Below are 68,203 nucleotides of genomic sequence, written 5' to 3'. Positions count from 1 at the left end.
CTCTCACACCTCCACCTCTGCGTCTCGTACTGCATCTAGCTCGTCGTCTGCGTCCGCTACCTCAACAAACACGAGTGCTGCAGCGCGGCTGGGACTGGGAGCAGATGGCAGGATCATCATTGCCTTGGCCGTTGGGCTGGGATTGGCAGCGCTGGGCGTGCTTAGCGGACTGTGATATATCGAGCTACTGCCAGACGGATTTGGAGCACTGGACTGAAATAGGACCACTGGTATGTCAGTGTACTGTAGTTCTGATTGTCGCTCAGCTTTCACGGTGCAGAACTCTCTTCTTGTGACACCGTCGCTGGATCTGTGCTTAACGCGTAGTACATATATGTTTATTTAATGGATCATGGAACATTCCTTCTCTGGCTACGCCGTCGCAGAAGTGCAACATACCCTTGTAGTACTATACCTGTCGATCGGGACAGTAGGCAACTCAGATCACAGTGACATTCGGTCCAACCCTGGGTCTGACGACGCGCTAGCATAAGCGTATGATAACGTTCCAAGACTATGGAGTCGTACCGTACAGCGTCTCAGTCCATGCCGCCGGCAGAAAAGGAGTGTCGAAGGAACGATACTACAGAAATCGAGCACACGGCAGATGCACTAAAAGGAAGAAAAGATAGCAGCACAAACCATCGAAGCCCTCTCACCTGGGGAGAGAAAACATCTAATACTCAACCGCGTCGTCCTCGTCCACCGGGGGCGCTGCCACCACCGGTCTCTCCTTCTGCTCGCTCTTCTTCGCGGCCTCGTCGTCCACCTCCATCTTCGCGTCGTCCGCGGCCTCCTTCGGAGGATTTGCGCCGTTCTGCGCAGGGGCAGCTGTGCCCCCGCTGACGCGCTCTTTGACTCAGACTGTGACTCCTCCGACTGCTTTTTTAGGCTGGCAGGGGCAGCTGGTGCGTCAGGCAGTTCCACGTCTTCCTGCGTCGTCTTGGGGCCCTTCGTCCGTGTGTCTTCCTCCCCGACGCGTTCTCGGAGGCGTGTGATCTCTGCAACGCCCGCCGTGCGCTCATCGACGAAGGCGGTCCATTCTACGTCAGCCGCTGCTGCCACCTACGCCACTGTCAGTTCTGGGCCATAAGACGGAACATCCATTACACGCACCTCCTCCTTTCTCCTCTTGAGGAATGCCTCTTGTGCGGGCGTGAGGATGGCGGGGAGGTAGTACAATGGTGGAGGGTGCGAGCGGAGCGGGGCCGCCAGTGCGGGCGCCTTGGAAGCCCGGGCGGTGGCGGCTGCTGGGTCCGCATCTTGTGGGGCTTCGCTGGGGGCTGGGGGAGGTGAGGAGCGGTCGGTGGGCGGGATGTTAGGGATCGTGTCAGAGGTGAGCAAGAAATTGGCGAGGAGAGGGAGACGTGTTCGGCGCAGTTTGTACTGGTGGAGGGGTCAGCATGCGTGAACGGCCTCAGGCGGCCACTGCGAACGCAACACGGCGTGTGGCAGGGGGAGAGGACATACGATAGAGTCCTTGAGTTGCAGCTCCTCTTCCTTGCGGTTCGCGGCAGTCTTGTCCTTCTTCGCCTCCTCGGCACGCCGTACACTGTCCGTCTCTTTGCGCAGCTTGTCTTGCAGCCGCTGCTCGATCTCTTGCCGCTTTTTTACCTGGCCACAACACGCGTATCAGCCTACGTCCCGAAAGACAACCACTAGACGGATGGATGGGCGCACCGCATCGCTTTGGTTCCTCTGTCGGTCCTCGTTCTTCGCCTTCGTAAGCGTACCTAGAGCGAGCGCGAACATCGACTTGCCGCGTTTGCGCTGACCTGCATCTGGTGCCATGTCAATACGTGGCCGCTTCCGCCCCGCCCTTGTGGCCTCCTCCGCGGACGCGTCTTGGAGTTGGGTGGGATCGACCATCTGCGTGTCCGCGTCCGGCGCTGGGGGTGGTGAGCTGAGATACGGGTGTCAGTCTTCGCAGGGAGGGATTGACGGTGTGGGATGCATACGTTTCCGTCGCCATTATGACTTTGTGGTAGCGAGTCGAAAACACCGAGTGAGCAGAGGTCGCACCGTTGACCAACCGTGATGGAAAGACGCAAGATAGTAGCGTCCCGCGCGTCTGTTAGGCACGTACTAATGTAGTGTTACGAAAGTTATTGATTCGGTCAGTAAACTTCAGTAACGCTATAGTGGCACCCCTTCAATGGGTTTGTTACCGACACTATCCACGACCGTACAAACGCGTGGTCGCCCGCCACACGTTTGTCTAACCACCACCGCGATATTCGACACCAGACAATCTGACTCAACATGGCCACGAAGCCATCTAGCCGTCAGAAAGCGACCAAGACGTCCTCTGGACCATCGCGCAAGCAGCAGAGGCCCGCGCCGGTCAAGAAACAGCCCTTCTCGAATGCGGATCGCTTGAAACGACTGTTCACGTCTCTCTGCGCGCAGATAGACGGCGGGTACTTTGTGAACGCAATCAAGACCTGCGACAAGAGTCAGTACGAGTGTCGGACATATCATGTCTCCTTGGATTGCTGATATTGGGCGTAGTACTGCGAGTCGACCCGCGAGACCAGGACGCGCTGCAGACGAAGCTCTTCCTGCTCTTACAGACGGAGCAGTATGCCACGGCGCTGGCTTTGATCAGTGTTGTGAATACACAGAGTGGCCAGGGCAAGGACGACGCGTTCTCGTTTGAGAAGGCCTACACGCTTCACCGTTTGCATCGAGAGGACGAGGCGACGGACGTACTGAAATCACTCAAGGACGGAGGCGACGTGGAGGACAACAGAGGAGTTGCCCACTTAGAGGCCCAGCTAGTATGCATATTTACTTTTTGCATGCATTCACTCCTGACACGCAATCTCTCCAGGCTTATCGTGAAGGCGAGTACCAAACAGCCTACGATCTATACAACACACTCCTCGACACGGCCGAACCCGTAAGTAACCCGTGTCAAATCCTGCAAATGAGAGTCTAACGCGCATGGCGCAACCCCAGCACTCGGACGAGCAAGCCGACATCTTGACCAACCTCTCCGCCGCACAGGCACATCTCGACTTCCTCACGTCCGGCTACCTCACGTCCCTCTCCGCACTCCCCCAGTCTCTCACAGACTCCCTTGAGTCCGCTCCTCCGCCCGTGGCTGTCGCGCCCTCGATCCCGACTGCGGCGGCTCAAGGTAGGGACGCCCCGCAGCCTGAAGCCCCGCAGAAGAAGCCGCGGGCACGCAGGATACCGAAGGGTGTCGTCCCTGGGGTTACACCACCGCCCGACCCAGAGAGGTGGCTCAAGAAGAGCGAGCGCTCGAGCTTCCTGCAAGCGCATGCCAGGCGGAGAGGAAGGGGCGGAGGAGGAGCGACGCAAGGAGTAGTGGAGACACCTGGTGCAGTAGCCGCCGGCGGAGGTGGTGGTGGAAGCTCAGGCAAAGGAAAGAAGAAGGGAAAGAAGTAGAGTTGAGGCACGTATACAACGCATGCTCTGTCACTGTTCAACTTACTGATGTACAATGTGCCACGACAGGCGCACATAACGGTGAATGCAATACATTACTTGGCAGGCAATTTTCCCTGCAGGACAGCGCTCCATCGAAAGTCTCGTCAAAGCAAGGCGCTTTCCCGAGCGTGTCAACGCGTCTTTTGGTTGAGTAGAATTGGCCCAATCTTTGCCAATCTTGCGCATCGGCGATCACACCACATGTGCAATGACCATTTGCTAGCACGCAGAACCACAACAGCAGACTTACGGACGGCGATGAGTATCGATCCGTCTTGCTCTCGATTCTTAATTCGCGGGAGTCGGAAACGTGCGAGGTTCATACCGCCTCTTGAAGATCATTGGGCGGATCAACCAGCTGGGTGCTCTGGTCGTCTTCCCAGGTCATTTCCGTAATTCCCTGCAAGCTGAGTTTACCTCTCGAATCTTACGTAGGAGCAGCTGTATTTGACTGGTAAGTACCAGCTTCATTGTGCAGGTGCGGCGACCAGGTGGAGTGTACAGTTATGGTCGAACGCCCGCGTCGATCGAAGCCTCGTACTGTGCACGCCGAGTGAGGATTGAAGGTGAGCACGAGGGCTAGGTACATTATGTTCGGACTTGTCATTTGACACGCCTCGCGACTTCCACCTGCAGGCATGGCACCAGTATGTACCTTACACTGGAAGTTCTTTTCATACGTTCGGAAGCCGCGAAGGTAGGCAGGGAAATACGTGCTGTATGCAATGCACACACCCAGCACGTGCGTTCTCTTGCCTGCGCATTGTTCAAAACTATTGTTGGGCCTTTAAGCATCCACTTGAGGATGCATCCTAAGTGTGTACTATACTTGACGTGCGTCGTCAGACTGCTAACGCATAGTTCAGCCAACGCTGGCCACAACGTTGGTGGTTGTGGGCATAAAGCCGTTTACTGAGGTGGCATTACTCCTCATGTTGGCCGCGCGACAAGCGTCGGGGATCAGAGAAGTGCATTATGCCGCGACAAATGCCCCGATCAGGTCAGAGAGAAGCAGTTCGTCACGGCCTGTGATCACCATCCTGCGATTGTCTAGACCGTCGTCACAACCTTTTGGCTACAGGGTCGAGAAACGGGCGCTCCCGGTGCGGCAAGCCACCGCTTCGCCAACGGTGCAAGGTACCCACCCGGCCCCATCTACTTAGCGGTCGGCGCCGCGGTCCCCAGTCTCGTGGCGATCCAATGGATTCATTCCACGGCTCACTTCAAGGCAGAAACTTCGATCGCATATTTCTCCACTGTGCCATGTCGTGGTGGCGACCTTGCGGGCACCGCCTGGAACGTGTCTGCCTGCTGCGGCGGGGCCCATTCACGGCGTGGACAAAGCACTTCCGGTATGATTGCATCGCGTTTCATCGAACTCAGCGCCGACGCGTAACACGCCGGCTTCTGCATTGTGTCTCGCCACTCTCGGATACGTATAAGAGCTTGGCTGCACCGACGAACGAGCCCCAGCACTCCCAGTGTCCTCAACTTGGTTCCGTACTCAACGCAGCACTAAGTGACCAGTCTCCGCGATGTCTCACCCCGAAGTCCTTGGTGTCGTTGTCCTCGCCCGCAACGGCGACCGTACGGAGGCGTACCAGCACCCCATCACTTACCAGCCGGGTCCGACGTTGAGCACGCCGCTTGGCGAGGTATGTTGTCTAGTTTGTCCTTGCGGTACATGCTTACACTTGTTTTACATAGGTTCAATCGCATCAGTTGGGCGTGACCCTGCGTAACACTTACCTCAGCGCGGAGAACCCTTCGCACATCCGGGGTATCAGGACCGACCTCATTGACCTCGCTCAGGTACATGTCCGCGTCAAGGTGGGCGCAGAGGGACCCGCGGTCTTCGACTCCGCGACGGCGCTTCTTCAAGGTTTGTTCCCGCCTAACCCTGCGAACCGGGAGCTGCTCGCGAATGAGACGGAGGTGATCGCTCCTCTCGGCGGCTACCAATACGTTCCAGGTCGGTAGCTTTGTGACGTCTTATTGCTTGTCCTCGTCCTCGACTCACTAGGTGGATAGTTGAGACCGTGGAGCCTAGCAACGATCGCTCTCTGGAAAGCTGGACTGACTGCCCGGTACGCTGTTTCGCGCCATTCACTGTATACTCCTGTTGATGCTGATTTTCAACGCAGGCTTTCGAGGAGCATGTCAAGAACGTGCAGGCCTCCTCTGAGTTCAAGGAAGTTGGCAAGAGCGCGTCTCGGTTCTTCAGCGACATCCGTGATTTCATCTTCGGCAGGCCGGCCAGTATGGAAAATGCGGTACGTACATTGCATCGTATCGCGAGCGTTGCATACTGATTCTTCGTCGCCATACTCGACAGTACAACGTGGGTTTTTGGACTTGGTATGATCTATCTGGCGTTGACTATGGTGATCACTAGATGTGGGACTACGTCTCCACCGAGCTTGTCCACAACCGGACGTACGCGCACCGGCTGCCTCCTACCTACGTTGAGCAAGCCCGTGCCTTGGCCGACTACCGCGAGAACCTGGTCTTCTCCGACCCCGACATGGCTGGCATTGGAAACAGTCAGTGTTCGTATCGTTGAATGAATGTCGAGCCTCTAACACTAGCTTACAGTTGCTGGTCGTACTGCCATGAGCAGCATGGTTGATGCTCTTCAGCGGATCGCATTCAACGGAGATCCGCTGCAGTTCATGCTCATCGCGACTACTTACCAGCCGTTCATTTCGATCTTCCACATGACAGACGTCGTGCAGTCTCACCCTGAGTTGGCCGCTATCCGTGAGTGTTTGAGTTCGTCCTACGCATTCGCTGCTGTTGAACATGTCGCCATTCACAGCGGACTTTGCGTCTGCTATGGCGATTGAGCTGCGCCGTGCCCGTGCGCCGGATGTACGCGACTTCCTCCGCTTCAAGTTCAAGAACGGCACCTCCGAGAACTTCGAGACCATCCATGTCTTTGGTCACCAGGAGGACATTCCTCTTACTGAGTTCATCTACCGCCTCGAGGTGTGTACGTCCGCATTTGCAGTGTAGCCAGTAGATCTCACACTACTTCAGAACTCGTTGGTCAGCAGCAACCGCGAGTGGGCCAGGGCATGCAGCACTGGTTCGACGTGGGCTACTCTGCCTGGTGTTGATGCCCAGAGCAACCCTGTCTACAGTGCGTGCTGGGGGATCATCATGGCGTTCATCATGATGCTGGGCTTCTGGTTGGTATCCAAGGGCGTCAGGAACATGAGGCGTCGCGAGTATGTCCGCCTGCAGGGCGAGGAGGTGAGCCCCGCATTGTGCTCGTATACAACACGTGTAGCTGAAGCCCCGTGATCAGGAACTTCACGGTGTGCAAGTGAACGAGAAGAGCCAGATGATGCACAGGGCTTGAACAGCGTTCGGATGATCTCTTCCTGCAACGTCAAGGACTCGGAAGGACGGTTCGCTTACTGTTACTGAACATCGGCTCTATGTATGAGGCACTACACATGGTCCTACGGCTCATCATGATCGACTCGACACTTTTCTCATCATCTATACACGTCCGCACAGTGATTTTGTCTAATGCATCTCGTTATCTCTATGCCAATGCATACGTTCTCGATGATCACTGGTCAGCTACAGTGTGATTATTTATGTTCCAGTCCTGCGACTTCAATTGTGGTGCGAATGTTCCTTGCACGAAGTCGAACCCTCGTCATTTCAGTATCGACGCAGTTGTACATTCATTGAAGAGATTCCAGTTACAATTCGCATGCCAATAGCATTGCTTCCAAAACTTGACGTAGTTTCAGTGATGGATGGAGGACGAAAGCGGCAGCTCCAAACTTTCAATTTCAAGCTTCAAGGAGTACTCCAAAACACAAGATATGATGAAACTCCTGTTGGAATAGCTGGTACATCTACAAATTCGATGGAATCGTGTCAATCTGTACAGCTGTCGTCTGTTATTCGGTGAAGGTCAATACCATGTGTCACACAGCAGTACCTAACCGTTCGAACGGAACACAGAGCGCCCATCCTCATCCGACTCCAGTGTTTCTGCAGGTCACCCGATTTACGACAGGTCGGGAGTGGTCCAGTTGATCCAGTAGCTCGGGTCGAATACCGTACCATTGAAGGCGTAGTTCGTGGAGAAGTAGCCAGTGTTAGTGTCCGGTTCATCGAGCAAGAACTTGTCGAAGAAAGCGTAAAGCGAGTCCTCGAGCGACGTCGGGAAGTAGCAGTGGCTATGGTTGCCGACCTGGACGAAGCCGTGGTAGTCCGGAATGCCAAGGGCCTCATACACGGTGTGGGCAGCGGACATACATCCCCATGCGCTCAGCGGGCTAAGCCACTCGATCTCCGTGTTCTCATACGAGAGGAGACCGCGCGGCGCGACCATCGCAGCGAGTTCGTGGTGGTCGTACGGCAGCTCGCTGATGTTATAGACGTAGTTGTTGAAGTTGGCTGAGAACCAAGGGTCCTCGGTCACGATCTCCGTCGCCTGCTGCACGACGTCGCCGCTGTCCTGCTCGTACCTGGACAAACGCCAGCATGTATCTCCACCGGAGCCCGACTCTTGCGGGATCGTGAGCGCGACACGCGTCTCGTATGCTCCCGCCATGAGTGCGCCCTTCCCATCTCGAGAGCAACCCGTGACGGCGATCGTCGCCGTGTTGATGTTGGCTGCCGGGGTTTGTTCAAGGGCGTCAATAATGCGGCTGACGCCCCAGACCCAGGCAGTCATAGCGGACGCGGTCGCGTTGGAGCCGTAGAGATCGTAGAACAGGCCAACCCCGCGGCTAGCAATGGAGTTCTCCTGCGCGATGTCGTCATTGTTGTACACCAGTGTAGCAATCTGTGACACACTTTCTCAATCACTGGAGAACGCTTGTCCAGGAATTGTCACTCACACCGTCGGGAACAGGGATGCTCAGAGCATCGTACGCAATGACCAAGGGCCACCCAGATGCGGGCGCCGTACCCGATGGGTATGTGATGTTGTTCGAGAACTGTATGGTCTGCGAGGCACTGAGCCCGGCGGCAACCGTCAGGGTACCTGTGCTCCCGGACTCGGAAAAAGTAGCAGTGACTACTGGAGGGGCGGGTGGCAGATACCCTGCCTCATAACCTTGTACCAAGGCAGCGATCTGACTGCGGCGGCATGCCCAGTCATCAGCAGTCGTCACAGGCGTACCATCATCGAACTGAAACGGGTTCGGCAGGATGGTATTGTTGTACCCAGGGAGTGTCGACGATGTCGCGCATGCTGTGCAGAAGAGACATCAGCGATCAGCAGAACAACTGTGGTGATGAAAACTACGAACCGGCCTGCCGCGGTGCCAGCTGTGGGGATGGCAACGCAAGTGCGGAGAGCACAAAGAGGGAGAGTGCGATGAATCGAGAAGCCATGTTGTGGAGTCGACTGTCTTGCCTCTTACCCTCGCTGACTTTTCCTGCTGCGATCTTCTCTTATATGCTCGCGGTGCCGCCGGTGCCGTCCAAGGACGAGTCCGAAGAAGGTTCTGAAGAACCCGAACACGATGATTCAATGTTTTTCTGACGCCGAAGAAAGTACAGGTTATACAAACCTCACGGGAAGGGTCACAAGCTTGAACAGTGATGCCCGCGGTTCTGCCGTTAGATCGTCCAGTCCAGGATCAGTCGAGCAGCTACTCCGGGCCTTCTGAAGGGTAATGACGTCGGCCTTGATACTCTGGCGTCCAGAAGAAGTACTGTCGGCTGGACTCTTCCAATACTTCAATCGCTGTTTGTTTGGGAAGCATGTGTCAGCGTTACAAGTGTCAAGTGTGCATGCAAGTTAAGAGGTGGGTAATGTCGCGCAGTCATGTAGATGACAATGCCGTAGCATCGAGATTGCTATTTTTCACCTCATGCTAAGCCCATGCTGTCAACCTCAAACATAGCGAGGTTGACCTGCTGATGCAAACTTCCAAGTAGAGACCAGACGCCATCGGCCTCATGTGGATCAAGACTTTGAACGAGTCACCACCACAACCTAAGTTATACGATGTGTATCAGTGTCGGACGTATGCGCGTCGAAAGCTCGGACCAACCTCGGACTCGCAACAAGTTGTCCTGCAGGCCAACTGTAGGCACTGTTGCGCGTGCAACTCATGAAGTTCTACGGGGGCTACAAAAGGTCTGGTGACAACTATCATGCGAAATAGGCATATTCAGTTCGATGCACAATACATCCGGCAATGTCCTTCAAGCTTGGAGCTTGAGATCTTGGGAGACCAAGCGTCCGCGTTGGTCCAGAGCCGCCTATTATCGTGAGAGGACCACACCATATCCATTGAATCTGACTGCAGCCTCACCAGCGGGAGGTAGGAAATGCAATAGATAATATGAGTGTAGAATGCGCGCTCATCCGCAGTATATAACGATTTACCATGGATGAGAAGTCAAGACGTCGACATACTCAGTCCGTTCGCATACCATTGAACCGAGCCAGATAGGAGAAAGTCGTCATAGCGCTGCCGCTGCCCGACAAGTGATGACAGAGTATACGTTCTGAGCCAGGTGAAGCTTGACTAGCTAGTACTGTGACTCTACAACTCTCTCGGAATGAGTGAATCATGCACGCCGACCTTCCACAGGTACAGACCGCAATAACCCCAGCTGTCTGCGATCAATTCTGATTGCAGGCTACGACATACCAGCATTGGCCACGATGTTACTGGGTACTATCGGGGCCGCTCTGCCAGCAGGAGAAGTGCATGGACAAGTGCGACATGACCATGCGTTGAGGGCTTCGCCTTTGGAGATCCGGAATCCTATGGCCTAACGGCGACACCTTGCTACAGAGTCTGAGCCAGAGCTGGTGAACGAAGGTTCGGGATCGCGCTCTCGGAGCAAGTTCAGAGAACTAATTCAGTGAAAGTTGAGTACGTTCAACAAACGGTAAGTACCGGTCAAGTTGATTTGGACACATCACTGATTACGTAAGTGTCATCTACTTGTAAACAACTTATCGCCAGTTGTCCCTTGAATGATCGTTCAAACGTTCAAGCTCAAGGTCGCAAAGCACAAGCTTAGGTATTCAATCGTACACGATGGCGTCCATTTCATATACAAAGCTGATACAGTACATATCTATCGCGGCACAGATCTAGGAGGAACTTCGAAAGGCCATATAGTACGATTCAACGGCAAGAAAATGTACAGCATCGCCACGCCACGTCCGTTCAGGCTTCTACAACCAGATGTCCATGAGCTCTTTCTTCGCCGTATCCAAGCGCTCCCATCTCTTCTGCAGCTCCTGACGACGAGTGACGACGTTCGGAGGCTCCTGCAAGAACTCTTTGCAGCGCCGCGGACCATCCGGCCCAGTGATGCCCAGGCCCTTGAGCAGGACACTTTCCAGTGCACCGTCCATGTCAAGTCCAAGGATGAGCTCGCGATCGACAGCCATAGGGACGTAGTCCACGTATCGCTTGTAAGCCACTGTAGTGCACTGTTAGTCAGCAACGAGAGTGGGCATTTGCGATCAACGCACCTTGGAAGTACGCTCGGACGCACGCCATGATGTTCAACGCGGGCTCGTATGGGTCTGAGGGAAGCAGCTTGGGAAGATCCGTCGCTTTCACCCCAGAGATCCCGATCGCGCTCAGGCCGGACAGCACTTGCGCTGTATTCTTCTGGAATTCCGTTTGACGATTTGCAGAGTTGGTGCCAGGATACTCCCCTAGCTTCGTCAGTAGGCTTCCAGAGCCGCTACTGGATCGGTGTGCGCGATAGTGCGACACAAACTTGTCTCTGTAGTCAGAATAGTAGTGACCATTAAGCGTGCATGGCTGCTGCTCCAACTCAAGCAGCCAAAGGACTTTCTTGATCGTCTCTGCGCAGCGTTCCTTGATATGTTCGTTGACGACGGCTCTGGAAGATCCATGCTTTCAGCATTTGGCAGCAAAGAAAGAATGCTCGTCATACATGACATGCTGGTGTAGCCCACCCTGCGTGAACTTCGAGAAGTGCTGACTGATGATTTGCTTGACGTAGGTCGTCAAGATAATCTGCACTGAGTCGAATAGGTTCTTCGTCGGGATGTCCCACTTCAACGTAACTGCGTTGATATATTGCTGTATAACGACGAATGGATAGTAGTCGGGCAACTCGCGCGTCGTAGCCCTGCAGCTAATTTAGCATTCAATCATAACACGCAGCTGGACAACATACTCTCGCGCTCGGGCCATCACCTCATCCACATACACGGCACGGTCGTCGTTCTCCACTTTCCATGCGTCGGGTTCCTCAGCACGCAAGAATTCGGGTTGTTGAAACCGAGCTTCAGACGATTCTTCGTCAGCATTATCGTAGTCCGTCGGGGCAGCTGACGCTCTCGTAGGGCGCGGGGAAGGTCGGAAATCGGGAGCTGTTTCTCTGATCGCCTTCTTGAACCGTTCCTGTACGGGCCTTAAGGTCTGCAGTAAGCCATGCCCTTCGGGTGTTCCCTCCAAATGCTTGGACATATCTCGAGCAAAGTCCGAAAGGATATGGAGAATTTCGGCGAAGGCATCGTTCGACGGCGGCTTCGGAAGCTGGCGCAGGGCTTCCTCGGTCTTGTGGAGGAGACTCTGCAGCTCATCTTGCAGCTCTGGCAGCCTTCAAGCGGGTACGCAGCAGTGAGCATACTGCTTTGTGCCTAGGTAGAAGCAGGGGGTACATACCGTTTGGCGATCAGCTCAGACAGGATCTGGCTGAGTCGTTCCGTGAGGTTGGTCGTGCCGAGGTAGCGCTGGAATTCGGGCTCGACCTCGGACCAGACGGATGCGGACGCGAAGTACTCGCGCTCCATCTGGCGTGCGTCTTCCCAGGTGATGCCCGAGGCGAGAGCCTTCGAGTCAGGCTGCTTCACGCTGAACCAGCCGTTCTCGAGCGGCTCGCACTCATTCTTGATGAAGCGAGTCCAGCGGGCTTCCTCACCCGGGGGATACGGTCTGGCTTGGTCAACACACCTAGGACGCATATTCAAACTCTCATACGACGTCATGAAAGGAAAGCTACACACCTATCGTACGCTTTCCTTCGGGGTCGTGCTGCTTAGCAATGTGGTGGGCGCCTTGGTTCTCGAAGTCGGCTGGCAGATGTTCGGTACACCCATCAATAACAGTTGCTGCACGAGAGATGCAGGGCATGACGTACTTTCGCAAGCTACCGTGAGGAGGATGATACAACTGGGCTTCGAGATATAGGATGTTACAAGGCTAGTGATGAGCCCGATGTCCGACTCCTTCCCGCCCTTGCCCACGCTACTGATGAGACCTGTCCCATGTCTTCAGTAAACTGCGCTCCTATACAGCATCGCGGCAAACATACCGGGAAGATCGCAGAAGGACAGATCGGCAATATCGCTACCACGGATCTGCAGGCAGACACAATTGGTCGTGAAGGACAGCTCAGGGTGTGCTGGGTCCGCGTCAGCTCCCTGCAGAAACTCAACGGGCCTGGTGCTTGGGTTCAAGGCGGCACGCTGCGCCCGCCTGATTCTCTCTTCGACTTTGGCCTTCTCGAAGATTACTTCGCCGAAAGGCTCGTTACGAGCGTGGCCGAGTGCCTGGCCGCGTTCGTCAGTGATGAATCTAAGGGAGACTATACACTGCCACGGCTGTGTCGACCACGTCAATCGACACTCCGTTGGGCACCTAGAGCACTGTTCTCAGCGGAGGAGACAACACCAGAGACTGAGCTTACCTTGTGCAAGTGCCACTGGCTCTTGGCAGTGTGATGCCGGAAATGGATTCTATGAGGGAAGACTTTCCGGCGCTCTGGTTACCGATGACAGCGATGACCGGTAAGTCTACGTCTCGCTGGACCCTGTCATCGATGCATCGTGAGAGTTATCCGAGAAATACACAATGAGTGCATACCCCGTGTTATGCAGTCTGTTAATCAGATCGAGCAGCTTGCGTCGCGCTGTCGAGAATCGCGGGTCTGACAGGCCGATTGCGCCAGCTATGGACTTGAGCCCAGAGCTGTCGATGGTCTCGTCAGACCCGGTCGAGGGCGACGTGGCTGTGGTTGGAGATGTGGGGAGCATTGTGAGTTGCTGTCTGGGACTACGATAGGGAAAAGTGTGGGCGATGAGCAGGGATTATAAGGACAAGAGTCGCTTGTTGTTCTCCTGTGCAACGAGGCAACCTTGTTTTCTGAGCGCGCATGCAGCATGTACATCGCGCGGCGAAGATTCTCAAATCAGTCGTCACTTAGAAGTGACCCACAAGAACAAAAATATAAAGCTGAGCGTCGAGGAATTTTGCAGCCCATCTTGCGCTCTTCGCCTTGACTGGAAAACATATCTCCTTCACTATATCAGCGTTGAAATGGAACGACCATATCGTACGCAGTTTGTGACAAGCATGACGCTGTTGTTTCCACCGTAGGCTAGTCATCGGCCTGTGTGAGAGAAAATGAGGTAAACAGAGCTTGATATCTTGGAGTAAGTACGCACGCACCGCAGGCGGCGACATGATGGAAGCTTCAGAAGCCGCACAACGCGCCGAAAGATGGCTGGGATCCGCGACAGAACGGAGGAGGCACCAGTCCTCGTGTTGCGTAGTTCGTTCCCTTCGGGGTCTCTCTAGGTATGGCTCCAACAGACCGGCATATCGAGTAGCAGACTAAGCAGAGAATGGCATCCTTGTCACGAGGTACTAGTAGCCTCGATGCGGTTACCTATCGCCAGTGTTATAAGTACTGATGCGTAGCACGCATACGTGAGCTTGGGTAAGTGATCCAACGTGCATCAAAATGTTTAAATCGTAGTACATACGCGGTACTTAGGAGGAAAGAAAAGAGGTGTTCGTGGACGAGAACGCTGAGGCTGTGAATTCGACAGACGCTTCGGCGTTCGTGGCCACGTGATCGTGCGCCGAACAAGGTTCAATCGGCCGCGGCGCGTCGAGGGCTGTCACTGCCTGTGGTGCCTTTCCTCTGCTTGTAGCAACGCGACCGGCATCCCTCCCCATGCTCTGAGTAGCTGCTTCATATTCGTACGTACGAACCTCACTAGAACGACAAGCGCCGCAAGACCAGAGAAGGTACGGTAATTAAGCCGATGTTGCACCTTTTGCTCCCAATACTAATCGAGAGGGAAACAGCCATCCTAGGGCCTCTACGACAACACGTACATTCACTTCATCAACACCATCTTTTCTCCGACCTTCGCTAACCACTGCTGTAAGCATTTCAACTACCGCTCCCTGGGAGAGGCAGCATGCGCATTGAGCTGATTGTCCGACCCAGATGACTTCCGACAGTGCTATTGCTGCAGGCGTCTCCGTCTCTCTCGTGGTCATCCTTGGGATCGTTGCCTTTCTCCTCTGGTATCTCCGCAGACGCCACGTTCATGTCGCAGCGAGCCAACCGGCCAAACCAACTAAGCGGAGCACACTGCTCGACCCCAGTCATCCCGCATGCCATGTAACTCCATTCGGGTCACCAGGAGGAGAGACGGTCCGTTTCAGTGCGTGTTCCTAGCATCTGCAAAGAACGTCATGTAACCGCCTGCTCATCACGACCCGCAGTGCACGAGCCTGGCGCGAACATGCGCATCGCGCACCAGCGCGAAGACGGCGGTTGGGAGTTCACAGACATGTCTCCGAACGACCTCTCCACATTCGACCTGACAGGCTACGTGCAGCCGCGGAACTCTCTGTCTGGCCGCTCGACTCTGAGCTTTGCGTCGACGATGCACATGGGCTCGGACAAGAAAGGGAAGCTCCTCCCGGGCGAGCTCACGACGCGCGGGTACATGGAGCGCGACCACGACATGGACGTCGACATCGAGGGCAACCCCCCACCTGCATATTCACATGCACACCGCGATTCCATCGTTGTGCCGTGATTCCGTGACCATCTCCCGTTCACCGACTGACTAACTGTTCATCATCTGGCGGTGAAAGATTTGTTGATCGCTGCGCGCTCAGTTACTTGCTACCTTTGTTCTATGCTTTCCATTGCTCTTCCCTTGCTGCTTCCTTTGGAATGTTTTGCGGGTTGTATCACCTATGCGATCATGTATTGCTTTCTGCTGTGGCTCTTTTGCCCGGCCTTGTGCGCGTCCGCCCTAGAAGACTCTCCCTGCGCGCTTCCACCCTGGATCAGTCAACGATGGGCAGTCTTGGGACAGGCTTCCGCAGCTTCTCTGTCCAGGCCGGGGCAGTTGCTGATGATTCCGGTGCACAGCAGGTCTGAGGGTTCGATGAAACTCTGTACGTGCTCTTCTTTCTGCTATCTCTGGTGCAGCAGACAGATGTGCTGAGACCCTTCGCAAGTTCCGATCAAAAGTACTCGTGGATAGCGCATGTCGGTCAGTGCGCGCTGTACGCTCGTCGATGATCAGCGCTTCAGCTCTCACGCGACTGTCTGATAGATTGGGATGCGTTGCACTGCAGTTCTTCAAGATGCAGACCCGAGGAAAGCATGCATCATCTAATGCAGTGACAAAGTTCACGGCCGTATCGCTGCCATACCGCTCCGAATCTACGGTTCAACTGTAGTTTCCGATGTGCAACATACCTATATGGCATGGAGTGGGCTCCATTGCACCGCGATCTTTGTGCTGCGTCTTAGCACGCCGGTATGGTCCCTCGTAGGTGATTGCGGTTCAGATGCAATCCTGCTCATTTGGTCCACTCGCCGAGCCCAGATGACGATGTCGACCGTCGTCACCGTTCCCAGAGTATAATATCCGTCTTTGACTTGAGGGTCCGGCCGGTGACAGTTGCCTCGAGGGTGGTTTGTATGAGCTAGGATGCTGTGAAACGCATGGTGCTTGTTATTGTGTTCTGTCGGCTTCCTGCGTGGATAGAGGCCAGTCCTGGTATCGTTGTGTTCTAATGCAGCTGCTGTGGCGCACCGGTTGCGCGACGCTGTCCAACGTAAGCGTATTCCAGCCAATTAGATTGCTTGAACGCGTAGCTGACCTGTCGAGTCTCAGCGTCGAAGCCGCGGCCTTCCTACCACTACATGTTCAATGTCAACACTACATACTGCTCGAGTGAAGCATGGGCCCTGCTTGCTTTCCGTAAAGTTATAAGACAGAGTTACGCAGCTTGAACGCAGCGATGTGGTTTGATGCAGCACTACTCCAAGCGAGCGAAGGGTCGCTCAAGAAGTACATACGCTGCACTGGCCTTGGTTCAACACAGCGGTTCTTCGCCCTCTGCCCACACGTCGTGGAGGGCTTCGCGCATTCGTTGAATGTACATCGGAGAAGCGTTCTCGACTCGATTATCCACCGCCTTGCGGCTGCTGTCCTCTACAGCTCTTAAAGCCCTCGGAGCCTCTCGACGTGCAGTCCCAAGCCTGAGACACCACCATTCTGCGGAGTCCTTGAACGACACGATGCTTGACAACACTCGCGACTATGCTAAGGCCGACCTTGGCGAGGCCAGTGCTTACTCTGCGACTCGACGTAACCTGCTGGATATTGCCAATAGCCTGCACGGGACGGGGTGAGTTTCGGCTGTTGCATCCCCTTCGTGAATGTTCGTCGCTCATGACACGATGCGTAGCGTCTCCATGGACATTGAGATACCCAGGATCATCGTGATCGGCTCGCAAAGCACAGGGAAGTCGTCCCTGCTCGAAAGCGTCTGTAAGATCTCCCTCCCGAGGGCAAGCGGGACTTGCACGAGGTTTGTCTATCCTACCGAGTCCATTGCACTATCTGACCAGCAACGACACAGGTGCCCGACGGAGTGCCGTCTCTCGCGGTCATCCGAGCCTTGGAGGTGCATTGTCAGTCTGCGCCTGTTGACGGACCGACACGGGAATGCCGACCCTCGCAACATCCCCTTCGGAAACCCGATCACCGACCCAGCGGAGGTCGCCGAGAGGATCAAACGCGCGCAGCGTGCGATCCTGAACCCGAGCACACAGAGTAGCTTCTTCCTCGGTGGAGGCGAAGACACCGCGCCCGAAACCACATTTTCGCGGAACTGCGTGACCTTGGAGATCAGCGGCCCGGACGTCGTTGACATATCCTTCGTTGACCTGCCTGGTAAGTAAAAGCGCATCGGCATTTTACTTGATAGTACTATTGGTTCTCATGAACCGTTTGACAGGTTTAATCGCTAGCGCAGGCAGTAGCAGTACGCTTGCCGACATAGACCTAGTCAAGTGTCTTATCACCGAGTATGCCGAGAGGGAAGATTGCATCATGTTGGTGACTGTGTCATGCGAGAGTAAGTAGACTCAGATAATGATGTACAGCGTTGTTGCTCAATGATCACAACAGCGGAATTCGAGAACCAAGGTGCCTATCAGCTGGCACGCAGCTTTGATCGTGCTGGCGAGCGTACAATCGGTATGATCGTCATTCAACCCTCACGATCATATTCATTGTCTGACTCTGTGCCAGGCGTCCTCACTAAGCCTGACCGTGTTGCGAGGGGCGACGAGGACTGGTGGGTCGGGTTATTGAAGAATGAGCACCCGAGCCTGTCTCTGGCCAATGGATGGTTCAGCGTGAAGCAACCGGACAACGTCGAGCTGAAGAAAGGCATTACGCATAAGCAGGCAGCACAACAAGAGAAGCAGTTCTTCGCGACCACGAAGCCTTGGGACACGCTGCCGCCTCGGTTCAAGCAATGTTTGGGAACGTCCAACTTGATGGAACAGTGCAGCAATATCTTGTCTCGTCTCATCGCAAAAAGGTACGATTATACTCCTGTCGGCACTGCGACTGACATCGGGCAAACACCGTAACCCAAGGCTCCCCGAAATACAAATGACGATTCAAGAGAAGCTTAGGACGGCCGAAACCCAGATCGATGAACTGCCACTCGAGCCGACAGATCCCGTCGGTGAAGTGTTCCGCCTGGTCAGCGAACTCTGCAGCACTTTGACTCAGTACGTCGAAGGCACGCCTAGCCCGGACGGATTGCAGCAGACCATCCGGCCTGAGAAGGAGAAATTCTTGCGCACAATACGGGAAACAGCACCGGATTTCAGGCCTTACGAGAAATCAGATGGCATGTCATTCTTCTCCACGCTTACTCCGCCTCAGTTCCTGGAGAACGAAGAAGAACCAAGTCTCCCAAAAGATGACAACAACGCCATCTATATCGACCAAGTCAAAGAAGCCGCTCTTTCGTAAGTGAGTTTGTCTCGACGTAACCAATCCTTCTGACTGAAGCGTTGACCAGGGCTGTCACACGTGAACTGCCTGACAATATCCCTTTCATCGCGACCGAGTTGTTCATCCGAGCTGCGGTTGCTCGCTGGAAAGCGCCTGCAATGCAGCTCTTTGATCACATCGAGGGCATCCTCAGAGACAGGATCACAGAAGCTGTACACGCTCAATGTGAGATGTATCCTCAACTGGATTTCCAGATATCGTAAGCTTTGCGTGTCTGTGCGCCCAAGTATTGTCGCTTATATTACCTGACCAGGACTGTGGTCGATGACTACATGAATCGTCGCTCTGAGAGAACCAAGGAGCGCATCAGGTGGCTGCTCGACCTCGAAGAGCGTCCCCGCATCCTGAATGACTACCACTACCGCGACTATCGCAGCAAGTTCCTGACATGGTACAAAAGTCACCGCTCGCAGTTTCATAACATTCCTCTCCTTCAGAAGTTACAGGGGCACGAGAGAAATCCATCAGACTTGAGCGGGAAAATCAAGGCGATCGTGGAAGCATTCGGCGCATTAGACGGTGGTCCCCTGGATATCATGCCTGTCAACCTCGTCAAGGTGCTTCGTACGGACCCTTACGAGATCGCACTCGATATCATGGCAAGTGTTCGTGCATACTTTCAAAGTAAGTGCCCATCTGGATTGTACAGCTTGTGGGAAGAGTTGCTCATGTCAACATCGTTGGAAATCCCAGTTGCTTACAAGCGTTTCGCCGACAACGTCCCGAACGTCATCGACCATGAACTGGTGTTGGGACTGAACCGCGGGCACGCACTCGAGACAGTCCTCAGGATGGAGCTCGGCCTCAGCGGGCCAGACGTGGAAAACGTGTGCGCTGCTTATCTGCGGGAGGATGGAGAAACTGCGGCACACCGCTCAGAGTTGAAGAGCAGACTTGGTCGACTCAAGAAGGCGAAGAGCGAGCTGGCGCGATTGCGCAAGTGAAGGCTGCAGAGGCAGTTACTCATGATTTGAGCTTGACTGACGATTGGCCACATCGACATGTACACAGCAGGTCTGTGCATAATTCTAATCAGGCTTCGCATGCTGAGTGATGAGCCCTTCCGGAGGTGCAGTGTGCTAGGTAATTAGTGGCTCTATTGTCGGCTGGACACTTACACTGCCGTTGCCCGGCATGAATGGTTGTAATGAGCATCGACCGCCGCTCCGAGTCCTCATATGCTTACATAACCTGGCTCAGATATTGCAGCAGTACTCGGAGGAGGGAGTGCCCGAGCCACCATGACCAAGTTACTAGTTGTCTGTACAGAGAGGTAAAGATCTCCACCTGCGCGTCCTGCAATCAGCTGATCATGATTTCGACCTTGCAGACCTCACGCGTGTAACGTCTCGCGTAGTAGCGTCCGAGTGCTACTGCTAGAGCCAGAGTCAACGGACGTGACGAGCCCTACGTGGACTGAGGCATCTCACAGGGAGTCGATGAGTAGCGCAAACATAGACGAGATGCATCTGAGGACGTGACTTGCCCATTCGAAGCTCATGCATGGGAATGCCGGCTAGTGATCTTGTGCTGATGCAAGCCCCAAGGTCATCACGACGTGTCTATTATGTACTATCTGAATGGAAGATGCATACTTCGTATTTGACCAGATACCAAGGATAGCGATATCATCCTTAGTATGGATAGACACGGGCTCCGAGCAAGTGCACCCGGAACGAACGGGATATTTGTGGCCTCTGTGTTCACACACTGACCGCCCAGTGAGTTCGTGAACTTCCTATCGAACGTATTTGAAGCTCATGGATGTGCCTGAATCGTAAGGTCGCTCTGCTCAGCAAGTCTGACCTTTTGCTCTGGAAGTGGCATTCACTTCATACCTGTGAAGGTCATCGATCGGTGCTCATCACTCCATGGAGACATGATGCCAAGGTCCAACGTACAATCCCTTGAGGAGAGTCTACACGACGCGTCGGCGATAGCACGAACTGCACACTCGCAAAACCAGTGTCCCACCACCGTATGGCAAACCTCGGAGACTCACAGGTCGAACATCAGAGCCCAGGATAGCCTCGCTGCACAGTCAGCCCACGACCCATCCGCTCCTTCATAATCGCGACCGCTGGACTCGATGCATGCGAGGCTACCGACTTGGTGACCCATTCTCATCGAGGATGTCGCTCGCAGCTCGCTTAGCCGCCTCCCTTGCCGCCCTCCTCGCCCTCCTGCTTACCGTTGCCAGCGCGCCTTCCGCAAGTTCGCGCACGGTTGTGCACGAATCGCGAAGCCACGTCCCACGAGGATGGAACGCCGTCCGACGTGCAGACCCCGGTCTCGTCCTCCCCTTCCGGATTGGGCTTGCTCAGCCGAACATCGAGAACATCGAGGCATTCCTTCTCGACGTCTCCCACCCGTCGTCACCCAACTACGGCAAGCACTGGACCCCAGGCCGTGTCGCGGAAACGTTCCGCCCCTCACGCGAGTCCGTCGACACCGTCCACGCGTGGCTCGTTGATGCTGGCGGGCTTGACCCCGCCCGCGTGAGCCTCAGTGCCGGCGGCGCATGGCTTCAGGCGGATTTGACTGTCGAAGAGGCCGAACGCTTGCTCGAGACCGAGTACCATGTGTACCAGTTCGAGGACGACGAAGCGCGCACGCACGTCGCATGTCATGAGAAGTACCACATTCCGGAGGATGTCGCGAGGCACGTCGAGATTGTGACGCCGACGTTGCACTTCGACGTCAAACCGAAGAGTAAGCCGATCCAGCTGGAGAAGCGGGACGCACCGTCGGGCGAGAGCGTGAATGCGCATGCGGTAGGCCAGCCTGGGTTTGGTGTATCCTTCCCCAAGACTTCTGGCACTATTAAGGTACGTCGACATTGATAGAATTGCTACGACTGAATGAAGTTGACGAAAAGGATAATAGGCTATTTCAGACCCGGACCTTGCTTATTGCGACGAGCAGATCGTCCCCGATTGTTTGCGGGTCCTGTACAGCTTCGACTACACTCCTGTCGCCCCTGAGCGCAACTCGATTGCAATCGGTAAAATCTACGTCCTTGATCTTTCAAACGATCTCAACCTTATGTGACCAGTTGAATACACCCCTCAAGCTTATGTCGCGACCGATCTTGACATGTTCTTTGCCAACTATTCGCCGACCCAAGTCGGCGAGCGGCCTGTTCTCAACAGCATCGACGGTGGTACGTACTACGCGACGCGCGACATGTGCTAAAAGCTGATGCCGATGTTGCGTGGAAGGTTTTGTGCAGACCAATCAAACTGGCTTTGACTACAACGGCGAATCTAACCTGGACTTGCAGTATGCAATGTCACTTGTGGGTCGTACACAGCCTGTCCAGCTCTACCAGGCAGGAGACGATGTTGAAGGTCCGTGGCTAGAGTTGACTGAGTTCTCTTGCTGAGTCGTACTATTCCACGCAGGCGCATCATTCGGCAACTTGCTCGATGCCCTCGACGCGTCGTACTGTTACTTCGAAGGTGGCGACAACCCCGAATACGATTCGATCTATCCCGACCCATACGGCGGTTATGAAGGCCAGTGCACTTTGTTCGGCAGCTGTGAAAGAGTCTGAGTCTGCGTACAGGTCCTGAGGCATGCGGGACTGTCACTCCGGCATATGTCATGTCGACTTCGTATTCGTACAACGAGGCCGATTTGACCCCCGCCTACGAAGAGAGGCAGTGCGCTGAGTATGCCAAGGTCAGTTCGTCGCCGTCGCCACCAAATTACGTGACTCACGTTCGTGGAAAGCTTGGCCTTATGGGTATGACCGTTCTGTACTCCTCGGGCGACTACGGCGTTGCAGGAAATGACGGTGTATGCTTGTACCCCAACGGAACACAAGGCTCAGGCGCACCAGACTTCAACCCGACTTTCCCTGGAACATGCCCGTACATCACCAGTGTCGGGGCGACCCAAGTGAATCCGAACTCGACGGTGAGTTACTCTAACTTCTCAGCACAATCGCAGTCTGCTTAATCCCTGTCAGGTCTACGAGCCCGAGAGCGCTTGCGAGCAAGTCATCTACTCTGGCGGTGGCTTCTCGAATGTCTTCGCGATGCCGTCGTACCAGAAGACCGCTGTAGAATCATACCTCACGAACTACCCGCCTCCGTATGCACCGACCCTCTACAATAGTTCTGGAACGAGCCGTGGGTTCCCTGACATCGCTGCGAATGGGTGAGTGAAATCATCCATTGCACTGTGACCAAGAGTATGGTGTATGCGACTCTCGTGTTGATCCGTATGCTTCGGTTTGCAGAGCGAACTACGTCGTCGCCATCAACGGTGAATTTTACCTGGTTTACGGAACGTCTTGCTCCTCCCCGGTCTCCGCCACCATCCTCTCTGCGATCAATGACGCTCGGCTCGCCGTTGGTAAGAGTTCAATCGGGTTCATCAACCCCACCGTAAGTCTCTTCAGCTGCTTGCAGTGCTGCACCGTGGATAACGAGAATATGCGGCAGATCTACACTCCAACCTTTATGGCTGCATTCAACGACATCACCACTGGATCCAACCCGGGATGCAACACGGAAGGATTCTACGCCGAGCCCGGTTGGGACCCTGTCACGGGCGTCGGGACACCCAACTTCAGCAAGCTGGTGGAGCTTTGGCTCGAGCTGCCTTGAGCAGCACTGCCCGCTCAAGGTCTTCGTCTATCTCATCAGCCATGCATAAGATATTCAGTTGGCTGTTCGTTATGAAAGTATACTGCTAGAAGCACCAGTGATGAAGCAGTCCAATTAGAAGGCATACGTACGCATTGGGCTGCTGTTGTCCGCAGCAATGTCTCACATGTGGGATCGTGCTGCTGGTGACGAGAACACCTGTGACTCTGAGGATCGCGGCTCACGAATGAACTCGCTGTTTCGATGTGCTGTTACACTTCTCGTGTCCAGCCTCCTCACTCACTGAGCGTGCCCCCATGCGTCCATTGCTGAGGCTATCCTGTCATCCTTATTCCCAGGCAAACCCTGATCCCCTCACGTACCGACACTAGTCACTTCCAGGCACCCCCGATGAGGAATCGACGTGATCATGACCCACGTCCCGCACGCGTCCTGCTCCAGGCCGTTCGGCCACCTCGCGAAGGTCCCGCTCCTGGCGGGCGCGCCGCAGGATGCTGGATGTCATCGATGAAGTCGGTGGGATTGAATGGCGAGGCTTCGGAGGGTAAGATGGCGAATGGACGTGTGCAGAACGGTGATGCAGTGGGGAATGTGGATGGAGAGGTGGCGCGGATGGCTGTCACGGATGGTGACTATCCCTAGAAGACCGTTTTCTCCTCCGTCAATGAGATCTTTAGGGTATGCCTAGGGCAGACTCGATCATTCCAGTGGCGGTGTGAATGGTGAACTTGAACCGGTGACCTGTGGTCAGCCTGAGTGTGCAGGCCTAGAGAGAACTTGGTTACGATACTTGTTTGTAGTAACGGGCGCGCCCGCCACATGCCTATTACATCAGCACGTAGATACATCGCCAGTCTGTACTGTACCGTGTACTGTAGTTTTTCGCCTTTCCAGCAGTATACGAGCCTATTCCGTGCCCGTTCTCGCTCGTTCCGCGCAACCGTAGCCACTAATACGACCGCCTGGCCCAGCCGACCCCGGGCCTGCCCGTCACAATATCAGTGTTCAGCCTTCAGATTTTCGGCACGATCCACACGCTGACCTAACGCTTGTCGACTTTTTGTTATGGTTTGCAACGGAGACTAACGTTGACCATCGTTCGCAGAGACAACGGTATGCGACATAGATGGTATGCGTATGCACGTACTCAGTACCTCGGACGGATATTATTTCGCGCCCAAGCACATAGCGCGCGAACCGCCATCATACTTATTCGGGAACCTGTCACTGTCGAACTCTTTCCACTAATAGTATTGGGTGCATCATTCTCGCGCCGAGTGCGACTGTAGAGCTCCCATCATTCACTACATATAACGGTACACGGCAGACACTACGTCCTACATAGGACACATACCATCAAATTCCACCACTCCCGCGAAGCAAAGAGTTGAATAGGCGGCTAAGTAGCATCAGTGGCATAGATCCATCAACCCAAATGCAACTGAGTTCGTGCCGAGTCGGTCGTTCTCAGTATACACTGAGTCACATAACACGAGGGCCTCTGTACAACCCAAGTCATTCTACTGTTTACCGTAGACCATTGCAGAAGTGTTATAGGAAGTCAATGGTGCCGTGCTTTACGCCGGGGTTGTCAGAGTCGGCGAGAGGAGCAGGCGCGTCGGTAGTATTAGGCACACAGCGCTTGCCAATCGTAGTGACATCTCTCGGACTCGGACTCTCAAACTCAATAGCTGAGACTAGAGAAAGCAAAGTGGCACTTTCATCCCACTTCTTTTCCACCGTAGTACCCCATGAACACTTCCATCATCCACCACGCAACCGCGCATTTTTTCCCGGTGCTCATTTCCCCATCTAACATCAATTGTATGGCGACATCTACGGGGCACGGATCATTGGGTCCACTCATCGTGTCAGTAGGACAGGTTGCTGAAACGCGGGTATCTAAGCAACACACCCAATGCATTCCTACCGCACGACACGGTGGGATTTGTTTCAATCTTGAAGATGACACGACCTCGAAACCACATGGCGGCCAGGATGGTGTATAGAGAAGGTGCCTGTTGAGCAAGGCAATCTTCAACGCACGCAGAAATGTGGAGGAACACCAGTAAGGTGGACATAGGCCCACTCTGGCCTCCATAATCGCCGACCTATGGTCGGTTAAAAGGCGGCGCTGAGCGAAACAGGGTGACAAGTCAATCGAGACATGGAGGGACACCCCCAATACTCTGAGCTAGCACAGGCGGCGTAAGTTATGAAACGTTCCTTCATTGTCTCCACGCTGATTAGGAGAGACCTTCATAGCAGGGACATCGGCCCTGGTGCGAATGCCAACTATGAAGCGCACCTGCGAAACAGGCCGAAAGCTATAGAGACGTACCTGTGAGATCAATAGTTGTAAATGTCGTGTCTAGTCTTACTGAGTATCCTGCAGGGGCCTGCCTGCTCCGGTGACAGACAACGACGATGTAGAAGGGTACGAAGGTGCAGATGAGTAAGCAGAAGTCAGATGCATCATGACGACTGCTCACCAGTCACACTTAGTGAATATACGGGTCCGGATGCCGACAGAAACAATGGCGGGGGCCCTACGGACCAATCGTCGAACATTGAACAGATGCGTATATGCCAACTCGAGGTCATGACCGACGGGACACTAGGACAGTGCGGCGTCGAGATCTGTGGTAACAACCAAAATCAAATAACACGGAAACTCGAGGCACACATCGATTTATGTCATCCACTTTGCTTCCGTGAAGAGGACGGCGTAGCCGTTTGCAACTGTTGCTGGATGCATGACGACGGCACAAATTGCAGGCAGTCGCTCAAACGACATTCGGAACATCGGCCATCTTATGCCCTCGCCCAGCATATCGGAAAGAGGACTGACCATTTCGCACTATACCGTTGTGCTTGTGAACGGAGCGATTGCGGTTGTAAGGGAACGTTCGCCTCTGCCGACGCTCTGAACAGGCACTATGCAAAGATCGAGTGAGCATCATCCGCTTGGCCCTGTCTCCGGCAATTACTGACGCATTGATGAGCTACAGTGAACGCCTCAACCTCGGCTGAATGCAGCTGAGATCGTAACACGGCCTAGAGGTACACAAGATTTGCATTGTCTTCTCTAGCGCGGCGTCACCATTCATAACATCTACCACCAAAACTTCAGTTACGTCTTGCCATGCTCTGTATGACCGTCGTTACCTCGCTATGCTCCTCCATCGAAGTGCTCTCCACTCGCTATTGACTCGTAATCTGCTATCGCAATATTGGTCTGCTCTTGCTCTTCCGCTTTGGCTTTGATGTAATATATTAGTCTTTGTTATGGCTTTCAATCACTGTACTTTACCTCCTTACATATCTACATCGCTGTGGAGCCACAAACATGACATCGTTACGGCTATTTTTCACCGTCGCATCAGACAAGGCCAGCGGTATTGTACAGGGACTTTCCTACCTCAGGCTTGCAACGGGTCCATCCATTCAGATTCCACGTGCCTCGCGCCTGCGTGTCAGTTGTGGTCCCCGGACCAGTATGCACCCACCTCTGCTGTATCTCAATTAAAAGGTTCACTGCTGTCAACGACGACACGCACACGCATGACAATACTCCGCTATCTGGATCATGCTCAGCGGACACGCATGCCCTGCAGTGATACAATGAATAACTCACATGCTGCTCGTGGCGGTACTGCCAATCTCGATGTGACGAGCGGGGCCCGTGGAGCTGACCAGTTGTAGAGAACAGACTCACTGAGACGCAGTGATTGATTCATGCGGTGATATGGTCGCAGATAGCCTAAGTGAACGAACACTAGACAAAAAATATTCAAACTTATGCCTCTCCATCTACCCCGCTGCATGATGTGACTTTTTATGCCGCCTCCGCTTTTTCTTGGTCGACGCATCCTGTCCATCAGCATTCTCTGGTTCATCCGCCCCGTCGCCCACCTCGCTACTCCTCTCCTCCACCTTCCTCCGCTTCGCCTTCCTGCCCGCACTGTGCTCCACGTCCTCACCTTCATACACATCCCCTTCACCGCCATCCGTCTCGCCCACCCCTGCACCAATAGCAGCCGCCTTCTCCTTCATACGCTCCTTCTTCCCCTTCCTCTTCTTCGGCTTCTCCGCCCTCTCCCTCTCCCTCCCCGCGCCGCCCTCCGAGAGCTCGACCCCGCGATCCTTCAGCTTCTCCCGGAGTTCCTTAAGCCGTGCGGTGCGCTGGCCGTCCCAGGTCTTGCCCTTGCCCTCCTTGCGGTACGGCGCGTATTTCTTGATGCCCATAAACTGGTTCAACTCCGGGTCGGTCGCCGTGAGGATCTCCACGGGCGAGAGGCCGAACGCCTGCGGCTCGACACGGGCATACTTGAAACGTGTAGGCATGTCGCCGACCTACCGAGAGAGGGTGAGAATGAGTGTAGGACGGGAATTGGAAGGGCGGCGCACCATGTCGTTGAACTCGAGCCCGTAGAGCTCGTCCATGTACTTCTCCAGCACACGCTTGCGCGTCTCTTCCGTGCCGTCCCACTCTTCCTCGTCCGCGGGCGCGCGGTCAACCGCCGCGTCCATCTCGTCGATGTCCACGCCGCCCTCATCTGCAACACCCTCGTCCTTCTTTTTCTTCTTTTTCTTCTTCTTGCTCGAGGACGCTTGAGTGCCGTCTTCGTCGTCATCTGGGGGCGCGATGTTCGTGATGTCAATGTCGTCCCACGTCGGCTTCTCATCGTCGACGATCGCATCGGCCTCCGCCTCGCGTTCGTAGAGTTCCGCCATTTGTCGGTCGTGCGCATCGGGGTCCCAGTCTCCCTCCAAGTCCAGCTCTTGTAGTGCTGAAAAGTCAACCAATCGTCAGCATCCCGCGGTAAGAACCAATCAGACGGAGGTATACCTTTGCTAGCGAGGCTCTTCCCGCCCTCTTTGCCGATCATCTCGAGCCGCGCCTGTAGATCCTTCATCTTGAGCGACTTCAATCGCTTCACCTCCTCGCGCTTCTTGAGCATTTCCTCCTCCTTGCGTGCCTTCCGCTTCTCGCGCGCTTCTTTCCGGCCAGTGTCTTGCCTCCGGACGAGGGAGTCGATGTTTCGTGGGTACCGAGGGATGGCATCTGCGCCTCTGAGAAGAAGGCATTGTGAACGCATGCGCATATGTTGAGTGTATGAAGGAGTAGACGCACGGCTCTTCGAAACGGAAGTTGTACGAGCTCTCGAAGCGATCTGCTACCTCGTCAAACTCGTCCTCTTCCTCGTCAAGCGGCTCTCCGCCAGACCCTGCACTGAAGTCGTCTTCGGACTTGACGTCTTGCTCATGCTCTGAAGCGGAAGATCTAGAGGAGCCGTCACCTCTGGCTTTCCCCTTGTTCTTCGCGCCTTTCTTCGAGCCAACGATCTCTTTGTAGGTCGGGAGCCGGCGCGCGGAGCGGTCGAGCCAGCCGCGGTTGAGGATGTAACTAGTGAGATGTGAGATAGTTTGCCGTGAGAGGACAAACGATCAAAAACTCACTTCATGAGGAACTCCTGATCTTCTTCATCCTTGTTCTTATGACCCTTCGCATCCTCCTTCTTTTTCTTTTTCTTCTTCTTCTCCTTGCCCTCCTCTACTTTGACCTCACCTCCTTCTGCACCGTTAGTCGCAGCACCCGCATCGAGCGTGACAATCTCCCTCAAGTCATCGCCCACTTCCCGCTGCAGAAAATCACGGTACTCCTCCTCCTCCCTCTCGACCTCGTCTTTCGTCTTCTCCCGCGGCACGAGGAAGTCATCATCTTCGTCTTCTACTTTTGCTCCAGAGACGGCGCCGTGGAAGGCAGAGATAGTCTCTTTGCGGAGGGCAGCTTGTTCGGCGACGTGTGTGAGCGGTTCGGGGGAGGGAGAGCGAGAGGAGGGGTTCAGGGCGGAGGCGAGGGCGTGTTGGCGCATGGTCAAGGGTTTCGACTGGAACGTATGTTAGCTATAACGAGGCGGGGGACTAGTGCACGAGGCGGGACGTGCCTTGTCTCTTTGTACCCGCGTTACTGGCGCTGCGCCGTTCGTTTTCTGGCGCTCCTCTGCACTCGAGCGGTCAGACGAATGATGTATGGAGCAGCATTGTCATGACTCACCTTCAAAGATATCCTTCCCGCTCTCATAAATCGCCGGGTCTCTCTTCCTGATTCTCGCCAGCGTCCTCAGGATCGCTGCGTCCACCGCCGGCGTAAGCTCCTCCCCATCCTCGTCCTCGCTCTCGTCCTCCTCCGAGTCGTCCTCGTCCCCACCGACGTCGGCATCGTCCACGTCCGAGCCGTACTTTTCCTTCACTGTACTAACGCTGAGTTAGATTGAGTGGGTGGGGGCGCGGGCGGACGTACGCTTCGCGAGCTCCTCGCGCTCCTTGCGGTACTCATACGCTTTGGCGAAGTGCTCATTGATGGTGAGCCGATGGATGGATTCGGTGTCGGACTCTTCTGAGAGCATGTTGGTTGGTTAGTTGGAACTTGGGAGTCAGGTTGGGTAGATGGCGGGATATGCTGGACCTCAGCGGTCCGCGCGAGGATGATGATCGAAAGCTCAAAATCTGTGGACGAGGAAGATGAGAGAATATGATAGCACGTGATCGAGATTGTATGCGCGCTTACAGAGCTCTCCGCGTTCAGCTCTTCTCTCAGTAGTGCTGAAGGTACCGTACCGCCGCAAGACCTTCCTGTGTCGGAGAGCTTGACACCATGGTGAGTAGACATTTGACATTCATGGCCGAACTTGATAACGATCGACGCGCCTTGCTATGCTCGGGAACTAGGCTTCGCTTCACTTCTGCTCGGAATGCAACAACCTGCTCTACCCCAAGGCTGATCCGCAACGGCGCATCATGGTATATGCGTGCCGGATATGCAACTACGACGAGGTTGGCGAGAACAAGTGTGTATACAGGAATGACTTGCTGACGGTGACAAAGTACGTGCCGTTCTCTGCGAGCGTGCACCAAGGATGTCCCTATTGCTCTCTGCGATGTGGCCATCTCTGTTGGACGTTTGCTACATTCGATGGTTAAGGTACTTACCTGCCCATCTCAGAGAGCAGATCGGTGTGACAGGAGACCTCATGAACGATACTACACTGGTACGCTCGCCCGGTTCCGCTCTGCACTTTTGCCTCACAACTTCCTAGGCGCATGCCGATATGCAATGCCCCCAATGTGGGAACGATGAGTACGTTACCTCGATTTCGCCACTTCGAGACGTTCCCTCGCGCTGCGCTGACACTTAGCGGTCTGCTCCTTTAGCGCTGTCTACTTCCAGGACCAGTCCAAGCGAAAGGAGACACGGATGATCCTCTTCTTCGTCTGCACAAAATGCAATAATAGCTTTACGGATCCAACGGTGGCTCGACCGCAGGATGTAGATTGACATGGACTTGGAGAGGCGGCTCTGGAGACTCGCATGTGTATCTGATCAGTTTTCTTGATGCTCACCCATAAACCCAGTACTATTGGATGCATTGTAATATATTGTATGTTTTCTGGGATCTAGTCTTGGTACTGCAGCTCTCGTGATGACATTCCAATGTTGTCCCAAAGGTTTCGGAGCGGCCTCAGCTTGACCTCAGCTACTTACTGGCAAGCGAAGCCCTTGTCACGGCGTGACAAGAACAATACAGCCTAAGGCGTGACACGTGACAGCGAACACGATCGAATGGCGGGCGCCCAAGGTTCGCCCCCTCCTGCCACTCGTTCCCCTCCTTTGTCTTTGACTCCCATGTCTCTGTGACTGCTTGGTTATTCAATTCTTGCTCTATCATATTGTTTCAAACCACGTCAAACAGACGCGACATATCAAGCGTTCATCTCTGCTGAGCGACCGCAGTGCAAAGCATTTACATCGCTAGAACGCTTGGGAATTCGCGTTTGTTGGTCTTGAAAGGGATCCTTCAAGGTGTGTGTATGCGCTTTGACCTATCAGCCATCAACAGAGTCGTACCGTACCAGACCCATGCGCACCCGCCGGCGCCCTGCGTTGCAGGACAAGACGCCGGGGAACACGCCCCAGTCTCACCACTCGAACGCGTCGAAGGCCCTCTTCAGCGAACCCCGAAAGCCTCTTGGCGCGCTCCCCATTGCTCCTGAAGTTGTCCCAGTCGTCTCCGATGAGAATGGCAACCTGCGTTCTGTCCCCCCTTCCCCGCATCCACACCATGTTCGCAGAGTCCCACAACCGCCACCAGAGCCCTTGGAGGAGACTGGTTCTGAGGTGAGCGCGCCTCCAACACCGACGCCAGCGCGTATCCGGAGGCCAGGAGCACAACCGTCCGACATGCCTCGCTACTCGTACGACATGCGGTCGGACGCCGTGCGCCACTCTGACATTCTCTCTGCGGCTATGCTACCTGTGCGCGCGGGCTCAGAGCGGGAGCCCCTCGCATATGGGGCGAGCTCAGATTCTTCCGCTGGACCAAGCCCGTCCCCCGTTAAGACAGCGACACGGCCCCTCACCAACCGCCGCCCCATCGCTCCGCCGACGTTTCGCCCGCTCGCGGACTCCGCCCCCAGCCCTCTCCCCACGAAACACGTCCGTCTTTCGAGCTCATCCCGCCCCTCCGGCGGGTTTGTGCTCCCGCCGCCGCCGGTCTTCGGGTTCGAACACCGCACGCCATCCTTCGTGCCGCCGACTCCGAAGCCGAGGCATGTCAAGACGCTCCTCCGCCCCGCCAACGAGGACGATGGTGTCCTCGCAAGCCCTACGCCCATCAAATCCGGACTCGGACCGCTCCCGGCGCAGAGCACGCCTGCCCCGCTTCGTAAGCGGAGACCTCGGCTCCCGCTGAACAAGATGCCTGTGCGTGCGCCGGAGCCACAGATGCCGGTCGCGGGGAGCTCGAAAGCAAAGGGGAAACAGCGCGCCAGGGAGGAATCCCTCCCGCCGAGCTCGCCGCCTCCGCCCTCACCCCTTGGCTCGCGTGGCCCCATTCCGTTCGCGGTGCGTGAGGACCTCATGGCCGAGCTGGAAGATGACGAGCCGCTTGAGCCCGAGGACAAGGAGAACATGGGTATGGGTATAGGCGCAGAAATCGGCATGGGCGTCGCTACTGACTCCAGCGTTGGCGCGGTGCCCCTGCAGAAGCAACGGAGCAGGAGCTCAGAGGACGACCTGTTCGGGTTCATCGCGGCGGAGCGCAAGCTCAAGGCCCTCCGGCGAGACATGAGTAAGGCTCCCGCGCCGCGCCGCGCGCCCCTCGGTACGCTCGTCGTTTCGCGTCGCACGCCCTCCCCCTCGCCCGAGCCCACTCCCGGGCCGTCCACGGTGCCGCTCCAGCTGCCCACGCCCGATGGTGGCTCCGAGGCGGACTCGAACTCCGGCGACCACAGGTTCCTCGCGTTGGACAGCCCTCGCTTGGAGCGCGACACCCCTGCACCAGAGCTGCCCGACCCTGGGCCGGGCGAGAGCGACCCCGTCGTCCAGCCCGCGTATGACAACGGCTCCGACGTGCTCTCGTACGCCGACCCCGATGAGGTGTACGAGCACGAGGTGTACGAAGACGAAGAAGAGGACAAGGAGAATGCCGCCCCTCGTCCCCTTCCCCTTGCTCCCGACCCCCCCGAGCCTGCCCTCCCGGATCCGGGCGCGCAAAGCGAGTCTGCGTCCGCCCCTGGCTCGCCAGAGGTCGACCCGACGCGCACGCCGCGCAAACCGAAGAGTACGCGCAAGCGGAGCCCTCTGCCGACGCCGCACTTTGAGGGCGAGAGCTCGGAGTCGGAGGTGGGCGAGGACACGCCGAGCCGGAGCATGGGCCCCGCGGAGTTGCTGGACCTGACGAGCTCCGTGCCTGCGACGTTCAGACTTCGGAGAGGCGTCGATGCGGAAGACAAGATGGTCGATGTCGAGGACGAGGGTAAGGAGCAGGGTGAAGAGGAGGCCCAGGGGAGCGAGCGCGAGGAGTCGGTCCCCAAGCTGAAGAAGCCCGCGACGAGGAAGCGCGGGCGTGGGCAGAATGAGGAAGGCGAGGATCCGGCGAAGGCGGCGAAGAATCTTGAGAGGCTCCTCCCTAGGAGACCCCCGAAACGCGCGAAGCCTGCGTCCGACGACGAGTCTGAGAGCTCTGAGCCTCCCGCGAAGCGTGCGCGTGGACGCGGGAGAGGAAGGGGTCGTGGACGCGCGCGCGGAGCGACTGGTAGGGGTCGTGGACGTGGACGTGGAGGGGCGAAGGCACACGCTGAGGACGTTCCGAGCGAGGAGAGCGGGTCGGAGAGTGAGGATGAGGAAGAAGAAGCGAAAGCCAGGAGCAGTGCCAGTCGCGGTGGGGTTGCGAGAGGACGAGGCGCTTCTAGGGGAAGAGGAAGAGCCCGCGGGAGGGGCATATCCACGAGCAGCCGTCCGCCGTCGAGCAGCACCCGTGTAACGCGGTCTCGCTCACAGAAGCCCGCGAGCAAGCCGGATAGCAAGGGCAAGAAACGCGCTAGGGACGAGGACGAGGAGATCGATATTGAGGAGGACGAGGTGCGTATGAGTGATCCCTGCGGCGGCATTCGTACTGATGCTGCTTCTAGGAGCGTGCCCGATCACGTCAGGCGCGGATCGAGTACTTCCGGAAGCTCGAGGAGTACAGCCTGGAGAAGGAGGACGTCTATGTGATATGACTTCTATGACACATGCGGTCCGGGTCTATCGATTGATTATGGTTTTCATGTGCATTCGTTTCCTTATGGTGGCGCGTCTGTTGTCCTGATTTTTCTCTATGCAGGACGATGGGACGATGGGCCTTGGTTGTAGCCCGATATACGAGTTGTACAAGTAGAAGATGTGTATCGTACCCTGACTACTTCTGATTGCATAATGACCATGAGTATTTCCTTACGTGTGTTGTCGCATTGCTGAAAGCTTGATACACGCAGTCTTTGCATTGCCGACTATCTCGAGGTCAGCCCCACGAGCCCCGCTCGTGATGGAGATAGGCAGTGCCACAATCAGTATGTGAGTTACTTAGTGTATCACTGCGGGGCATGTGTACTTATACGCTGAGCATGATCCAGATGCGCAGTGTTGTCATGCGTATGCCTGTCGTCGTTGACAATGATGAACAATTCAATCGAAACTCAGCAGAGGTGGGTGCATACTGGTCCGGCCGCCACTATTGACACGCAGGCGCGAGGCACGTGGAAGTTGACTGGATGGACCCGGTGCAAGCTGGAGCCTGACGTAGGCAAGTCCCCGTACATTACCGTTGGCCTCGTCTGACGGTATAGAAGCATCTTACTCGACGCGTACTCGTCGTGGGTAATGATCAGTGGGAGGCACATGCAAATAGCGGTGACGATGGCACTTTTGTGGCCCGCCAGCGAGTAGGTAGGTGACGAGGTTGGGTACAGTATTTCATATAAAGCCACAACACAAGATAATATATTACAACAAAGCGAAAGAGCGAGAGCAAAGCAATAACATGATAGCAGAATATGAGTCGATAGCGAACCGCAAGCGCTTTTACGGAAGAGCATAGCGAGGTGAGAACGATCATACAGAGCATTGCAAGACGTAACTGAACACTTGGGCGGTAGATGTCGTGGTGAAGCTACGTCAGACAAGACGATGGGGAGAACCTGCGTCCAGCGCCAACGGTCGTGTACCTCTAGGCCGTGGTACGATCTCAGCTGCATTCAGCCGAGGTTGAGGCGTTCACTGTAGCTCATCAATGCGTCAGTAATTGCCGGAGACAGGGTCAAGCGGATGATGCTCACTCGATCTTTGCATAGTGCCTGTTCAGGGCGTCGGCAGAGGCGAACGTTCCCTTACAACCGCAATCGCTCCGTTCACAAGCACAACGGTATAGTGCGAAATGGTCAGTCCTCTTTCCGATATGCTGGGCGAGGGCATAAGATGGCCGATGTTCCGAATGTCGTTTGAGCGACTGCCTGCAAATTGTGCCGTCGTCATGCATCCACCGACAGTTGCAAACGGCTACGCCATCCTCTTCACGGAAGCAAGGGGGTGACATTCATCGATGTGTACCTCGAGTGCCCGTGTTATTTGATTTTGGTTGTTACCACAGATCTCGACGCCGCACTGTCCTAGTGTCCCGTCGGTCATGACCTCGAGTTGGCATATACGCAACTGTTCAATGTTCGACGATTGGTCCGTAGGACCCCCGCCATTGTTTCTGTCGGCATCCGGACCCGTATATTCACTAAGTGTGATCGGTGAGCAGTCGTCATGATGCATCTGCCTCTCACTTACTCATCTACACCCTCGTCTTCTTCTAGTACATCGTTGTTGTCTGTTACCGGAGCAGGCAAATCCCTGCGTGGTAGTCAGCAAGATGGCATGCGACTGCTGCAACAATCCCATCTCACAGGTACGTATCGGCATTTTGGGGCCTGTTTTTCAGGTGTTCCATGTAATTGGCTACCGCACCAGGGCAGATTTTTTTGCTACGAAGGTCCTTGCAATTTAGTGTGGAGTGGATGCAAGAGAATGCTTCATGACTTACGCAGCCGGCGCCAGCGCGGAGTCATTGAATGTACAAGACATCAGCTCTTGCACTACAGTCCGTCTCGCTCTGGCTGGTTCTTAACCCGTCGGCAGTGGGCCACCATGGAGGCCAGAGTTGGATTAAGTCCACCCCATAGGTGTTCTCCCACCATTCTGCCCGTGTATTGAATTTTGGAGATCACATTGTCCAGCAGAATCGGCACACCCTTGTGGCCGCCATGTGTTATCGAGGTCCTGATCTCTCCCTTGAACTAAAACGAGTTCCACTGTGTCGTGCAGAAACGTATCAGGTGTGTTCCTTCAGTCTATCATGCCCAGAATGTATGTCAGATGACAGTGGACAGGAGGCCGGCATACATCCATAGCAGCGTTTGACCGGGGGAAAGCCTGCGCGTTCAGGATGACTGACGGTGGTTGTCCACACCTTAGTGGGCAACGGATATGGTTTTCCGGTATCGGGGTGGGCTACGAGTCGGTTACAAGATACCATTGCTCGCGACTTCAGATTTGCGAATGTGAGAGTGATTCGCAGAGGAGACGCCATTCTAGGTGGTTTCTAGCGCCGAACAGACCGAGTGCGCAATTTCCTTCTGGCCACGGCGTATCATCTATGCCATTTTCCACTGAGGTATGGATCGAGGTTCACGCGATACGTCCATGATCTCAATCATATTAGGCGTTAACGATATACAAGCCACCATGGATATGTACTGAGAGAATACTAGTCTTTGTAGTTCCGAGCATCCGTTCAGAGGCTTGAGTATAGTGCACTTCTTTCTCGTACAAGTGACCTGTTTTATGATATCTCTGGAATCATTACAGTATTGGGAAGTTCGGCGCGGACACGGTGCACCCACTGGCATTGGCCGGGATGGCGTCCGACGGCCTCCGTGACTTGCGCGCGGCATTCTGTGCTACTCCTCCCTCCTCAACGGCGCCCTACCATATACGATCTCTCGTCCAAGATGGTAGTGGCTTCGGAGGTCGATAGGCCAGTGCGCTCGTCGTAAATGCCACATTCGAAGATTTTTCCACTGTCCCACTAGCATGGTAGCGTCAACACCGTGACCATGTTGCTAAGTGGTAGTGGAAATCACCGAGCGAGAAGGTGGACAGCCTGAATACCGATCTGCACGGATTCGAGTCTAATACACGGCACGCCCTGAAGCTCGATGGCTTGAACTTCAAGGCTTAGGCGGAAATAGTAGTGGGCTGAAGTGTTCGTCAGAGGGTGTGTGTACTGCAATTGAATGGGTGGATGTGGGGCAGGTTGGCGGTCCGCGGACTCGGACTCCGGAGGAAGAGCTGAAGTCCATTCACAGTCGACGTCCTCGTAGTACGTAACAACTTGAACTCGTAGCCACCGATTGCGCCACGAGGTCCATGCCAAGGCATGGCGCTTCTTCACTTCGATCTGATCTTTAGATTTCTTTCTCGAAATCAAAACATCACTTCGTTCATTATGGGTACATGTTGACCTGATCATTCACGTAAAGTATTCGGATTCCTTGGAGGGCGACTTACATGGCGTTATTAGCCTGAAATCATTCCGCTTGTGGATGACCACGTCTAGACTGGCGAGGCGTGTCTTCACCGTCAGAGTCAGACTTACTACGTCTCGCAGGAGGCACTGTGCCGCTGGGGACAACTGAGTTGGAGGATTCAGTTCATGGGTGCCGCGATAATTTATGGCATGTCTTGGTCTCGGTGAGATCGACTGTCAACGCCGCTGCGGCGCATTTGTTGCAGGATCCTATGCTAGATAATACGCGCACGCCGGCCGCCCATTCACTGGACTCAGCAGCATAAAATCACGCTTGAAGCCTAAACTACAGAGGACCCGGCTCTTCGAGTTAACAGCTCGTGCGCTGGCTGCAATCACAGCCGACGCAGAGCACGCAGACCGTATTTCTCCATGCTACACGGTACAACGCGAATGTTCATGTAGAGCCTTAATATGCCTGCACAAGCAGCGAGCGGACACTGCCATGGTACGTATGCATCCGAGTCCCCTCTGATATGGCGTTACAAGCTTGGATTGCGCCCGCTCTCTGGAATTGAATGCGAAATGTCTTACATGGCCTGTGATTTGCCGTGTGCATTACCTAGGCCCTAGAAGTACGATGCTCATCGGATAATAGACACATAGCGGCTACTACAGTACAATATACGAAGACAACAGATAGCATCAGCCTGAGTCGGCCCAGTGCCATGATACGATGCTCTCAGATCTGAGACGCGGCCTGCCTTTGTTTTTCGCAACATCCGATTCGATGACTAGGTGTTCGCTGCGATTATTGAGCAGTATGTCAGAAATCATTGCATACTGTTCCAGTGGCAACTCACCGGAAGTTTATGGTAATGCCGTTTGTCAGTCGCATAGTCATGGCCGGCAAGGCCGGATCCGTTACTGCTGCTGCCGCCGCCCCGGCAAGAACAGCTGTACAACGTGAGGTCGTCTATCCGTTTCCAGATATCTCGCACCAGTGTGTTGCATGGCCGCGATTCTGAGTGTACCTCGAGCGACTCCCTATATACATTGCCGTCCGTCTTCACCCAGGGACAGTCAGATACGTGTTTTCTTCCGTCCTCTCAGAAATATCGTGCCAACGGTGACATCCAAGGTGCTCCTACATCCAAGGTGCTCGTCAAAACCGTTCTTGAGTTCGAGACGATTGGCACCTATGATTCTCGTTTTACACGGTTCTGCGTTGTCATCGCACTGAAAGCAGCAGAACACAATCAAGTGAGAATTTTCCCTACGATTGATATATATATAGTGAGAGACCTCGTACCAGCATGCGGAATCAATACTCACAGGCGAGGATCAACACTCGAGCTTTCCATCTGGCTAGGCATATTGTACCAGCAATCCGCCTGAGGCACAATTGGAATGTATCTGCTGCATATGAACCACTCAGTTAGTGTCATGGTCAGTTTTATCATTGTATACGCAACTACTGACGTGGCCTCGACTTGCGACGTGTCTACGCACTGGGTGTCATGATGATGGGCCATATCCACGTATGCCTGAAGAAATGTCGCCCTCCGAAAGCAAGCTTTTATGGGGTTCTTGAGAGTGGAAACGTACCTCTCATATGAGGGTGGTCGCAACGTTCAGGTAAGACCTACCCACTACCTGCGGTCACAGGCGCCGGGCCGGCCCGGCGAATCGTTATTTCAGGAGGCATCGCGCCTACTTGAAATGTTTCCTCAGTGGGAGAAGCATATGCGGATGGCCGAGTTTCGTCGCCTTATACACCGCCACGTAGATCCCGCACTGCTGGATGAGCTTGCCGGAAAAGAAGGCGACGCCGGGTTGACGCCGGGCGACCTATATTCCATCCATACACCAACATCGACCCTGACCCGGACGCGGAGGCCATCTTCCCGTTCGAAGGCTCGGATATCCCAGGAGTGGGTTGGGAAGACCTGACAGGGCGGCGAGTATTGAGGGAGATCGTCCATCACAGAGCGCAGGGGTCTCTGTTTCCGGGCCTGACGCGCCCGAGCCCGGACTTCGCTATGTACATTGTATATCGAGAACGGGAGTAGTGCCATGCCTGTTCTGTCTAACATGTAGTCACCCTGCATACATTCTATCATACTATCGGTTCCGAGACCAGCGTTGGGTGTGCATATCATACCGACAATCCGAAGACTGGACCGGAGAGACGTCGTGATCCTCTAAGCCTGCACGCTTACCACAGGCACACCATTCACACCGCGACTGGGATAGTCACCATCCGCGACGGCCTTCCGCGCCACATCTCCATCCACACTCTCCACCGCCTCGCCATCCTGCACATGTCCATTCGCCGTCTTACCCTCCGGAGCCTCGCCATCCCCACCGACCTCGTCGACGACGTCCAGCACCCGGCGCGCAGCCTGCGGCGCGCCCGCGGGGATCGGGACCTTCGCGAGGCGGCCGAACGCGACCTGGAGCATGACGCGTACGAACGTCGCCCAGAAGAGCGTCACGGGCCAGTAGTAGCGGTAGCGCATCCAGAGGAACGTGCGCGGGTAGCGCGCGAGGGTCTTGTCGTAGTCCGCTGGGAGGCGAGAGGTTATTGGTCGTGTCGATGGTGCGGGGAGCGGTGGTGAACGAGACGTACCTTGGAGGTCGCGGCGGAGCTCGTGCAGGACGTGCGGGACGTCGGTCATGATCACGTCGATTCCCCACCGGATTGCCTGAAAGTGAAGGATGTTAGTACGTGTAGGGTAGAGCTATATTGTGGTCTCAGAAAACAGAGGGGCCTCCCAAAAGCGTGACCATGTCCACCATTACCTGGCGTCGTCCAAGGCAGTACATCGTCAGTCACCTCGTCTGCACAAATCCTCACGATCGCCTGCTGGATCCACATGCGCCTCAGAAACGGCGATGCTTTACCACTCAATGACGAGCCACGACCCAGGCTATATGCGCCTTTCCGTCGCGCCGCACATCGCCCCAGGACCTCCCCTCCCAAGAACAAGAGAGAGAAAGAGAAAGATCAGCCAGCCAGACTCACCTCGGCCATCTCGAGCGGGTCGTTCACCGTCCACACCATCGTCGTCTTCCCCGCGGCCTTGCACTCCTTGAGGAAGCTGTGTTCGTGTATGCTCGTCAGTCACCTCCGATATGTCCTCCGAGGCAAGGAAAGCGAGGAGGTCGGAATCGGATGGGTGTATGCGTGGTCAGAGGATTGTGGAGGGGTGCATGTACATGGACGCGCTAAGCGTGATCACTGCAGTCGCGACGCGGACATGTGAAGAGCACGGCGGCAGCGCGGGTGGTGTTTCCGCACCACTTCCTGGCTCATACAGTACCAGTCGTTGCTCAAGACGATGCGGCACAGAGAGTACAGTCTCAGGATAATACTCAGGCATGCGCGTGCACGCTCTGCACGGCTTTAGGTGACTGCCTTCCGCGGAGATCACCATGAACTCCCCGCATATAGCCCGTCTGAGCAGGTCAGCCTCACGCTGTGAAGCGAGGATCGCGTCCGAGTCGCGCCGGAGACGTGCTCAGCCAACGAAATCAAGAAAGATACGTGATGTCGGGCGTCCTCGACGCACAGCAAGCACGTCCAATCCACACACAAGCCCTCCCGCCACTCCCACACACACCTCATCCACACGCGAACACAATCACTCACCTCTGGCCCGCCCTCGTGACCCACTGCCCAAAGTGCAGACTCATCACGTCACAGCTCTCCCAGAACCAGCGCCGCGCGAGCACGACGTTGAACCCGATGTGCGCGCGGCCGCAGCGGGGGAGGACGTCGATCGCGGGGCGCACGTAGCCCGTGTGCCACACGCCGAGGAGGATGCGCGGCGCGAGCGCGGTCTCCCAGGCGTCGTACGCGCGGAGCGCGCGCGCCATCAGCGCGAAGATCTTCGCGAGCGAGTTCGACGGCTTGATGTCGATGTGCAGCTTCGCGTGCTGGTTCTCGGGCTGGCGCGGCGGGGCGGTGGGTCAGCGTGCGGTGAGGGGAGGAGTGAAGGGGAGGGGGCTGACCCGCATGAAGAGCGCGATCGTCTCGTCGAAGGTGGGGATCGGCTGCGGGGGCTGTTTCTTCGTGCGCAGGTGCTGCATGCCGTTAGGGCCGTACCACTTGTGGTCCTTGATGCGCCCTGCAGCGGGTCACGGACGTGAGCACTCCCGGCCTGCAGCCGCCGGGCGCACTCGTCGTCATCACGAGTGCAGACGCACCGAAGCCGTTGGTCGTCCGCTGGAGCGCTGGTGCGGGCGTAAGCGTCGAGTCGCGTGTATGTGGAGGAGGAGGACGCACTGGGGTCGTGGAACATGATCACGACGTCGTCCTGCGAGATGTGCACGTCTGCCAGTGCGGTCGGTCCGAGTCAGCGCGTTTGCTGTGGTGTTCGCGCATATAGGCACGCACCGGTCTCGATCCCATCCGCACCATCCCTGATGGCGCGTTCGAAACTCGCGAGGGTGTTCTCGGGGAAGGACACAGAGGCCTGAGAACGGCGAGGAGGTGAGTGTTGTTGCGGTGATGGACAGGCGGGGACAGGTGCGCACCCCTCGATGACCCCAGCATTCAGGCAACTTCGGAGGCATGGTAGTGGTCGGGTTTCGCGAAATCAAGCTGTTCAGTCCGGCGGTTCGTCTACGGGGGAGATATCGCGAATAATGGGAGATCGGGAGGGCAAGAAACGGGGCGAAGCAAGGCTCCGTGTGCGATGTAGAAGTACGAGTCGGAGGTTATCGCGCGCACTGCCACTGCGTGCGCAGGGCAATATTGGGCTCGGCAGGCGAGGTGCGCATCTGGTCGGCTGCTGACAGCTGCTGACATTATTTGTAGACAACGCGAATGACATCGCGTTTGATGGAGTGGCGCACGAGCTGCCGGGCATTCGCCCGTCAGAGTCTATCAGAGTCAGATTAATTCGCCCCTCAAGGCCTCACACACGGTCTCGGGACCCACCAACCACAGCATCCACGTGCACACTACCCGTTTTGGGTCGATGCGCAGCTGCCAGTGCTGTGCCAGTGTGGGTCCGCTGTTCGAGTTCCTATCAGAGCGACGCGGTAGGTTTGCACGCTCAGATATATCTCTGACGTCAACAGCTAGACAGGCGACATTCTGCGAAGCACAGCGGATCAGCGAACGCGGCACAGGTATGACAACATAATATCAATCTCACCACTCCCTGCGGAATCCTGTAACACCGACAGCACCTCATTCTGCGTGAACTCCGCTTCCCGGAGAGGCCTGCCCGAGACTGTGATGATACCGGATGTACGTACAACCGGACGCGACAGGCGCACAGCATGTACGACGCTTTTTGCTGGACACGATTGTGATGAATCACAGCAACGTCGGACGGGGTGCACGCAAATAGGATGCAAGACACAGGGACACCTTCCACCCATTCCTAGCTCGGGTGGCTCGGAGGTGAAGAAGTTAGATCGAGGTGAAACATGGGCGCACGAGTTGCCGCGGACGTACTAGCGGAGATCGTCGTTGCAACGTTGCGTCGATCGCGCACGCACCTCCTGAGAACCCTAACCACTTTCTCAGTCTACCCGTCATAGAGAGGCAGAGCGATCGACGCAGGGGACTGCTAATAGGAGACATGCCGGCGCGAGAACGTCCTCACGTCGAACGTGGCCTTCAGTACAAAGGATATAGCCGAGGTTCGGATCCAGCCTCAGGCCTCATCGACATCCCGGGCTTGTCCCGGGCCCCGGTACGCATGCCTTCTCGATCTCCAAGACTTGGAGTGTCGCTTGAAGTAGTCTATGATGTTGACCATATACGACAGCGTGTGCCGACACCTTCTGTCGCAAATACAACGGGATGTAAAGGCTGCGACAAGGTTGCATAAGTGCAGACAGGGGGTCAACGTTTTCGACCTAGTAGGAGAGCGTGACTTGTTCTTCAACGAGCAAGGGACAGTAACGCCGCACGCATCACTGCATCGAACCCTAAATAATACCCATGTTTCGTTCCACATAGACTCCAACTGTACATACCATATAGTCCCTACGATATTGCCCCGGCGGAATCGCCTCTACGTAGTACGGAGGCGCACCGAGCCAATGCACAGCAGGACACCATCATCGCTTTAATCTTGTAGGCATGTACATAGTATCTAGATAGAGTCTACATAGGGCTTCGCCCTCAAACGACTATAAACGGGATTTACCAGGAAGCATAGCTCGCGAAGTCCGTAACAACGTAGCGACAGGTATCGGCGAAACCACAGATGCGTACTTCGTGGTCCTTAGGTTGGCGATCGAGATCATCCGAGGACAGGGTTCTGCTGATTGGCTTTGAGTAGCTGCTGGTGAGAACATCCCATCCCATGCGGATGAAAGTGAGCTGAAACGCCCGCCATGCAGTTCTCGGGACCGTTTGAAGAATGGGCGACCAGGTCTCGAGAAATTCGAAGAAGTCCGCCCGGTGTCCACTGGCAGAAACGAACTGCTTGAACGACTCACTGGCTTCCTGTTCAACGTGGACGTCGAGTCGCCGCACGGACGGATTCCACGCTAAACTCAGTGCAGATGCATACCCAACGTCGCACACTATCAACACACTTTTAGAGGGCAAAGGTACTGTTGAAAGCGATGACGTACTTCGTCCTGGCATACCAGCCAGAGATATGTGCTCCAACGAGGGGCCAATCACTTGCAGAAGTCGGGTCAACAAATGGGCGCCTTGACCGGTGACCTCGGTGACGGTCAGGTCTGTTACGTGCTGGCAACACGGCGGGTGTACCGTGACGAATCAATCGACCAGAGCGGCAAGTAGCCCGATATCCAAGTGACATAGCTCGAGCCGCTGCAGATGTGGGACGGATACGTGAGTTTGGGGCCGCTCAGAAGGAGCTAACGACAGAGCCGAAGCCTGAGGGCGCACTGGCAGTGCGTATTTTCCGTCACGCAGAACCAGGGTGTCCAGCTGCGGGGATGCGAGGATGATGCGGCGAAGTTCGCCGAAGTTCGCCAAGACGAAGTCGACAATCTCCAGGCTTCGGAGATTTCTGAACAGGCGCAGACCTCTGGTGAAGGTCAGGTGCATTGACGGACGTATGCATCCCTCGAAGACGAGATTGCGCACGTCCGGCATACAAGCACCCAAGACCAAAGGTACGCTATCGCAGAAGCGCACGTCGCCATAGCGCTGGTGGATCCGGAGTGTGGTGGTGCGACTGAGCCTCTGCCTTACCCGCGCATCGCGATTGAGGCACAGATCGCGTAGAATCATGAGACCTTCCCGGTCGCGAATGCACAGGTCCGGATAGCGGATGTGGCCTGAGCACCGATACCACTCCCGGCAGACGAGCGCGACCGACGAACGCTCCGTCTCCGTATCGAGGTGAGGGAAGACGTTGTAAAAGACATCGAGGGGTATACGTCTTGAGAGTGATCGGGGGAGGGGATATACGTGTTTGCTGGGGACTGGAGCCCAATAATATGCGTCCCAGTCGACAGGTCTAGGCACGCTGTCGCACTCGAGCTCCTGACTTGCGTTGATGAGATAACCTTGACGGACTGCGTCCATGACCCACTGGTGATAATGTCTCTAAGTAGATGTTGGTCTCGTCGTTACTGCTAGCATATGCAAGAAACGAACAAACCTGCCAGTGTTCGCTGCCGCGAGGAAAGCCAATCTTGAATGGGAGGTCCGCGGGCTTGCTCACGGTCTTCCTACCAGCTAGAAAGTCGCTTGAGGGGCTCCCAATTTCCGTACTTAACGTGAAGGACACCGTGGCGCGGCATACGGAGAAAACGAAGGGGCGCAGCTGCGAGCCCACAGCCTCGCAGCGTTCCACGATAACACTTATGAATGGGTTCCATACGTACCGACCTGAGACCGCAGAAGGCTCTGAATCTTACCACCAGATACACCGCCCCCGGTGCCTGTTTGCGTCTTTTGTATAGAGAAGCCAGGTATGACGGAACCCTGTCAACGACGGGCAACTCATGGGAACAAGGCTTCCTCTATAACCTGCAGATACAGTCACGGAGCATATACACAGTACACCGCCTTGCACCGCGCAAATCCTATCTTTGTTGATCAGTTATGCCGCTCAGTTGCCATGCAGTGGACCGTACGTACCCTCAGTTCCCTCGCCACCGCCTCAACAGCCTTCTCATAAAACCCGGCGTCTCTCTCCGCAGCACCTACGGCATCGCCATCCTCCCCAAATCTGACTTATTTTCCGGGACGTCGAAAGTTGAGCGTGCTGGCAGAGGCAGAAGGCGGGGAGGAGGGGACTCGGAGTCGACGGACTCAAGAGTCAAGCTTCAAGCTTCAAGACGGACTCGGGAAACGACGTAGGAGTCCACGTGACTTCCCGTGCATACTAGCTTATACCATATACGGCAATAATGTTGAAGCCACGACGAGTCGGACTTGGCGAGTACTGCTGATATGTGTGTACGTACATGTGTCTAGGGTCGACATACTCGCTGCTAGCCACCTCCAAACAGGTCGTGAACATTCCGCAATCGTAGAGCTCCGCTTCTGTGCCCTTCAACTTGCCACAGCTTCAGAAGCTTGCCATCGTCGTCATGTCCTTCAACCCAACCGCACTGAGACCCCGACTACAGACGGAGTTCTACGAGTTCCTGGAACAAAAACTCTTGAGTGTGGAGTCGCAGTTGAGTACATCAGAGAAAGTGAGTTAAGCTCGGTTGCCTTGGCGTCGCGGTATTGACTCAATGGTGATGCTCAGGAAAGGAAAGAGCTGGGAGTTGCGTTGACACAAACCGAGAAGAAGCTCGAGGCTTCTAATGCTGTGTGTTACTTCATACTGGGCTGGAGACCTATCAATCTGACTGTCTTTGTATATGGATAGGAACTGAAAGAATTGCGAGCAAATGCTGGTGCTCCTGTTGAAGTACCACCGAACAAAGACGAGGTGCGTCTCCAGTTGCTCTACATCGCTGAGCATGAAAACTTAATTATTCACAAACAGACAGAATCCACTGAATCACTCAAAAATGATGTATGTTTTTGGGGCTAACACTTGTCCCCGTGCTGCTGAACGTCGTAGTTACAGCAAGTATCAGATCTGCTCGCGAGGGAACGAGCGCGCCGTGAAGAAGCAGTAAGTTTGCGGTCTATATATGTCGCTTGTTGTGAATGCTAAGTGGTAACGTGAGGAACGTGTCACCTCGGAGACGGAAGCAAAGGTACTAACGTCACATGTGCGGCTCAGCATTCGGTCTAATCGTTGGTGCGCAGGTCAAGACTCTCGCCGATGAATTTGCACAGAGCAAGTCCACATACCGAGAGGATCTCGTGAACAAGGAGGAGACCTGTAGCCGTGCAGTTGCAGAGCGTGCCGAAGCCGAGACCAAATGTCGACAGCAGCTCACCAGCGTAAAAGCCGAGCTAGATGCTGCGAAGAAGGTAGTATTCTGTCAATTTCCACCGTCTGTTCATCACATGCTGATCATATCATAGGAAGTATCAAGACTGTCGACCGCGAATCACTCGACCCAAAGTCCAGCCGACAAACTTGAACATCATAGCTCAGTGAAGGTATCGCATCGCACGCTCTGAATGTAGATGACAACGACTGACATACTGCCTATGCATAGTTTAGGGTATTCGTAGATAGTTTGCGCGCACTGCCTGCTCCTGCTGTAGCAGTTGATCTCGCAACCCTTGAGCCTATTGAGATGTCGGTCAGTTGCAAATCCCTATTGGTCATTGTATGCATCAGACGATTATGTGCACGCAGATCCAAGCAAGGCATCGACATTGATGCATACTTACTGACTTGTAACATTCTCATGATGTCAACAGCGACCTACCAAGTCAGTGGCCACCTTCGACCTGGAATCGGTGCTGGCGCGGCAAACCGCACACAAAGCGCCGTCGTCTGATGCGGTGGTAAAGACTGTGCCCGAAATGTATCAAATGGGCATCTTGAGAGCGGAAGTCATTGGTCTCCAGTGTATCGGATTCAACCATCGCCTCAATGAAGAGCTGCACTCGAGCAGATCACCTTCTGATGACGCGTCACTGAAATCCGACACCGACGGCACGCCGCTGTCGTCTCTCCTCAAACGGCGCAAACGTCCTGTAGCTGTGGTTGAGAGTTCAGACGACTCGCAACCGCCCAAGAAGGAAGCCAAGATATCTGGATAGGTGTTGGGGTATAGCGAGCCTTACCACTGTACTACGATACAAGTTCGTACTAGTCCGTGTTCCCGTTACATGATGAGTTGACGGTACTTCCCTCAGCGCTGAAGCTTGAAGCGCCGTGGCGGCCCGTGTCTACGTACTCAGACGCTGCCTACGGGGAACTACTACCGATATGCTGTGCATAAAACACTAATTTCGCTTGGAGAGCATACTGTATAGACATACTACGGCCTGCAAACCGCTCTGATCATCCTTCCAGGTAAACAAAACCGCTGGCACAAGGCTCTTGGAGACATACGCATTTCTGAGATGGGCCGGGGCAACGTGGTACTCATGTATACTTCAGACATCTTACAGCAGACATGACTGTGACGCGAACTCAGGCTCAAAGATTCAGCGAAGCGGCGAACTGTGGCTCAACTTCAAGTCACCTCATAGCATGTGCATAATCCATATCCAATTGATACGTGTCGCTTGACATATCGAGGCTCATCGCACTCGCATTACTCTGACCTAAGCTCTGGAAAGGATAGGCGCGATCTTGATGTCGCTCGTGTCCCACTAGGGTTCCAAGCAGCCTGAGTTCAGCAACGCAATCATTCGACGAAGTAACAACTTACCACGCCGGCCTTGTAGTACGGCTCCTGCTCAATGAGCTTGCGCGCATCCTCCAAGCTGTCTGCCTTGAAGATCAGCAAGGTCCCACCAATGTCGGGAACACCTGTGAGCGGCAACTTCTCGTCCTTGGCCAAGATCGCACCACCGAACTCTACATGAAGTCCACAGTTTGTCAACGAACAAGGTCATCAGACAAGAGCGATGTGGCTGGACGTGACAGGTGGCGATAACAGAGCGAGCGGTCGACTTACTGACGGAGCCATCCGCGCGGCGGGCCTGGAACCACTCGTTGTGCTCGCTGTCGAGGGCCTTACGCTTCTCCACGGCGTCGCCGGCTTTGCTGTCCGGAGCCCAGGCACAGTACGACATCTGCAGGTTGATTTGAGACATGTTGGCTAAGGACTGAGTACTGACTCGGAGGCTCTGGATGCGGATTAGCTCTGCTCTCTAGCACCTTATATACATTGCGCGCATGAGCGAACCGCCCGCGCATTACACATGGATCCGAGCAGGAGGCAGGCACTCGGACAGGTGGCCTGCCTGATATGTACGCAAACATAACTGACCGTAAGAGAAGCGAGGCTTGTCGAGTCTGGTACGCAGTCGAAATACTGCAAATGCTTGGTAGCGCCGTTCTCGCAACGTTACCTGGGCAGCACGTTGTATGTGAGCTGATGCTTCTGGCATGTCTCGGTAGCCCATTTGACATTCCTGGCAGACCCGAACATTGTCCCGAAGCTCAGCAGACAAGTACTCGAGCGTGGAAGTGTGGACTGACGATAACTGCACGAGCACTGCTAGATTCGGTCGACCACGCTGAGCTTGACGGAGATTGACAGCCTCGAATGTCGTGAGTGAGAGATGGTCAGAACATCAAAGCATGAGGATCGTTATTCAATGCATACAATACCAGTCCGCGTCATGTCCGTGCAGAGTCCCCGAGTGTCCCTGTCTATTGTTAGTTCACGCCTCGAAGGCATATGCCGCAAATTATTGGCAATGATCAGAGCCCTGCTGCCGCTCTCAATTTGTCGTAGAGAGGCGTCCCCAGACCGGTGACCTGCACGGTGGCGCAATCAGTCCCCTCGTTTCCTTCGGTAGCTGGAATGCACTTACAGGGTCCCACCCGGTCGTCGCCACGAAGCCAGCCACGGAGCCGTCGGACTCCAGGCACTGCTTGTTATTCCCGTTCACAATATCCGTCACCGCACCCGCCGCCTTCGAGTACAACCACGGGTTCAAGAAGCCCAACACGGGCTTGCCTGCATTGAGCAGCTCGTCGTTCAGCAGCGCGATAACGCTCGCCCACATCGGCGTCGAGCAGCTTGTGCCCGTCGCCGGGTTATAGTGGCCATCGACCACGGTGGCGAACAGCACGCCGAAGCCGCTGATGTCCGGGAAGCCGCGACCGGACGCGTTGTACAGCCCTGTGTCATTGCTGCCGAGCTGCTTGAGGTAAGCCGAGACCGCAGAAGACTGGTAGGTCGGCATGGGGAAGTAGTTGGAAAAGCCGCCGCCCGAGAAGGGCACGCCTTGCTGGTCTGCCCAGTTGATGTCCGCACCCGTGGCACCAACCGAAGTCACGCTACGCAACAAGGATGGTATGTCAGATTCTTGTGGTGTGGGCGACAAGGGCTTCGACTTACTATGGGCACGTGTTGGGGAACGTAGGCACGAAGGTCGTGCAATCTTGGTAGCCTGTACCTGAGACGCCACCGTCGCCGGAAGAGAATAAGATTGAGACACCCCTCGCGCCGAGTTGCGCATAGACGTTGCAAAGGTTACTGCGCGAGGGCGCGAGCGGTTGAGTCAGTGTTGCCAAGATTCTCTCATGACGAAGATATGCGCACTATGCCAGTTTCTCCGAGATCACATCCTCGTTGGATGAGTAGCTCGTCGTCATCACCGGGGGTGGTGATGTCTGATTGAGGAGATAGTTCACCGTGTCGAGGAAGCCGGACAACCCGTCATGTGTGTCGTTTCCGGCCAGGAGGTAAGTCACTGGGACGCCCGTGGCAAGGCCGACGGTATACTGTATATCGAGATTCTGCTCCTTCGTTAGATTGGCTCCCTTCCGAGAACATCGATGCCCTTACCCCTTCAGATCCAGCGGTAACATTCTGCAGATTACTGCCTCCGTCAATCGTCTCTGTCGCGAAGGTCGTTGAAGGGTTTATATCTGGCCTGTACTTCTCCAGGAATATCTGAGCGCAGCAAGTTAGCATGGATCATGTTCCCTCGGCACTGATGACAACAGACCTTCAGATCGTTCGCGTTCGCGTATTGCTCTACATATCCGGCGACCACGATGCCGTTATCGGGGTTCGTCGCGGGAGTGGTCGGAATGCCATACAGGTACTGGAGGCATGCTACTGTGATATTCGGCTGGGTGTAAGGTCCACAAATAACGCTGACATTCGCATCACGGGCAACGATCGTGCTGTGAGGGCTTGCGGCCGCAACAAACGCGGGTGCAGTGTTGTTCACGATTTGCACCGGGAAGCTAGGCTCCATGCATGTCAGTGCGTGTGGACGTACTAAGATACTTTACTAACCTGATGATGGGATGAATGAGGTCCACATGCTCGGCCAGGTCCACAGGGATCGAGTATTGCAAAGCCCGGATTGTCTGCATGCCTGTAGCTTCGTGTCTGAAGATAGAGAAGTCCGCGTCCAGGAGCTCATTTGCTTTGCTGACAGGAATGTTGACCTCGACCCAGTCGCCCGAAGGTGATACGGGCGTTGCCGTGAGGTTGTTGTCCCCAAGCCATGCGTTAACAGCCTCGACGCTATCCTGCGTCGGCTTGACATAGGCTTCGACCTGGCACAGAGTTCAGGGTATACTCGAGAGCGAAACGAATGGGGACAAACATACCTCTTCTTTAGTTAGGTATTCGCCGTAGTTCGGACTTTCGGGATCACTGACGTCGTAGAGTGTGTCAAGCAGTCCGTCGATATTGCTCTGCACCAGTGCGACCCGAAGATTGAGTACCGTGTCCGGGGATGCAGAAGAAATGAGCGTATAACCACTCGGAGCCGCTGCACGAGCCTCGTGTAGCTGCAAGGTCCGGCGAGCCAAAGGGTTGCCCCACGCGACGCCCAAAGCCGAGGCTGCCACCACTGCCCAGAGGAAGCTTACCATACTTGACAATGTCGGCGCAGGAGAGTAGGCCCTGGACTGGAATCGAAGTATCTGGCCCAGGTAGGCTTTTGTACCTCCCGCCTGAGCTCGAGATCGACGATGGCTATGCGCGAACGCCTTGTGAGACCGTTATCGCTGTCTCAATTCGAGTTCTCCTGCACAACACCTGCTGTCTCGGCGATCACACACCGCCTTTACACACGCAACATAATGCATGCGGTCTCGAAGACGAAAGGCGCTCAGATCGTACGGCCTGCACGCGCCGCTGAGATCGTCGACGCGTCAGGGCCGCTGGATATGTTCTTCGTTTGGGCTCGTCAAACGCGGTCTGAAAAACGCACGGCGCAAATGTGCGCATTGTCTACGCAAGCACAGCAAAGCTGGTACATGATCAACACTGCTCAAACTTCACACCATCATGAGTTGAAAGCTCAGGTCGAGATATCAGTTTGATTCGAGGGTGACGTACGTCTTTCCTTCGGCTCAAGCCAGGCTTCAATCAATAGAACACGTAAAGCAGTGCACAACAAGAAAGATACTATATATGCGCAAGAGTGATGGGTACGCTGGTGGGTGTCGCGTCACGGTCTGCCAGTGCGGCCGGCGGTGTGGAGGAGGAGGAGGTCGTGGAGGAGGAGGAGGTCGGGAGCGCGGTATGTAGCGCCCAGCGTCTTGTGTGCACTGAGCGGAGCCGCCGAGTTACTGACTGCAAGTACTTATAGCTGGGTTTGAATTTGAATATCAAGACGAGTCGCATTGTGGCAAACCATACTCAAGCCATACTCTTATTAACATACTGTCCAGACTCTGCATCTACCTGTACCCTCCGAACAATCAATTAACGCAAGTGCCTCCAACGCCCACAGTAGATTGACTTCAGCCTCGGTATCAAGAGACTGACTATCGGAGGACGAGCTCATTTGCCAAGCATAAGATGTGGGGTTAATCTTCCTGTCAATTTCGCTTGTACGATGCCCGGTTGCGTCGAGGGACCTAGTGCACGCGTGGTCGGCGCCGGGACGGGTGATTTCGAGGGTGATCACCGGACGTTGAAGAGATGAAGTGGTGCGCCTGCGCATTGTTCCCCTTCTCCCGCTTCGACCACCACGTCCTCTTCGAGTCGCGGTGTGTGGTTATTTCGTCCGGATTTGCAGCAGTCGGTCACCATGGTAGCCGCCTGCACAGTCGCTCTCTTGCTCTCTACGCTCGTTCTCGGCAAATCCACCACACGTTCCTTGCAAGTTCATGAAAGACGCGATGAGGCACCGAATGGGTTCACTCTCAATGGTGCGGCAAATGCGGACCATACGCTGAGTCTACGCATCGGTTTGGCGCAGAATAATCTCGTAGGTTTGTATGACGCGCTGAACGATGTGAGCGATCCATCGAGTGACAAGTACGGCCAGCATCTGTCGAAAGAGGAGGTACGTGAGGCCTTTGATCGTCTACAAGCGCGAGTATCATAACCCGAACTTGTCGTGTACCAGGTTGAAGCTTTTGTTGCGCCGACGTCGGAGAGCACGGAAGCAGTCACGGCCTGGCTCAACGAGCATGGGCTGAACGCCACCGCAGTCTCACCAGCAGGAGACTGGCTTGCAGTCAACGTCTCCGTCGCGCAGGCTAACTCGCTCCTGCTTGCCGACTACTCGCTGTTCACGCACGACAGCACCGGCGCAGACACCATCCGCACGCTCCAATACTCTCTCCCTACGGACTTGCAGGCCCATATCGGCTGCGTTCACCCGACGACCACGTGCGTGTCCCGCTCCTCCAGCCTGACACCTGCTAGATCAACGCATTGACCCACAGGTTTCCTTCGATTATCAACCACTCACCCATTTTGGAGTCCTGGACGAGACGCGAGGACACTGGCGAAGTAGAAGCTCGCGCAGTCACGCCATGCGGCTCTGGCAATCCAAACATGATACCAGAGTGCCTGCAGGCGATGTATGGCATCCCCACCACGCCGGCCACCCAGTCCTCGAACCAGATCGCGGTGACAGGCTACGATGGGATCTATGCCGAAGAAGCGGATCTCCAGGTGTGCTGCGATGTCTTCGGCACACCGATCAGGCTGATGCGACCCTACAGAGCTTCCTGACGACGTACCGACCCGATGTTAGCAACTCCACGACTTATACGGTGATCAGCGTCAACAATGGTACAGATCCGCAATGGAGAGAGAACGCGGGAACCGAGGCGGTCAGTACTTCGACTGCTCTGAATGCGAGTGCTCAGCTGAAGACATATTGGTGTAGAATCTTGACGTGGAATACGCCGTCGGCCTTGCCACCAACGTGCCCGCTTTCTTCATGACCGTCGGCGGGTCATTTGACGACGCGTTGCTCGATGCCGCAAATTACCTCTTGTCCATGGACAACCCGCCTCAAGTCGTGTCCACCAGCTACGGTGACAACGAGAATGTCCTCTCTGAGAACCTCGCGAAGTAGGTCGGCTCCTGACGGTTGTCGGATCCTTGCTCAGCAGCCTCACAGTTCCATCTGCAACGCCTACGCTCAACTGGGTGCCCGAGGCGTCTCCATCCTCTATGCTTCGGGCGACGGAGGCGTCTCTGGCAACCAGGCTTCCGACAACTGCACGGAATTCGTACCCGTCTTCCCTGCCAGCTGCCCCTAGTACGTTTGCGTCCCATCCTTTTCTTCTCGCTAGTCTAATTCCCCGCAGCGTGACCACCATCGGCGCAACCACCTCCCAGCCCACCGAAGTAGCCGCAAGCTTCTCCGGCGGCGGCTTCTCCAACTACTTCGGCCAGCCCGCCTACCAATCTGACGCGGTCGCCTCCTACCTCTCCGCGCTCGGCTCGAACTCGAGCGGGCTCTTCAACGCCTCCGGGCGCGCGTACCCGGACGTTTCCGCTTACGGCACGCGGTACGACATCAAGTCCGGCTCGGCGACGCTCATCGTGAGCGGGACGAGCTGCTCGACGCCGACGTTCGCGGCGATCATCGCGCTCCTGAATGATCAGCTGCTGGGCGCGGGCAAGAGCGTGCTTGGCTTCCTGAACCCGTGGCTGTATAGCACCGCGTCAGGGATGGGCGCACTGAATGATATCGTGGATGGGAACAACCTTGCGTGCAGTGGGGGCACGACCGGGTTCTACGCTGCCCAGGGATGGGATCCTGTGAGTGACGAGTTACTTACTGCGGATAGACGGAACCTGACGGCGGATTGACTTTCAGGTTACTGGGCTCGGCACGCCGAACTTCACTTTGCTTGCGTCGGCCGCAGGCCTATGAACTGCTGAACACTGAACACTTGAACCTTTCTCATGAACCTTGCATTCAATCGGACTTCTTCCACGCATTATTGTATGCTCTGTGAGACTCCTTGCTTTTACTAATTGTTGCAGACATTACTTTTGAACCCTCTGTGATGAACTTCTGTCGCTGGCATGTACTCTGTCGCTGTCATTACTTTGTACAGTACGATATATCTGGGTCTAGTATGGTCTAGTGTGCAATCTAGTGCATTCGGTATGGCCTGCGTTGCGATTCAGGTAGTCACTTGCAAGGTTCTGGCACTAGAAGCCAGCTGCCCTCAGCTGCCACACAGATGATATCCGTGGTAAGTACCTCGAATGAGCAGGAACTTCCGAGTTCCCGCCCTGTGAGCTCACCAATGTTGTTTTCTTCCGGGTCACCAACTCACCGTCGACTGTCTGATAGCGATCCGTGGGCCAAGATGCATCGTGACTCCGTGTCAGTCTCTTGAACAATCTTTATAAGCTTCCGGCCCGCCATTCCTGGACCTGACCTGAGACCGTCTACTTATAATGAATCCCGCTCGAGTGTTCCCAGCTCGCACCGTGTTCAACGCTCTCACCCGCAGGCCCCCATCCCAATTCGCAGCGATGTCCACGACCTCAGGCCCGACGCTGTACAAGTTCGCCGTGTGGGCGCCCGACCTGACCGACCCTGAGGCGTTCAGCCGCCGCATGGCCGTGCGCGAGTCGCACCTCGTGAACGCGAAGTCGCTGTATGCGAATGGAGTTCTCAGTGCGTGCCGTGTGGCCGTCCGCGACGATGTGGAGCTCAATGTAGATGGTGGCCGGTTGTAGAGTTCGGTGGTGGGCTGCTGACGCCCGAGTCGATCGCGTCTCCGACCGCGGAGAAGAAGCTCGTGGGCTCTATGATGGTCTTCGAGGCGGACAGCATCGAGACTGTGCGGAAGGTGGTCGAGTCGGATCTCTACTACCAGACCGGGGTGGTACGTCCCACCCGCTCGCACTCGTCGCCTTGTGATGCCGTGCTGACCCAGACGGTGCAGTGGGACAAGGAGAAGCTGCAGATCTACCCTTGGCTGCAGGCCAATCTCTGAAGACAATTAATGGAGAAGCCACACGATCTGTACCATATTCGACTCTATCCCGCAATGAGCGATGTTTCGACCATAAGATCGCTGCATTCTTGCCCAGCCGGGTGTCTTCCATGTAATGCGGCGAGGCATGCAGCCTAAATTACCCCTGTCTATGTACTCCGCTCAACACCAGCAAGACGAAGATTCGTTGTTGTGGGTTAGGCATCGTGTGCACGATGACCCTCCTCCGACTGGAGGGGCCGCCGGGGGATCATTCGGTCACCGGTCACTGGTCACCTCACAACAGCTGAACAGCGCTGAGAGCAAGCAACACGACGACCCCCGTATCGCGACTGCGCATAAGAGAATGAAGTAGCACGTACAGATCAGAAATCCACAAATACAGAATAGATAAACCAGCGCAATCTAGTGTGCCACGCGCAACGTACAAATGTCCCCGCATACTGCTGTCCCGCTCTATACTTTTCTTCCATGCCCGACGGACATCATGACTTGGCACCGCTTGAGTCCGGCTCGCTCTCCTTCCCCTTCCCCTTCTCCTTTTCCGCGACCACCGCGCCGCTCGCTGCGCTCGCAGTCGGGCCCTCGTCTGAGTACAGCCCGTTCTCCTCGATGTACTCCACGACAGGTGCGGGAAGGAGGTAGCGCACGGAGAGGCCACGGCGCAGGAAGAGACGGACCTTCGTCGACGAGACATCGTTCTGGATGAGCTGGTGGATGAGGTGGATATTGTGCCGCCAGCGTGAGAGCGAGTCGATCGCCTGGTCCATGTCCGCGCCCGCGCGCTCGATGATCATCACGCCGTACCGGCCCAGGATGTGGTCCAAATCAGGCTCGGACCACACGCCCGGCTCACTCATCGTCGCGATGAGGTCGGAGCCGGCGAGGAGCATGATCCGCGCGGGTTTCATCGTCCCGTCCGGTGATGCGATCCCGCCGAGGACGGTGTTGATCTCGAAGTCGAAGTGGTCGAGCACGACAGCGGTTCGTTGGTAGGTTTGGAGGGCCTCCCATGGGTCAACCGTGAGCCATGTTGATGTTTGCTCGGCGGCGATGTTGCACATGTGAACACTAGCGGAGGCAATCGTCAGTGTCTGTTCACACGACGCACAGTAAATGTCTAGTGGACGACTAAACGGAATAGAATTTCAACACGTGCACGGCGGCCGCAGAAACATACCATGTCAGAGCGAATAGATACGCTCGCTGAAAGCATACGCAACGTGAATGCGAACACGATGCAGATAGCGCAAGCCTCGTTCTCTTGCATGCAATCCGCAGCAGCCCGCGATAGCCTGACACAGGATGGCCAACGGTCACGCGAGGTGTCTGGTGAGCGCGCAGGAAGTGACGAATGCAAGAACCCTCGCAGTCTCACAGCTGCCGAGCCATTCGGGGATGATTGATTATACGCAGATGGATGGCCTGACCCGCCCATAGGCTCAGGTAATCTGGGTGCTCCCTAAGCAGGTCGGAGGTCCGTGCGGGGAGGATTGTTCGCACCATAGCACGGCGCTCTGTGGCTTGGTGGCGTACATGCGACTGAGCGTGTCTGAGGCCTGTACCCCAAGTCACCGGTTACGGGCATGGCGGTGAAAGTCAATGGCACAGTCCGCGGCATCGGACATGACTACGCCAAACCCATTCGTCCCCCCTGTGCACCCATACTGAGGCCCGACTCGTCGTGCCATCCAATGCAACGAAGCAGCTCGAGATCAGGTGCACAGACTCACCGATGGCGTGCGCTGAGCAGACCGGGCTTCTTGTACTGGTCACTGACGGGACTGAGGTAGCCGGCGACGATCTCGTAGTCTGTGTTCTGGCGGACGTAGTCGACGGCCATCTCGAACATGCGCAAGTGGAGGTAGGTGATGGGGCTGAAGGAGCCGCATGCTACGAGCACGAGAGGCTGCTTGTCTGGATTGCGGAGCCGCCGCAGGCGGTGGGTAGGAAACTGGTAATTCGTGGACGGATAGGTGAAGGGAGAAGATTGTTCGCTGGCCATGGCGGCTTGCAGCAGGCTAGCTGTGGTTGCGCGAGGGAGTCAGATAATGTTATGGCGGGTTATGGCGAATGGAGAAGATAATATAGCGGCTGACCGGATCCTGGAGCGCTTCCCACGCTGCGCTCTGTATGTCAGGGCACACGGGTCCGGACATCCTGATTCGACGCCATCTCGTCGCCGTGCAACGCGCCGTGTAGCGCGCCATGCGCCGCGTTCGCTGCCCAGTGATGGTGGTTGGGAAGAGAAAGAAGTCGTCGCGCGAGCCTCACCCTGACAGCGAGGTGATCGTCGATTCGACGTCGAAGTCGCTCTCGCGTAATACGCTCTAAATGGCATTTCGGTAGAAAATAACCAAGTGACAATCCGTGAGAAATGTGCCCCCGCACAGATCTACAGCTGCAGCAGCTCCGTCGGGTACCCTGGCTCGCGAAGCTTTCGCAGGCACACCCCGAAGAACGAGGATGGAACTCGTCAGCAAGGACGTAGATGACGCAGTTGATCATCTCTGTATCGATCCGGCTCCCGAGAACTCCGGGTGAGATTGGAAGTCGCGGCTACATTTTGCATTTGTACCGCAGTTTCTATTCTCATCATTCTCCGTCTGTGTTCGGCGAGCGGCAGGTGCAGCAAAGGGTTGGGTTTGACGAGGAGCGGGTGGTGGTATTATTGTTAACGGAAATGCGCCACCGCCAACTCTTTCGCAAACGGCCATAATACGTAGTCTACATTATGCACCGCGTTCAATTGAAACTCCTGTCACGAACCTCCGTACCTAGTATTTGACTGGAGAGCCATATCGGCTGTGACTGGAAGAAGGCTGTAGTAAGTTACATTCTGAAGAGCCTACTTGTCACAGAATCTCAAAGTTTCTCATGAACTAGCCGCATGGTATGACGCAATGCAACATCTAAAGCAATTAGGAATACATGACTGACGAGGTCCCTGGAACAGTCTACCGTTTGATTAGTTCTTCTTCCAAACCTCCCTACCCTTGACCCAGGTACTCTGCACATTGCCCTTCCGGTCGAGCACGACCAAATCAGCGTCTGCGCCCGGGCGTAGGGTGCCCTTCTTATTCTCAATCCCCAGGCACCTGCGATCCGGCACGTCAGTGAATCCCACGACACACAAATGCAAAGCAAGAAGGCACATGAAACCCACCTCGCCGGGTTGAACGTCGCGCACTTGATCGCCTCGCCGAGCGAGCATCCCGTGAACCGCGAGAAGTTGCGCACGCACTTGTCCAGAGTGACCACGCTAAGCTCGCGGTGAAAATCGGGCAGGGTGGTGAATGAACACGCGGCACGTACCTCCCTGCGAGGGTGTCCGTGCCCTCGAGGTAGAGCTTGTCGCCCTCCTTCACGAAGCGCTTCCCGTCGCGCCACTCGTGCACACCGTCATGCAGATGCGGGTCCAAGATTTTCATCGCTGTCTACGCGTCAGGGTCCTTCTGTTTCGAACACACAAGGATCGCCGGGGAACGCTCACCATCTGTAATTAGAATACAGCCCTCCGGGTAAGAAGAATACGCCAACTGACAAAGGAAGTCAAATCAGCGCAACACAACAAGCCGAATGAGCGCACGCACTCTGACAGAGTTCGGGTGCGAGTGGATCCCGTCCACGATCAGCTCATAGAATGGACGCTCGAACGACTCGTCGACCTTGCCCTTCCGCAGGTTCAAGTCGCCCGTGTTCGCGAGAGCGCGCAGGATCGGGGTCTGTGGCGGCGTCTGCTGGTCATCGAACGCCTCCGATGTCGCCTTCGGAGCAGCCGCCGGGGAGCCCGGAGCCTCAATCTGCAGCTGCGCGAGCCGCTTGCTCAACGACACCTGCCGGGCGTGCGAGGATCCCGATGCAGGTGAGGCCGGGGAAGCAGGAGACGCGGGGGTAGAAACGGGCGGATAGAGCGAGGGCGACGCTCCGAGGAGACCGATGATGGATGGGTCGCGGTGGTGCAGCTGCGGCATCGCGTTGAATAGATGGGTGATGAGACGCGCACCATGGTACACGGCGTGCGTCGCAATGTCTGTCGTCGCGATACTGTCCCCCACATAAGCACTGCGCCAATGATACGGCAGTAGCTCTTACCTGTGCCCAATGGAGAAGACGACGCCGCGCTTGATCAGCTCCGGAATAGAAGACATGACGCCTTCGATCTCCGGTGCTGCGGTGACAATACGCACGCCGACATCGCTCCCCTCGGCCATGAGCCAGTCCTCTTCGTCTACGAGGTTCTGGGCACCGTACAGCTCCTCGAATGAGGCGAAGCTTTCGCGCGCGGGCACCAGGAATTGCGGGGCGTGCGCACCGCGCTTCGCCATTTGTATGAAGGGACCCTCGGCATGCCATCCGAGAAGTGTGGCCGTAGTAGGGGATGCAAAGGGGCGCAGGAGGTGGAGCAGTTTGGGGTAGAGGGACTTTTCTTGGGTCTAGGGTGGATCATCAATCTGCATCTCAGGTTTGAGGATCGAACGCACGATGATAGTGGGGACAAGACTATAATGAAGGTCAATCGAACAGTGTAATGATTGAATGGAAGGAGCTCACGATGTTACGCCGGTCTCGATGATCTTCTCAGCGACATGGCGCATTCCGTTCCTATACACTTCATCGTCTCCGTCATATACGGAGAAGTCGAAGCCGTAGGCTCCATTGATCTGTATGTCCATGAACCCGGGGCTGTTTACGGCATCAGTCGCCTATCTGTACACGACGGGTCGCGGATCTTACTTACCTGAGGATGTTGCCTCCAAGGTCGATCACTCTATCGGGACGCTCCCTCCTCATGAAGAAGGTTTTCTACGTCTATACTCAGCACAGTCACTTCGAATTCGACACGCCGGACATACCTGCGAATCTAAGACAACTCCCCGACGCTCATCGATCCATAGATCGCGCTCAATGAGGCTCCCATCCTCTGAAGGCAACAAACAGTTGGTAAAGCAGACCAGACCGTTGGGGGACGACATGGTGGTGAAGATGTTGAAAAGGATGGCTGTGCTGGATGGCCGAGGTGGTGCTTTATGGACTCAGGCCCCGAGTTCGACATGCTCCGACGCCGAGGAGCATATGGGCGAGACCTTTATCGGGCATGGAAACACACGGTTGGCCAATTACCATGAAGAACGTTGCTGCGAAATCAGGTTGAACTACCACATGCTCTGTGTGGCTTCCTGTATATGAGATGTATATGAAAAAGGATTCCTGTCATTCGGCTGCTGGCTGAGAAGAACACATCTGCTGCATTACAGAGAGATGGATGTAGTGGTCAAGGTACAAGCAGTGCAATGCGCCACTGGAGAGAGAGAGTTTAGCCGGATATCGCCGGAAAGGACTGAGATTGGTAATCTACGATCGGGGCTTCGGTCATTGCTCTGTGGCGCCGCTCAGCACCAGTCAGCACCGTGCTCACTCGTACCTCCACCATGTCCTCGCTGCACACCATCACCAGAGTGTCCAAGAGTTCGTTAAGGCGACATGCAGTCTCCTTTTCTTCAAGCACATCTACTTGCGGCTTACGCTGTCTTCATCGCTGGGCGACGAGTGAGCTGCGGACCGGGGTGGTACTAGACCAGCATGCAGCTAGACCTCTGCGTCATTCGAACTCCAGACGTGCCTTCAGCACCACGGCTTCGACAAGAGCTGCTCTCGCGCAGCACCCTCCGACGAAGCAGTCAGTGCTTGTGGCATACCCGTCGCCAAGTTCCGTGGAGGAGACTGACGAGGATGCGGATGACCCGGACGTGGACTTCGTACCGCCAGAGGAGGCGAAGCTGGAGATTACTGACAGGGCTGCAGAGGTAAGTGATCTTTCTGGCATTGAGACATGGACGGACGGGCTTTGCTGTGAACTGTGTGGGACGTAGCCAGGGGAGCGGTGCCCCGATTACCACCTCGTCGTCATACCTGGCTCGCTCGTGCTGCCTAGCCTTTCACGTCGATACACCTGGCACAAAGCTAGCTACTGGGCCCATACATTGACGGCCACAGATGCTGTCAGACTCAGGAACCGCGGCTGCTGTATAGCTGGGCAGCCCGAAGTCTCCGTGACTCCAACTCGCTCGAAGTTGAATGTGATTTGCGTTGAGGTGAGATATGGGTTGGTGTGAACGTCGCAGCTTCTGACATTGGCATTGTTCGTCCGTCATGATACTTACATCCGCTGACAAACAAATCGGCAGCAACTCCGATCACTCGCAAATCGAGAGCATAACCCGAACGCGGCGTTGCGAATAGCGGTAGAGAGCGGCGGCTGTCACGGGTACCAGTACAAGCTAGAGCTCGCGAAGAAGCGACAAGAAGACGACTAGTGCGTATGCCCCCACGAACTCTGCACTCCAGTTGCTCACGCAGCATCCCTTAGCCACTTCTCCCACCCGACTGTGAAGCCTTCCAACATCTACGTCGACGCCGTGTCCATGGCGTTGTTGAAGGGCTCTGCCATCGACTTCGCTACTGAACTCATTGGTAGCAGCTTCCGAGTAATAGAAAATCCGCAGGTGCGCCCGTCTGTGTTACGTTCAGTGATAGAGTGAGTGATGTAGTAAATCATGTAGGCGAAAGGAGGCAGCTGTGGCTGTGGTGTCAGCTGGGAGCTCAAGATTTAGTTTGCACAGAGTCACATTGAGGCGATGCCTGTATGGTATATAATAAAGTTGTAGTGCGTCATCCCCTTCTCGCTACCCTTTGGTTTGTCGCGGCATCAGCCTGCCACACGATGTGAAGCATCCAGCGGGATTCGGCCAATCAGTCGTGAGCCGTGTCTCAATTGCGCATCACACGCTGTTGATGCCTGTGTTGACCAAATATGGTCCCACAAGCGCATCTGCATTGTCTCTGAGGTTGCAGGTGTGAAAGTCATAGCGCAATTACTCTGACAGACCCTAGTAGGGTTATCGACGGCCGTTTACATGGTTCACTGTTTGGAGCTTCCCCGCTCCTCGACAGCGTATGAATGAACTCATTGGCTTGCCGCTGCGAGGCCTCAGGCCTCAGGACTCGGTAGGCCACTACAACGCCACCGTACCGCGCTCCTTGAAGCTTGTCTGAGGCGTGCATGGTCATAGCGTCTTCGTGCGTTGATAGTACGGCAACGAGAATGATATGAACCTTGCCATATTCAACGTGTAGCTCCAACGAACGACTGGGCTCTGTGCTACTAAGCCTCGTGCCCGTGCTTCCGAACCACTCGATGCCGTCCGGAAGACAGTCGTGAGAGGTGAACCTTCATCTCCTTCACACACCAGGCAGACATGCTGCTCTCTCGAGCCATATCGCGGCGCGATGCTCAGGGCTGTGAACGATACGTGCGGATGGGGTATGGGGCTGTCACTCGGAAAGCAAATAGAAGCCATAGAACCTCTGCACAGGACACCATGTGAGGGACCAGGTGTTCAGGAAGACGCGGACGCTGTCCGCTGTTGACCTGCCCTCAACCCGTTCTCGAGCTATATAAACGGTCGCGCATCGCCTCGGTTTCTCCACCAACATGCATCCACTTTCCTAGGCCCCAGGCAGTTGTGAGTACCCTGACGGCGGCGAACCTGGCACAACCCACTTACATTTCTTCCCACAGCTGAGTGCGTTGCGGTCCTGGTGGCCGACCGTGGTTGCCCCTTCGCGAAATTCGGGGTGGCTACTCGCTGCGACGCTGAAGAGGTCTACTCGGGTCGGCAACGATCTTGGTAGAGCCTTGCTCAGAGAAGCACGATGTGAGTCCCTTCCTTCTATGCTCTGTAGCCGAGCTCTAACGATGCGGATGTTTGGCAGTCCATGGCGGATAACGTTGTCACCTACTTCGTAGGGTATATGTGTCAATTATGGCGTTGTGTGGGACTGCTTTGTGTGACGTGAGGATCCATCCCGCATAGAAGTAAGATAAGGCTGCTTGGTTGGTATTCAAGACCTCGATTGTGCCGCGTGCGTCAGATACTGCGGATGAAGCGAATGTGCATGGTATTGAACGGTACAGTTACGTATATCGCCGCGTAACAGAGATATGCACGCGTATACATTATCCGATATTTAAAGCCACTCATATATCACCGTGGGCTATGCCATAATAATCACTCAGGCCTCGGGCCGCAAGGTAGTCAGATTGTCGATATTTAAAAACCAAGTATGCTTGAATTCCGTCATTAGCTCAAGTGACTGATGTAAACATGAGATGATCCATCCATAACACATCGTAGCCAATCACTCCGCCTTCGGGACCTTCGCGAGCGCAGACGTTGCGCTCGCAGGCAGGATCTTCTTGCTCACCGCCTCCTTAATCACGTCCTCGATCCACGTCTGGCAGTTCTTGTCAATGTCGGCGATCTCGTACTTCGGCGTGCGGGTGCTCGCCGCGATGGTGTTAAGATGGGCGACGTGTGCGGCGTCGATGTCAGCGATGTGCCAGGTCTTGATGTGGCCCTTCGACTTGGCCGCGTCAAAGGCCTTGGGGCCGCGGTGCTCCATGCCGATGTGCTTCTTGTCGGACCAGATCACGTCGTGCCAGACGGTGCCCGCTGCGCGCTCGGCACCGATGAGGAGCTTCCAGTGGTACAGACCGTCATCACCTGTGCAGGAACATATATAAGTATCAGTCAACATGCGGATTGACGAGTGAATAACTCGCGCATACCTGGCGTCTGTTGAATCACCGATACTGGGTGCATATCTGCGTAGTCTCAGTAAACTGCTGATCTAATGAATCCAAATGATCCTGCTTACGTCCGTTACGTGCAAGGAGCAAGTGCGCCAACTCCCGGGCAAGGACTCGGGCGTCCTCGCGTTTCTGCATTTGAACGTCCTCGTAGTCGAAACGAGCATAGAGCTCATCGTCGTAGGAGCGCACGTAGAAATCGTCGCGAGCGAGCAGACCATCCTCCAGGTCGGGGGCCCTTGCTACTACGACGTCGGTCCACCCACGAGCTACCGGGGGTTGACCATACCCAGTCAGAGCACGCTCTTGAGCAGATGACCTAAAAGAATACATAAGTATACCAATAACCTGTGATTAGATTGCGTGAATGGTGCATACCGCCAGGTAGGAAGGGCCAGTGCTGGGACCGCGGCAACAGCGGCGAGGACAAACGAAAAGGCGGACGCGAAACGCATTGTCGGAAGCTAAGTGGGAGCGAGAGTGGCTAGGTCGTAAAGTGAGACGTGAATGAAGGATCGACTCGCAGTGAAAAACAAGTCAGGCTGCCAGTGGTCGAAGGACATCCATGAGTACACTGTCGTCAGCGGAACAGATTTGCGCAAAGGCGGCTCACCGACCGGCACCTATACTCGGGGTGAGCTCAGAAAGAGAAGAGAAGAGCTGGCGATCCATGCCAATCATTCCCTCTTATATACCCGCGGCCGGGGTGTCCGAGTCCCTGAGGCTGTGAGACAGGGGTGGGTTAATGATCTTCAACCTCCTCCTCCTCCTCCTCAATCTCGTCGACCCGGCCAAAATCATCGAATGGCGCTGCCATTAGACCGTACCCGCTAGCACCTAGGCCACGGAATATTTGAAGTTGAGGAGGCTCTGAGACTCTGCACCACACGTACGCCTCAATAGCAGGCATCTTAGGGCCGAATCTGCAGTAGTTGGAGCAAAAGTCTTGGCGAAATTGGCTCCACTTTGCGATCATTTCTGTGCAGCGACCTAAGTCCTGGCGAATACGGTCTAATACTTAAATAGGTTGCATCAAACACGACCGTGACCTTCCCTTCATCGCATGGAGTCGTATTCGGAAGATGCGGCGGAATTACGAGATTCCAGATCGCAAGTCAATGTCGTCTTGGAAAGAGAACGCCCTTGAAAAGTGATCAACGGTTGACATGATACCACAAAGGTTGAAAGGTACTCCCCGCGTTGGAACTTAACTGACAACAAATCGGCATGCGTATGAGACTGGGTCGTTCAAGTCCAGCCCATTTTGACTTTCGAGGCAGCTCAATAGTTCACTCACAAATGTTGGATAGTGGATCATCATACAAGTCGCGCACATTCCTGTCAGACGTTCACTGCCTTCGAACGGAGGAAGCGTACTACCTAGATCGTGGCCCGATACAGTTTAGTCCGGAATTTTCCGAAAAGCTACTTCAAGTAAGTATTGGCGCCCGAGGGTCGCCCTCCTGCCAGCCCGCTGTCCATGTCAGCACCGAGGTCATTATGTTACTGCTCAACTTCCTAGGCTGCTGGCCGAACCAACTCCCAGTATGTATGACACATATATGCGGCATCCAGGGACTACGCGAACCCGTGGAAGTCAGCAAGGCTGTCTTGTGAAGCTCTGTGAAACAGCCAGGCCTCTGCATCGAGAATCCCTTGACGTGAAAACCACTGTTTCCTGCCCAAGTTTCACATCTAGAGCAGTGGATTCCTCCGCCATTTGCGAGACGATTGCATCGCGATGAAGACATGTCAGTGGTTTGATGGGACGTCAGCGACATAAACTTTGGAGAAGACACAGATATTGGATGTCGTGAGTGCTTCAGAGCCCTTACGGGTTTTATGCCTGATAGTTTCGTCCTAGCTTGTGGTGGAAAGCACAGGGCAGTATTGTTATCCTGCATGAGACCAGTTTCACACGTACTTGCAAGGTGAGTGGCTCGTGAATCGTCACTGAGACGTGAAGTAGGTGAGTATCGAATGTCGTGTGTCCTTCCTTATTCACGTCGAACCGCGCCCGGCTTGAGGGGACTACAGTGAAACAAATTGCAATCCTGAGTATTACCGGTAAGTACATGGGCACAAACTGACCTCGATGTTCAAGATAACTATTCTGGTTGAGCAGAGTTATGTTGTAGTCGCCCTGCCAGCATTTCCGGCTCGTATACTTGCCACCAATCGCCGCCACAAGAGGCACCGGTGAGTGCGCAGTCGATCGGAAGAACGAACAATTTCGAGGTGCGACTTCCGAATCGGCGGTTCCGGTAGGCCACGACGAACATGGTGAGTATGGATGAGCCTCATATTTTATAGTATGTGCTCCCGTTATATGTGCCAGAGCTTACCTCGCTCCAAACATGGGTGGACGGCGATGTTAAGTTCGAGCATATCCGGTATGCCGCATGTTTCATTTAGTGCAAGCAGCGCTCTTCAGCTAGAAAGCTCACTTTAGTAGACTGTAGTTCGATATGCGCAGGCGAGACGGTGCTCCCCCTCCGGGCATAAAGAACAATCCCGAGACTGCACCAGCTACATAGTTCATCTTAGCATCAGCACACTTGCCCATCCCTGCCTGCGCAGGAGAACTTGCTCGCCCGACCGGCTGCGGTTCGACGACAGCCGGTCATACTGCAGCCGCAAGCCCGACGGCCGGCCCCTCCCTTCCACCCGCTAATACTGTGTCCTTCTCTCCGATCGCGCGCGCGATGTCAATGTCCAGTGGCCATCGGGGTCTCCGAAGCCGGGGCGTTAGAGCGCTCCGGACCGGGCGAATAGAAGAGGTCGGTATAGGGCTTAGAGCGGAAGCGCGCACGGAAGAGCCACAGTTAGCAGAGGTATCATCCATAGGTAAGTTAAGTTGTGTACAGCGGTCATGAGCCCAGCTTAGCTGGAAGGGCTCTTTACTCGGGATTGACTTCTGATCCTGGTAGGGGAGGGATAGTCACGATGATCATACCAAGCTGTTCAGCCTTGGGAGTGGCTAGCCGCAACATGGCCTCCCGCGCACTTCGCTAGGAAGCAATTTGACCATGACGCCTTTTTGCAAGTGGTCCAAGCTTATAGACGATCACGAGAAACACTAACCAACCACGGTATACTTAAAGGCCCAACGCCAGCGCCAATCCACGAATCGCAGAGACACGGCTTACTGGTGGACGATTCAACGCACGCGGACGAGAGCATGAGAATGAATGGTGAGTTCGACCGATCTCATGACCTATACTAAACACCGCTGTACGTACAGGGCGCGGGTGGGAGAAGTCGTTCGTGCGCACTCCTGCATACTACGCCGCACATCGATCGAGCACGAGCCCGGCTCTAGTGAGGCGCCCTGTAAGTCGTACGTACAGAGATCGCGCCATACGGTGCGGTCATCCGGACGCGGGCTGGGATCGAGAGCCTGCGTAACCAGGAAAGGTACACGGGCTCGTACGGGATGGGGGTGTGGGGAAAGAAGGAGGCGAAGAGCTGGGCGATCATCTGTAAAGGCAATCTTGATGTCTAAAGTGGGTCTCCACTCCGAACTTTGCCCATTCGCTGCCTGCTATGAGCTCACAGGACACGGGATAATCCCTCGCAGAGGGCGAGCCAAAAATTTTGACTCTCACCGAACGTCGCCCTGGATGATAGTTAGATGGTAGTGTGGCGCTCATACTCAGATCCAGAGTGTCAATGTCTTCAGCTTGCGATGTGTCTAAGTCTTGGCAGTTCGACAGGGGCAACTCGAGGACCTGAGAGGTAAGGAGGAGCATTCCGAGTACGGCGTTGTATGTGCTCGGACAGCCGGGACAGACAAGCTGTAATATGAGATGACGCGACCACTTCCGATCCGGGGTGAGCGGGCTGATATGATGTTTTATCTACACAAACGCCCGGACCGCCCTGAGGATAATACGGCCAGATGGTTCAGTCGCGTCCGATGGCGCTGCCAAAATACGGGAGCCCCATGATGGCGTGAACATAGGAGGTGATCCTGGCAGGCACGGGCAATTGAGCACGATCGCGAGCGTCTTCGTGGGTCGCGGGTCCTCCCCGGAGCCCTCCACTGAGCATCAGAGTTATAACGACAAGATGTTGATGAGCGCCGCAACGTCTGAGAACCTGCGCAAGTTCTCCCCGTTGCAGTTAGAGGGGGACCGGAGTGCGTGCCTGTGCGTGCGCATGCGAGGCGGCGCCGCGGCGTTTGAGAGACGCGTGCGCTGAGTGCGCCGCGTCGCGAACAGACCTCG

General features: G+C 55.4%; 10 protein-coding genes across 10 annotated transcripts; 6 read left to right on the top strand and 4 right to left on the bottom strand.

The window, feature by feature from the left end:
• Positions 1-26,923: 26,923 nt before the first annotated feature.
• On the bottom strand, positions 26,924-29,697 carry B0H18DRAFT_1216361 (KRI1-like family C-terminal-domain-containing protein). The gene is made up of 8 exons (XM_048036666.1): positions 29,504-29,697; positions 29,258-29,452; positions 29,148-29,203; positions 28,660-29,090; positions 28,334-28,606; positions 28,049-28,272; positions 27,607-27,989; positions 26,924-27,552 (listed from the first exon to the last, which is right to left on the bottom strand). Exons 1-8 carry the CDS (start codon positions 29,607-29,609, stop codon positions 27,010-27,012), a joined length of 2,211 nt encoding a protein of 736 aa, XP_047886045.1. The 5' UTR covers positions 29,610-29,697; the 3' UTR covers positions 26,924-27,009.
• Positions 29,698-29,797: 100 nt separating this feature from the next.
• Positions 29,798-30,707, top strand: B0H18DRAFT_916300 (uncharacterized protein). Its single transcript, XM_048041594.1, has 5 exons — positions 29,798-29,860; positions 29,932-30,086; positions 30,206-30,251; positions 30,300-30,340; positions 30,415-30,707. The coding sequence occupies exons 1-5, from the start codon at positions 29,858-29,860 to the stop codon at positions 30,536-30,538; spliced, it is 369 nt and encodes a 122-aa protein (XP_047886044.1). The 5' UTR covers positions 29,798-29,857; the 3' UTR covers positions 30,539-30,707.
• A 146-nt stretch (positions 30,708-30,853) lies between these two features.
• On the top strand, positions 30,854-34,005 carry B0H18DRAFT_1048320 (uncharacterized protein). Its single transcript, XM_048030876.1, has 2 exons — positions 30,854-33,622; positions 33,673-34,005. Exons 1-2 carry the CDS (start codon positions 31,121-31,123, stop codon positions 33,760-33,762), a joined length of 2,592 nt encoding a protein of 863 aa, XP_047886043.1. The 5' UTR covers positions 30,854-31,120; the 3' UTR covers positions 33,763-34,005.
• Positions 34,006-52,149: 18,144 nt separating this feature from the next.
• On the top strand, positions 52,150-54,240 carry B0H18DRAFT_888079 (family S53 protease; the record flags this gene model as incomplete). The annotated part of the gene is made up of 8 exons (XM_048041214.1): positions 52,150-52,407; positions 52,471-52,736; positions 52,793-53,024; positions 53,075-53,185; positions 53,242-53,429; positions 53,479-53,619; positions 53,669-54,125; positions 54,184-54,240. The coding sequence occupies 8 exons, from the start codon at positions 52,150-52,152 to the stop codon at positions 54,238-54,240; spliced, it is 1,710 nt and encodes a 569-aa protein (XP_047886042.1).
• Positions 54,241-54,854: 614 nt separating this feature from the next.
• B0H18DRAFT_888089 (uncharacterized protein) lies at positions 54,855-55,321 on the top strand (the record flags this gene model as incomplete). The annotated part of the gene is made up of 3 exons (XM_048041215.1): positions 54,855-54,999; positions 55,062-55,210; positions 55,271-55,321. The coding sequence occupies 3 exons, from the start codon at positions 54,855-54,857 to the stop codon at positions 55,319-55,321; spliced, it is 345 nt and encodes a 114-aa protein (XP_047886041.1).
• A 485-nt stretch (positions 55,322-55,806) lies between these two features.
• On the bottom strand, positions 55,807-57,326 carry B0H18DRAFT_888069 (Nucleotidylyl transferase; the record flags this gene model as incomplete). The annotated part of the gene is made up of 2 exons (XM_048041213.1): positions 55,807-56,392; positions 57,055-57,326. The coding sequence occupies 2 exons, from the start codon at positions 57,324-57,326 to the stop codon at positions 55,807-55,809; spliced, it is 858 nt and encodes a 285-aa protein (XP_047886040.1).
• A 617-nt stretch (positions 57,327-57,943) lies between these two features.
• On the bottom strand, positions 57,944-60,618 carry B0H18DRAFT_1048220 (uncharacterized protein). The gene is made up of 10 exons (XM_048030875.1): positions 60,178-60,618; positions 60,063-60,127; positions 59,876-60,007; positions 59,806-59,824; positions 59,417-59,757; positions 58,915-59,368; positions 58,815-58,860; positions 58,637-58,754; positions 58,488-58,583; positions 57,944-58,419 (listed from the first exon to the last, which is right to left on the bottom strand). Exons 1-10 carry the CDS (start codon positions 60,295-60,297, stop codon positions 58,290-58,292), a joined length of 1,521 nt encoding a protein of 506 aa, XP_047886039.1. The 5' UTR covers positions 60,298-60,618; the 3' UTR covers positions 57,944-58,289.
• Positions 60,619-60,721: 103 nt separating this feature from the next.
• B0H18DRAFT_1048215 (uncharacterized protein) lies at positions 60,722-62,016 on the top strand. Its single transcript, XM_048030874.1, has 4 exons — positions 60,722-61,128; positions 61,510-61,637; positions 61,692-61,827; positions 61,885-62,016. The coding sequence occupies exons 1-4, from the start codon at positions 60,754-60,756 to the stop codon at positions 61,933-61,935; spliced, it is 690 nt and encodes a 229-aa protein (XP_047886038.1). The 5' UTR covers positions 60,722-60,753; the 3' UTR covers positions 61,936-62,016.
• Positions 62,017-63,523: 1,507 nt separating this feature from the next.
• On the bottom strand, positions 63,524-64,429 carry B0H18DRAFT_960271 (uncharacterized protein; the record flags this gene model as incomplete). Its single annotated transcript, XM_048042940.1, has 4 exons — positions 63,524-63,888; positions 63,954-63,989; positions 64,043-64,293; positions 64,353-64,429. The coding sequence occupies 4 exons, from the start codon at positions 64,427-64,429 to the stop codon at positions 63,524-63,526; spliced, it is 729 nt and encodes a 242-aa protein (XP_047886037.1).
• Positions 64,430-67,078: 2,649 nt separating this feature from the next.
• On the top strand, positions 67,079-67,752 carry B0H18DRAFT_165827 (uncharacterized protein). Its single transcript, XM_048036947.1, has 2 exons — positions 67,079-67,480; positions 67,533-67,752. Exons 1-2 carry the CDS (start codon positions 67,166-67,168, stop codon positions 67,542-67,544), a joined length of 327 nt encoding a protein of 108 aa, XP_047886036.1. The 5' UTR covers positions 67,079-67,165; the 3' UTR covers positions 67,545-67,752.
• Positions 67,753-68,203: the final 451 nt, after the last annotated feature.

This window comes from Fomitopsis serialis (assembly GCF_022376445.1).
Source record: "Fomitopsis serialis strain Sig1Antser10 chromosome Unknown B0H18scaffold_185, whole genome shotgun sequence".
NCBI lineage: Eukaryota > Fungi > Basidiomycota > Agaricomycetes > Polyporales > Fomitopsidaceae > Fomitopsis > Fomitopsis serialis.
The sequence above is the reverse complement of the archived record's forward strand: the minus strand, read 5'-3'. Positions and strand labels throughout refer to the sequence as shown.

Coding starts and splice junctions, on each gene's coding strand:
- B0H18DRAFT_1048220 (XM_048030875.1), bottom strand. CDS start 60,297: ATGTCGTCCCCCAACGGTCTGGTCTGCTTTACCAACTGTTTGTTGCCT. Junction 58,755..58,814: donor CTGTATTCTAATTACAGATG/GTGAGCGTTCCC, acceptor ACGCGTAGACAG/CGATGAAAATCTTGGACCCG. Junction 58,420..58,487: donor GCGACGTTCAACCCGGCGAG/GTGGGTTTCATG, acceptor GCCGGATCGCAG/GTGCCTGGGGATTGAGAATA.
- B0H18DRAFT_1048320 (XM_048030876.1), top strand. CDS start 31,121: ATGCGCACCCGCCGGCGCCCTGCGTTGCAGGACAAGACGCCGGGGAAC. Junction 33,623..33,672: donor TCGATATTGAGGAGGACGAG/GTGCGTATGAGT, acceptor TGCTGCTTCTAG/GAGCGTGCCCGATCACGTCA.
- B0H18DRAFT_165827 (XM_048036947.1), top strand. CDS start 67,166: ATGGTGAGTTCGACCGATCTCATGACCTATACTAAACACCGCTGTACG.
- B0H18DRAFT_1048215 (XM_048030874.1), top strand. CDS start 60,754: ATGTCCTCGCTGCACACCATCACCAGAGTGTCCAAGAGTTCGTTAAGG. Junction 61,129..61,509: donor TTACTGACAGGGCTGCAGAG/GTAAGTGATCTT, acceptor ACAAATCGGCAG/CAACTCCGATCACTCGCAAA. Junction 61,638..61,691: donor AAGCGACAAGAAGACGACTA/GTGCGTATGCCC, acceptor AGCATCCCTTAG/CCACTTCTCCCACCCGACTG.
- B0H18DRAFT_1216361 (XM_048036666.1), bottom strand. CDS start 29,609: ATGCTCTCAGAAGAGTCCGACACCGAATCCATCCATCGGCTCACCATC. Junction 29,091..29,147: donor CGCGGGTACAAAGAGACAAG/GCACGTCCCGCC, acceptor CATACGTTCCAG/TCGAAACCCTTGACCATGCG. Junction 28,607..28,659: donor GATCAGGAGTTCCTCATGAA/GTGAGTTTTTGA, acceptor ACATCTCACTAG/TTACATCCTCAACCGCGGCT.
- B0H18DRAFT_916300 (XM_048041594.1), top strand. Junction 30,252..30,299: donor TCATGAACGATACTACACTG/GTACGCTCGCCC, acceptor ACAACTTCCTAG/GCGCATGCCGATATGCAATG. Junction 30,341..30,414: donor CCCCAATGTGGGAACGATGA/GTACGTTACCTC, acceptor CTGCTCCTTTAG/CGCTGTCTACTTCCAGGACC.